The sequence below is a fragment of the Polypterus senegalus genome, chromosome 6 (genome assembly GCF_016835505.1).
Source record: "Polypterus senegalus isolate Bchr_013 chromosome 6, ASM1683550v1, whole genome shotgun sequence".
NCBI classification, from domain to species: Eukaryota; Metazoa; Chordata; class Cladistia; order Polypteriformes; family Polypteridae; genus Polypterus; species Polypterus senegalus.
The window spans coordinates 116,886,309-116,947,256 of NC_053159.1; the positions used below are offsets into that span (position 1 = coordinate 116,886,309).

The 60,948-nt window shown below is 37.7% G+C and overlaps 1 protein-coding gene across 1 annotated transcript; it reads left to right on the forward strand.

Annotated features, from left to right (window-relative positions):
• Positions 1–25,279: 25,279 nt before the first annotated feature.
• On the forward strand, positions 25,280–56,789 carry ube2g1a (ubiquitin-conjugating enzyme E2G 1a (UBC7 homolog, yeast)). Its single transcript, XM_039756892.1, has 6 exons — positions 25,280–25,598; positions 31,023–31,125; positions 31,325–31,422; positions 52,152–52,330; positions 52,531–52,653; positions 53,285–56,789. Exons 1-5 carry the CDS (start codon positions 25,553–25,555, stop codon positions 52,615–52,617), a joined length of 513 nt encoding a protein of 170 aa, XP_039612826.1. The 5' UTR covers positions 25,280–25,552; the 3' UTR covers positions 52,618–52,653; positions 53,285–56,789.
• The last annotated feature ends 4,159 nt before the right edge of the window (positions 56,790–60,948 follow it).

Genomic DNA, 60,948 nt, shown 5'->3' on the forward strand with positions numbered 1-60,948 from the left:
TTTGATCTGACTGAGCTCCTGATGACAGGTGTGCTGTACCCAGGCCTCAAAATGAACTGTCAACATAATTCCTTGTCTCTGACAGTGATGACCCTGAGGTATTTGAGCTCAGGACATGCCCAAATAGCTCAGTATAGGCAATCCAGGAGCACAAGGCACTGAAGGAACGTAAACAGATGAGGAGTTGGTATGAGGAGATCTTCAGGGTGACGGGCTAATGGTCTACAGCAAGTCTATCAGCTGTCCCCTCAATCTCACAAAATCAACGAACCCATGACCTGCACATTGCAGTCTGTTCCAGTACTGACCAACTCTTTGGTGGAGCCTGTGCCTTCATAAATCTGTCTTTTTAGCATTCTGGAGTCATTCTTTCTGCACAACTGTGAGAGAATTTACACTGAATCATTGTAAGGCAGTCCAAGTGAAAAGTGGATCACCGCCAATGGCAATTGCTTAATGCACAACACAAAGGCTATTGTGCTTTAATTAAACAGTGAATTATTAATGATGGAAATGACCATATAACATTGCTGCCAATTTGACTGTGTGCAGCTGAAACTGAAATAAAATTGCATTGATCAGTGCAGCTTATCTCAGACTTATTCACAGGGATGTACACACATGTCCACCTTTTATATAAATGTAGTCACACTCAAAAATATATATACTGTACATTTACTCACTCCTACTTAGCTCATTCCAGAATTGGCCCTGTGTGAGTAAGCGTAACCAGTAGTTGACTGGCCTCCTCCATCTAAGGTTGTGCCCTGTACTCCTGAGATAGACCCAATGACTCTGATTTGATTAAGCAGGTCTGTAAGAATGGATCATTACTGTCCGCATTTGTAATGCACTGTCTTGCAACCCATTCTTCTGTTATAGAAGGTGACAATGAAAAAAGAATATCTCGTTGAGGAAACATATTTTGCTCAGACTGCTCAAACATTATCAAACATATTTTCCACATTGTTGTGTGAGTAAATTCCTTACCTGAGCGTAATAGATGTCTAGTCCCACACAGAGAGAGATGCTTCATCTTAGTTTAACACTTTTTAACTTGCTGGTATTTCTATTAGGACCTTCCAGCTGTGGAATAGCCAAATTTGGTCATTTTTATAATAAATTCTATAGGGTGGTCCAGATCTAATTATGCAATTTTCATTACGCTATAACTTATTAAGTTTATTACATAGAAAATCACCCGAAAAATCCAGGACCATTGAGAAGTGTGCGAACTGATGACATGAAGAATCGCCTTCCCGCCGAACTGGAATCGTCTCCGCATAAATCAAAGTCATCCATACAATCTGGATCTCCATAATTAGATCTGGACCACAATGTAGTCATTTTGAAGGTGAGACACTTTTTTAAAAAAAAAAGCATACAGAAAAAAGGCATGCTCTTAGGTGCTCTCTATATCTTGTGTAGCTTCAAAGACACAGATATCAAAATTTAAACAAAGCACAAAAGGAAGACTAGAAAAGACCTACCTACTGTATAAAGGTATGTTGAACCCCAGTCCACAAGATGGACTGACTTGCCCATTACCTACCTCTCTGGTACCACAAAAACACTCTTGTTTCTTACCCAAGTCTTTCTCTCTCTCACTTCTTCAGAACCTTGACTTCCTTTCCTCCAACTAGTGAAACCATGCAACAAGCTCTCTGCCCAGCTTCCCACTTGCATGAGTTGGCTTTAATATCCCTGCTAAGGTCAATTCTTGGATCATAACTTGCCCTTCTTTGGCTACAGGCATACTAGGCTGGAAATACTATTAAGTTTCCTGGTTTCCATACAGCTCTGAGACTTAATAACCTATAATGAGCAATGTCTTCAAGGTAGCACCATACCTACTTCAGGCGGAGTGGTGGCTATGAGGCTAGGGATCTGCACTGGCATTCGGAAGGTTGCCGGTTCGAATCACGTAAATGCCAATAGGAACTCTGCTCTGTTGGTCCCTTGAGCAAGGCCCTTAACCTGTAATTGCTGAGTGCTTTGAGTAGTGAGACAAGCGCTATATAAATGCAAAGAGTTTTTATCATTATCTTGTCTTAAAGGAACAGCACAAAACTTTCTGTTCCATTTAGTTCCCTCTAGTGACCTGGAGGTTCTCTGGCATTCTGTCTGACTTTCTTTGTGCGTATTATCTTTGGAGGTCTAGAGTCCACAAGGTCTTGTAGCTTCTTTTCAGTCCAACTTGGCCTCTCTCTCTCTCTCTTTCTTTCTTTTCTTCTCTTTTTAAGGAGAATGCCCATGATCTCTGCTGGGCCAGCTGCACTCTAGCATCTTAGGAAACAATGCACCACTTTCAATGCATCATGCATGACAAGTTCTACTGCCTTTGCACACTGGCATATGCCATAAGCTTTTTTGTTGGACTACCCTCTGTTCTCTCCCTTGCCTTTGTCAAATTCACATCATATAAATCCATTCATCTTCATGTCCACCAAATTTAATTTAGTGTAATAGATTCTCCAGCCTATTTTTGTGCCAATAGATGCAAGACAGGAACCAACCCAGGATGGTAAATCACATAGCTTTCTGTTTTATCATAAATATCTAGCCGCCCTTTTCCTTAACCTATGAGTCTAATAAAGGATCTCAGCAGGCTAGAGCCCATTGCAGGTGGCACTGGGCTCAAGGTAGAAACCATCTCTGGATGACACTTTGATCCACCACAGAGTACCCTCACTCATACACGCCCTCTTACCACACCAAATAGGAGTTGCCAGTTAACTTTAAGTACACTTCTTTGGCATGTGAGGGTTGAACGGAACTACTTAAAGAAAGCACATACAGATATAAGAGGAACATGCATACACTGCATAGATAGTCACAAAACATGGCATTTACACCCAGGATGCTGGATCCATCAGACAGCAGCACTAACCAATGAACCACATGCTAGTATACTGTACATCCATCCGTTATTTTTCTAAATGTAATTATTCAAATTTAGCATTGGAGAGAGTGGAGCTTGTTGTGGCAGCATGCAAGGCAGAAATCAAAACCAAAGTGCCAGGGGCTAGAGGATGCCCTATAATTTACTCAGGGATCAAAATCTTTTCTTAAGGGTCACCATGACTGTCAGGATTTATTCCCCATAAACCAATAATCAGAAACTTCTTTTAACAATGCAAATTAAACCGTTGTCTTTTTAAAAAAAATGATTAGCAGACTTCTATAGTTGTTCACATTATGACTTTGCTCTTTTTTCTCTCAGTTGTGGCTGAAGTACGTCTTTCTCAAAGACTTCTTTTAATCAACAGAGTTGGGATGAGAGTGCAAGTTGGTGGCTTTGGATTTCCCCTAGGTGTTGTGTTATGTTAGATGTGTCAAGCAGTACCCACTTATGACAATGGTGTCCACTTCTCAGTAGGATTCTTTCTTTAATGTGGTCATCCTGAATATGGATAGGGTAAATACCATTCTGTAATCTCCAAAACAATGCTACATCAGATAATGCTACATTTCCCTTTACAGGTTTCTTCCACATGCAGGACTAAATAAAGAGGCCATGGGTTTCATCACAATGGTCTAAAAGTACCTCTTTTATTCACACACTGACTGTATCAATCCTCTCTGCTAATGTGGTACCCCAGGACTTTGTGACAGAATATCTTAAAGGTCAGATTGTGGTAAAAAAAGATGGCAAGGTTTTTCTAGGAACCCCCATCTAGCTTTAGAGCCTTAAACATTAGAAAAACACTTCTGTAAAGAGAGAGCCTCACAAAGAAGAAATATCATGTTCCATTTGTGACATTAGTGCACAGATAAACTTAGTAGGTTCAGGGACTTACAAAAGGACAACAGAGCATGTCGGTAAACCACCTTACAGGCAAAGCTTTGATGGAAGGAGAGTGGATTTTATTTAATGCATTTGGGATCTTGAAGCAATAGTCTTGTCCTGCAGTGTTTGACAGAAAAGTGATGGGTAGGCAGCTGGCAGACATTTGGACTTTTCCAGAGTGGATGCCTGCTGCAGCTGATTCCGCGTGTTTTTTATACTTGGCTGTGATGGAATCATGGCACCACCTGCTGGCAGAGTTATTTACTACTCCCTAATACCCACTCTTCCTGAAGGATTAAAAGTAGAAAAAAATGAGACTCCCTAACAACCCACAATAAAGACTTTCTTGTTAAAGATATAGTAAAATAAAATAAATGAATTAATACAGAAGAAAATCCAGGGTCATTTGCAAGCCCTGCACATATGTACAAATATACCTTACATCCCATACCAGTCTCACACTGTATTAATCTCCTCAGGTTAATAACAGCAACTGGAATGTCTTTAAGTATCATCTTAAATTATTCTAGGGTGCAATCAAAGCTATATTTATTAATAATGCATTATTGGGGAAATAAATTCTATGTTAATCCATTAAACCTAACAGTGAGTAAATGTTTCCTTGGGTAGGCTCAGGCTCTATGTGGCTCCAGAGCTGGAAAAGCAGGTTACAAATTAAACTTTCTAAATGTCAAAGTACTTAAAGTACTTCTTACCTCAAGGTCTATCCCTGTAATATTATAATCGTGGACTGTTTTTCCCAAACAGTATACCTGATACACATATGGTCAAAAATAAATTCTTCTTAGAGACTGACATAGAACACATTGAATCAAAGAAAATGTAAATGGATGAATGGAATGATGTAATAATAAATTATAAAATAGCATTTATAGATTTAGACAAAGTGAAAATGAAAATTATTTCCAACTATGTTAAAACATTTTGAAGGTCAGTCCAATTATTGCTTGGTAAAGAAAGGAAGAAGACAAACATTTGGACCTTCCAGAAATGAAGCCTGCTGCATCTGAGTCTTCATCTGCATGTTTACATACCTGTATTTCAAAATCACCAACAATGATCACTGCAGCTTAACAGGTCATAAATTACTTTTTTTCCCCCTGCTAGTTCTTTAGCAACATTTTAAATACACATTAAAGAACCTCTGACCTTTGAACTCATTACTCTGTCCATAAAAGTACACAACTAAAAATGAAAAATCTCTCTCAAACTCAGTATATGTGCAGTTACAAATCCCACACACTATTCTAATATTAAAGCGAGAAGGAATTCTTATAGTTTTTTAATTCTGTCATTGAATCGTTACACCTGTTTTCAGTGCAGTCTATTGTTAGTGCTCACTTTAATGTGTATAGTCTTCACATTCTGACTAGGTTGGCAGCTCTCAAGATCTGCTCCTCAATGCACTGTACAGATTGAATCTATAGCCCATTGGAGGGCAGCACCAAAGGCTGTCCTACATTTTTGGGGCCCTGAAGCTTGAACTGTTATGGGGGCCCTTCACAACCAGCAATGAGGTCTGGGTAACCACTATTTATAGTAACAATAGGCTTAACCTAATCTAACACTATTTCACCTTTATTACGTACCTTGTTTTTCTAAATATAACATTTATTTTTGTGTAAAGTAAAAAAAATATTGTATCCTTACGAACACTTTATCGAACAATGTTCTTGTCAAGATTGCCATTATGACTATCACATTGAAAAGACAATCACAGTGCTAACATGATTCCTGTTAGCATTATGATTGCCTTTTCAATGGCTCACGTTTTTTGTTGTGACATGTCAACTTCCATTTCTGTCTACCAAAGAAGATATTTTTATTAGCTTTTAATATTTTACTGTATTTTATATGTATATAGGTATTTTATTTATTATTTGTTGTAATAGTATTATATGTATAGTATATTATAAGTATATATGTATATTATTTAGTATATTATAAGTAGATTATAAGGTTTTATAAGATTATTTGTGTAAATAAAAAGTTATTGAAATGTTGTCCTTTATAATTACCATAAGCAATAAAATATGCTTTCATTTTTTTATTATTTGATGGTAGTCTAATTTTAATATCTGTCTTTAAGTTTTCATAGTATTTTAAATTATTTCTAATAATTTTATATTAAATATATTTAGAATGAAACATCCTTAATTTGAAAGTTTTTTTCTTTTGCAGCTACTCTACATGATGCTTTAATAACCTTTTTTCTTTTAACTATTATTTTGTATTATGAATTATACTGTATTACTAAAATTATTTTTTAAACCCCTTCTCATACAGTAGATACCCAAAATGTTGAAGCAGTCTGGACTAAAGTCATTTCTGGGGCTTCTCCAGGATTAGGGACCCTGAAGCTTAACCTTCATTAGTTTTATGGTAAATCTGCCCCTGGGCAGCACTTTAAAATTTTACACCTTCATTTCTTCTTTTCTTTTCGGGTACACATTCAGTGTCAACATTAACACTAACAAGCCTTTCCCTGGCTAAGCTAGAGTGGAATTGTCTGTCTGATGTCACCAGTCAGACTTGCTCCATCTATCACATTACAGTTATGATGGAACTCAAGATGGACTGTCCTCCTGGGTGGGACAGATGAGTGGTTACCTGGATGGAACCCATCATAATGGATGGAGAATCTTGGTAGATGCATGTTCTGGCCAGGATGGTTGGTATCCCCTTTCCAGGTCAAGAAGATATAATGGAAGGACAGGGGTGTCTACCTCCCGGTACTATGTGTTTTCCCCAGTTGTAGTTATAGTTCTCTAGGGCAGCCTTAATGAGGTTCTTGGAGGGCAGCCAAAGGGTGCTGTTGAGAGGAGGCATCCCTGTCAGATGGAAATTCCACTTCACCCATAAGTGGCTTCTCACTATAGAGTTGATGCACCGGAAGTACTCCTGAGTTCGGGTTCAAAAGGTTTGGGAGAAGAGGACAATGCTCACCTAGGAGGACTAGAGGAGAAAAGAAAGGAGCAAAGGAAGAGGAGGAGAGTTGTCTATTGTAAGGAAGCCTGTGAGAAATGATTTTGTTTAAAAAATAGTTTATTTGAACTCACGACTGTTGTGGTGAAGTTGTGTCTGGAGTTTCGTGATCTGAGAGGCCCTACAAGCCACATAGAAAATTGATTTTAAAAAAAGTGTAGAACATCTGACATTACTTATGATGTTTTGTTTGAGTGAGCTGATGGTTGGAGCTGGCTTATGCAAGGATTCTTTCAGTCACGGGACATCAATTCAATTTATTACCTTCAAGTTTACATTTTATTGTTTTTAGTTGTAGTGAAAAATGCATAAGTTTAATTTTTTTAACAAAACTGCTATTCCGAGGAGACTGGAGTCTGGGTGGTCCTCCTACATTGATTTTATAGATTTGCTTATTTCAAGTGGCTTTGCAGATATCCAGCATTCCAGAATGCAAGGTAGGAAATAACCCTAATATGGCACAAGTCCATCACAAAGCTCTGTCCTTATCATATGCAGTGATTACATTTCAGGGAATTGGATTCTCATATCTTAGCTTTTGTAATCCTGGTTCAACTCTCTGTAGATGTTGTATGAACTACATTTTACATTCCAAAGACAAGCTGTCAGTTTTACTAAACTAGGTCAGTGTGAATGAGTGTACTCTGCAATTAACCGCATGCTGTCCATAGCTGATTGTTGTTAATACACCTGTTGGTTATAGGCTTAGGCTCCCTGTGATTCTGTATTGGGCAGAATATATTCAACAAGCGGAGAGATGGAATTGCATACATTAAGTATTCTCAGGGTTGTCATGGATTAGAGGGGATGTAGTCAGGACCAAGATAGAATGGGACAAGGCCATACAAGGCCTAAATGTTGCAGTCATTGGCAACATAAATAACTATACTAGTATAATAGTATGGGTGCCTCCAGGATTGGCACACCATACAGTGGTGTGAAAAACTATTTGCCCCCTTCCTGATTTCTTATTCTTTTGCATGTTTGTCACACAAAATGTTTCTGATCATCAAACACATTTAACCATTAGTCAAATATAACACAAGTAAACACAAAATGCAGTTTTTAAATGATGGTTTTTATTATTTAGGGAGAACAAAAATCCAAACCTACATGGCCCTGTGTGAAAAAGTAATTGCCCCTTGAACCTAATAACTGGTTGGGCCACCCTTAGCAGCAATAACTGCAATCAAGCGTTTGTGATAACTTGCAATGAGTCTTTTACAGCTCTGGAGGAATTTTGGCCCACTCATCTTTGCAGAATTGTTGTAATTCAGCTTTTTTTTTGAGGGTTTTCTAGCATGAACTGCCTTTTTAAGGTCATGCCATAGCATCTCAATTGGATTCAGGTCAGGACTTTGACTAGGCCACTAGAAAGTCTTAATTTTGTTTTTCTTCAGCCATTCAGAGGTGGATTTGCTGGTGTGTTTTGGGTCATTGTCCTGTTGCAGCACCCAAGATCGCTTCAGCTTGAGTTGACGAACAGATGGCCGGACATTCTCCTTCAGGATTTTTTGGTAGACAGTAGAATTCATGGTTCCATCTATCACAGCAAGCCATCCAGGTCCTGAAGCAGCAAAACAACCCCAGACCATCACACTACCACCACCATATTTTACTGTTGGTATGATGTTCTTTTTCTGAAATGCTGTGTTCCTTTTACGCCAGATGTAACGGGACATTTGCCTTCTAAAAAGTTAAACTTTTGTCTCATCAGTCCACAAGGTATTTTCCCAAAAGTCTTGGCAATCATTGAGATGTTTCTTAGCAAAATTGAGACGAGCCCTAATGTTCTTTTTGCTTAACAGTAGTTTGTGTCTTGGAAATCTGCCATGCAGGCCATTTTTGCCCAGTCTCTTTCTTATGGTGGAGTCGTGAACACTGACCTTAACTGAGGCAAGTGAAGCCTGCAGTTCTTTAGATGTTGTCCTGGGATCTTTTGTGACCTCTCAGATGAGTCGTCTCTGCGCTCTTGGGATAATTTTGGTCAGCCGGCCACTCCTGGGAAGGTTCACCACTGTTCCATGTTTTTGCCATTTGTGGATAATGGCTCTCACTGTGGTTCGCTGGAGTCCCAAAGCTTTAGAAATGGCTTTATAACCTTTACCAGACTGATAGATCTCAATTACTTCTGTTCTCATTTGTTCCTGAATTTCTTTGGATCTTGGCATGATGTCTAGCTTTTGGTCTACTTCTCTGCGTCAGACAGCTCCTATTTAAGTGATTTCTTGATTGAAACAGGTGTGGCAGTAATCAGGCCTGGGGGTGGCTACGGAAATTAAACTCAGGTGTGATACACCACAGTTAGGTTATTTTTAACAAGGGGCAATTACTTTTTCACACAGGGCCATGTAGGTTTGGATTTTTTCTCCTAAATAATAAAACCATCATTTAAAAACTGCATTTTGTGTTTACTTGTGTTATATTTGACTAATGGTTAAATGTGTTTGATGATCAGAAACATTTTGTGTGACAAACATGCAAAAGAATAAGAAATCAGGAAGGGGGCAAATAGTTTTTTACACCACTGTATATGGGTACAAGGTGTCCCTCGAAATGTATCCAAGCAGGAGCCATAACATCAATGTGAAAGATAAGTTAAAGTGGTAACAACTTCAGACTGATTGAGGTCACATGTTCCCAGTGGGAAACATATGGGACTATGATGTTCTTTATTTAATAAAAAAAAAAAAAAGATTCATGGGTGCCAACATTTACACCTTTACTGTGATGACAAAGAGAAAGCCCAGTGGCTCAGAAATGAGATCTAATATGGTGTCTCTGGAGTAATATAGGGCATTAATGATCTTGAAAGTCATTCTGAGGTTGAGAAGGGACTTAAAGCTGCCTCCAGGAGCTTGACCCCTGGGAAGAAGTGTGGCCAGAATTAGAGTTTTTACCCTCTTTCCGCTCCACAACCACAGATAATATATCACTCTTTCCCCTCCTCCAAGTGAGCAACTCTGACTGAGGTTGAGCAGGTTCTCTTGTGCCTGACTCTAGAGTACATTTGCTGCCACCATACTGAATTCAGGAAGCATTTGCAGGTCAGGCGGAACTCATTTAAACTAAGGACTCGTCCTTTCTGCAGCATCCCCTGGTAGCTCACAAGGCACCTTGCAGGGATGCCCATTGCAACTACAGCTCCTATGTGATCCTGAACCATGGAGATCCACCTTGAGTATGCTGCCACCTAGCTTACTGGGGAAGGAATTATTCCGGATAGACAATCTCTACTTGTTCATCCATTATGGTCTCCCAGCTAGGAAACGCACCAACAAACCCAGCCGGGATGCCTGTCCATCCTTGGCCTTTCATTCAGGTCTCCCATTTTGGCAAGTAACCACCCTCATTCCTGGCTGAGATGCCAGCCCATCCTCCCTGTTACCTACAATGTTAATACACTATATGACCAACAATTTGTCCAGACCATCACATTTATATGAGCATTTTAGACATCCCATTCCAAAACCATGGAGATTAATTTAGGGCTGGGAATAACCCTCTCTGCAGCTATTACAGCCTCCTCTCTTTTAAGAAAACTTTCTACAAGAGTTTAAAATGTATCTGTGTTAGTTTGTGTTCATTCACCCAAATGAGCATTTGAAAGGTCAGGTACTGATGTTGAACAAGACCACCTAGCTCACAATCAGCTTTCTAATTCATCCTAAAGGTGCTCAGTGGGACGGAGGTCAGGGCTTTGTGCTGGCCACTCGAATTCAACCACACCCACACATCAAACCATGTTTGTATGGACCTGGTGTCTCTTGACATCTGTCAAACTCAGATTCATTAATCAGATTGTCAGATAGTGAAGAGTGAGGTTTCAGTGCTAAAATATAAAAAGTCTTACTAAAATATTGAGGGAGATAATGGGCAAGACAAGACCGAAAGAGGGTTCACTAGTGTTGGCTATATTCTTGAGGATCATTGAATAGTGCATTGCAATGATGATGTCTATAGCAGTGTGATCACAAAACCAAATAACCTCAAAGTGTGTGTGTGTAGGCCACCTTGAGTCTGGAGCCATGAGGCAGCAGTGGAAACAACTGAACATATTAGCAGTCAGTCAGTCTTCATGTTCTATAAAGGCATTCATAAACTGCAAAACTTCATTATCAGAACATAATATTGTAACAGATTTCACACTCATTAAAAAAATTCAATTTTAAAATAATAGTATGAAAAGAAATGAGCATTGGGGTGGAGAGTAGTAGGGAATAGTGGACATTTCACGTTATAAATAAAAAAAAGGTGAAACAGTGGACTCAATTAAAAATAAGAGTTAATGTATGAAGAACAGTTTATTAATAAAAGTGAACCGAGTGTCACCCATTAGCAACTATAGTTGGGAGCATTTCAGTAACAGACTTAGGAAGGAGAGTTCCATAGATTAGAAGTTACAAAAGTACATTATCATTTCCTAAGAGCTGTGTAATGAGAGATGAGGTGATGACCAACAGTTTTAGTTTTATTGTGGGTTTATACAGGGATTGTTTGTATGATTTTCTTTAAAACAAAATTGATGTTCTTTAATAGATAGGCACTCAATGTTTGTCTTGTGCCCAATGCTACTGGTATAAACCCCAGTCCCTTAGCATCCCTAACTTTGAATTAAACAGATTTAGAAACTGAGAGGATATCTCAACTGCAGTAAATGATAACTTATTAACAGGCTTAGAAGGATAGTTGCCTGAGGTTTAAGAGAGTTATGCCAAATTTGGAAAATAACCAAAAGCAAATTTGATGAATTAAAAAATAACTTCTTATAATAGCATACCTTCAAACACTTGCCGTTCAGACTACCAGGAAAAAGTACAGAAGATGGCATCACATTTAATTCTTTTCTCACTACTCAAAGCACTTTACATAGAGAATGGGGAGCCACTTCAACCACAAACAATGTGTAGTACCCACCTGGATGATGTGACAGCAGCCATTCTTGTGGCAGCACTTCACACACATTAGCTATTAGGTGGAAAAAGGGACAGGGATTGATTAAGAAGCCATAATAATCAAGCCTTGAAAGGAAATTTACATTGGGATAAACCTTTCTCTTTATGAAGGATGCAAAGGGTTCTTTTAAAACCACAGAGATGATTCATGACACCATTTTTACAGAAATGGGAGAAATTGCAGTATCCTTTGAACTGTGTATATTCCTGAAGAATCAAAAAAAAAAAATAGAAGTTGAATTTAATTGTACCCCAAGTTTCAGAAACAAAACTTTGCCAGAAATTGGAAACAAATTGGGCACCTCAGTTTGGTTTACTGGATTTTGATAATCTAACCAAATGAACTATGATTTTGGCCAATCTTCTGAGCAAATGGAAGTTTCTATCCATCCATCTTCCAACCCGCTGCATCCGAACACAGGGGTCTGCTGGAGCCAATCCCAGCCAACACAGGGCACAAGGCAGGAACCAAACCTGGGCAGGGTGCCAACCCACCACAGAACACACACAAACACACCCACACACCAAGCACACACTAGGGCCAATTTAGAATCGCCAATCCACCTAACCGGCATGTCTTTGGACTGTGGGAGGAAACCCACGCAGACACGGGGAGAACATGCAAACTCCACGCAGGGAGGACCCAGGAAGCAAACCTGGGTCTCCTAACTGCAAGGCAGCAGCACTACCACTGCGCCACCGGGTCACCCCAGAACTTTATAAAGGCACAAAATATTACATTTTAGAAAAATCTATCAGCTACTACAAAAATTGTGGCATAACCTTACATGAGAGAGAGCACAATAATAAAATGCATAGAAATGTGCTGTCACGATCCATATGATGGCAATGTTTGAAGAAGAGCAATTCAAGGTGTATCTCATAACTTTAGCCAAGAACATTTTGTGCATGCTTTGACACAATCTTAATTATCCTGTCAAAGAAAAGGCTACCATAAGTATTGGGAAAGTAATTCTTTGGTCTTTTGAATTCCCGGATGTTCAGAGAGCAGTGAATCATGTCCCCAATAAAAACAAAAAACTATTGAATGTACTGAGTTGGGTACAAATAGTTACCAACTGCTCACCTTCTTAGGAGGATGTGTTTCCAGTGCCTTCAAATATGCAGGTTTGATGGCAATCAAAGCATTCTGTCCTAATGTTGCTAAACATTTTTTTAAAGGGGGAATTAAGGGCTATCCTACCATCTTGAAAGCATTACAGGCCTTCTCAGTCCATACAAAATTTCTTTTATGCCTTTTTCAAATTTCTGATCAGAGCTATCATTAAACTAACATTCTTAGTAAAGCATTTGTAGTATTTACTGTAGCAAAGTCAATAAAGCACTAAACTAATTATATATTATACACTAGCTATTTCATTACAACTTGAACCTTGGTATACTCTATCTTTAATCCTTGCCAGGAATTTTGATAATCAAGAACCAGAACGAAATGCTAATGAAATTCAGTCAAAAAAAAATAAGTACCTCTTGCACACAAGTTAGGTGTGTATTCATGTCAGGTGAAGAAATTTTGTATATCATTGCTATAATCTAGTACTGGGGTCCCCAGCTCAAGTCCTGGAGGGCCAGGGTGGCTGCAGGTTTTTATTCTAACCCTTTTCTTAATTAGTGACCTGTTTTCGCTGCTAATTAACTTCTTTTGAATTAATTTTAATTGACTTGCTCTTGAAGACTCAGACCCCTTAATTGTTTCTTTTTTCCTTAATTAGCTGCCAAACAATAATGAGATACAAAATGAGCTAAAACATGACCAGCAAACTGTGTCCATCATGCAATATCTGAAAATAAAGAAAGATGAAAGTTTCAGGGATGTTGATCTGCTTAGGTCCCCAAAACATTTTAACAGTTTCTCTTAGAAAAAAGAAAATCAACAATTTTGTAAATGTTTGCTATTGCACAATGAGAGCAGCAACAAGCCATGGAATTAGAACGAGTTTAATTAACGAGAAGACTGTGCCTAATTAGGAAACTGGTTGGAGTGAAATTGGATTTGGGCCATGACTTAGTTTGCCTTCTGTTGGCTCATTCATTTCTGTTTGGGTGCCATTTAAGGAAAGAAATGAAGAAATTCAGAAGAAGGATGAAGAAATTCAGGGAAACAAATCTCTCCATTATAAATGAAAACGAGACGAGACAAAACTATTGCCAAGAGAGTTTTTCCAAGTCCCACGAGACGAGACTATTGCCAAGAGATTTTTTTAAGTCCCACCCTCCTCTCAACCATTTACGGTTAACGGCCAATGCCCACGGTCCTCTCACCTTTCATTTGTGTGAATGATTATGCCAGACACCGTTTCTGCGCTCTCAGCTCTTATAAATTTTTACGTTTTCCTCACTTTAAGCTTCCAATAAAAGAAAACTTATTATGTCCAAATCCATCCATCCATCCATTATTCAACCCGCTATATCCTAACTACAAGGTCGCGGGGGTCTGCTGGAGCCAATCCAAGCTAACAGGGTGAAAGGCAGGAAACAAACCTTGGGCAGGGCGCCAGTCCAACACAGGGCGTGCACACACACACACTAGGGACAATTTAGAATCAATGTCCAAATCTTATTGAAGAATTTCACCCCGAAGTGTTATCAACAGAAGAAATTAGTACACGGCAAGCCTAGCACAGAGAAACGATGAAGTCAAACAAATTAATGTGAAAATTGTTGATCGGTTACACGACAAATTGGTTAAATGCGTATCAATAGACTGTGCTGAAACAGTTGGTTGTGATGGTGCGGAAGATGAAAACATCAACTTACAATATCCCATAGAATATCTAAAACCATGCACTCTCCGGTCTTCCACCAGCTAAATTACCATTGAAAGAAGGATGTATCGTAATGTTATGGCATAATTTATATATGAGTGATAGGCTATGGCATAGGACAAGATTAGTTGTAATCAAAATTGGTTGAACAATTCTTACACGTAAAATTTTAACATGCGACAAGAAAAGTAATGTAGCACATCTTCTGCGGATAACATTAGACACCAAAGGAGATCTTGATATGCCATTCATATTAAAATGTTTATAGTTTCTCATTAGAATAACTTTTGCAATGACAATTAACAAATCACAGGGACAAACATTTGAAAAAGTTGGTTTATTTATTAAAGAGAAAGAAACGATATTCACTCACGGGCAGTTATACATTGCATTGTCACAATGTAACTCCTTACACAGAATTAAAATCCAATGTGATATTGACGAAAAGTTAATTTCAAATATTGTTTTTATTGAAGTGTTACTGTAAACGTGTAAGTATTTGCGTGTTAATTGCAAAGCCAAACAGAACGAAACACATAATGCAACGAATACCTCTAACGCAACATGAAACTTAATTTTCTTTCAATTTATTACGTTTTACTATGGTTAATTACTCCCTTTAATGTAATGCAAAATAGTTAGGTCTATTATGCATATGTAACAATTCCAATGAAAATAACAATCTGTTTAAATTGTACATCCACTTCCCCATACGCGAGCGGCAGAGCCGCGAAGTGGCTAGCATGTAGCGCCTGCCCGGGGGTTGGCGAGGGAAGCGAGCATAGTCTTAAAAAAAAGAAGTCAATTAAAATTAATTAAAAAGAAGTTTATTAGCAGCAAAAACAGGTCACTAATTAAGAAAAGGGTTTGCATGAAAACCTGCAGCCACTGTGGTCCTCCAGTACATATATTGTGATATAATCCTAAAGTACATCATTAACCAATGATCGCAAGACTTCAGGATATGTCATCTGCAAATTATTCATTGTGTCCATACAAGTTATTCAACACTGTTTTCCATTCATCACTCTCCTTGATATGTGTGAGGTTGTAGCTGGTCCAAAGATGTTTCCGAATACAGTTTCTAAATGCAGTTTAATTACTTATTTGACTAAGGAGAGGTAAAGTCAATTACAGTGGGCAGTCATTCTTTATAGTAACCTTATTAAGTACTTTATAGTTAATATATGGGCTTTTTCTAAGCCAAAAACAAACGTGTCTAAAAAGGACTGTTGGACTGACAATGGAGTTATTTCCTAAATTTTCTTTAATATACTCTTCTATTTTCCTTTTCTCAGGTCTCTCTACAATGGATATAATGTATTTTTTGGCAAGGGGACTTATGAAAACAACTCTATCGCAGTGAGGAGAAAGCTTGCCCCAGCCACTTCTGTTAACATACATAACATACAGCGGATTTAGTAAATATTCAGTGCCCTCATTTTCTATAGACTTTATTATGTTGTATGCTTAATTTTTAATGGATATCTGCTATTTTTACCGATCAATCTGCACGGAATAACCCATGGTGTATGCACAGCCCAATTAGGCATCTGGAATGACAAGACTGGGAAACAACTTAGACATTTACATTTTACATTGATATTTAGTCATTTAGGAGACATTTTTATCTGAAGCAACTTACAGAAAAGGTCAACATAATCAACTAAACTTCACTTTGGAGATTGCTTTGAAGTGCTACAGGACAAGGTTATAAAATTGACCATCAAAAGTAAAGAGGTGTGTAAACTGTCACCATTATGGCTAGTTGAAAACAATGTATTCTGTTGAGTTCAGAATCATCTGCAGCGGCTTCACACATATGTAGGTACCCTTTCCAGTAAGGAGTTTCAGTAGTCAAGATATGCCAGTACTAATTCCAGGGCCAGAACTTGTGCTGCATACTATATAAGATATGGCCTGATCTTGCAGATGTTTTACAAATTGAATCTACATGAATGGTGAATAGTTGTGGTGTGGTCACTGAAGGATAGCTGATCATCAATCATCAAGTATTAACCATGTAGGTGTTAGTGCAAATAAGCCAAGCTTTATGAAAATAGGGTATTGAATAGATCCACTGGCAGTTCAGTCTTTGATGAAGAGATATTAGTGAGATATACTGTACAAGATTCAAGAGATCACATGGTCCTCTGGAGCAAATGACAGGTTCATATGAATTAAATTGGTATAGAAGTGATATGAAAAACCATGGGACTGGTTGATTGGGCCTAGTAAGGTACTGTACAAGGAGAAGATGCAAAGCCAAATTAAGACTCCCCACAACCAACTGGGAGACTTAGCTCCTTAACACAGAGTTGATTATATATCAAAAATGCAGCACACGAACACTGGGTTGGTTAATGCAACATGGTATTTCTCACTCTTTTGCTGTGAGACTTGATTGTTTCATCTAGCTTGGTGTAGGGTACTCCTTGATCATTATTGAGAACATCATCATTTAATTGAGTCTGGAGTTTTTGGTGAAAAGGCTCCTTTCAGTCATAGGTCTCTACCTGTGCACTCAGAACACCCTGAAAAGAGGAGATAGCCCAACACCAATCCTAGAGGCATCCATGTGCTTTGCAGCTTTTGACATTATTTTGACATCTCTTCTCTCCCTGACAATTGGAAGGATCTGCCTCAGAGGTAGAATTCAGTCCATTTGAGAGCAGCCCCAGTGATGCTTAGGTTAGAAAAGGTGGCAATAGTTATCTGATGATTAACTCTATCAAAGGCAAAAGAAAAATCAAGGAGTATGAGAATGGATGACATGATGGTAGCTGTAGCTAGGCAGAGTGTGTCAGTACCAGTCAACAGAACCTCCTTGGTGGAATAGTCCCTCGTGAAACTAGACTGGTTAGAATTGATCAATCTATTCTGTAGAATCTGTTTTTTAAGAAAGGATTTTTTTGTTTATTTTAAAAATACATTCAGAAAAGCATCCTTTTCTCCAAAGATTTAACTTAATTAGATTCCCAATCTATTTTGAGTTATGTTGAATTAGTAAAGGGACTCCAGAATATTGGTTTGGGTCATTCAGAATGTATCAGTTAGAATGAGATGGTATCCTTACACAGTAATCATTTTTAGTAGTACATCAAGATGCTTGATAAATCTGGTACCAGTCTGACTCCCATTAATGGCAATTGTATTTTATGTTTTTTTAGGTGAGTGTCAAAGTATTAATGGTGCACCAATGCTCAACCAATACATTTTTGCAGCTGTTGCTTTCAGTCATTTCTAGGAGGGCGGGCCAACAAGGGCTTTAAGGTTTAAGAACTCTAATCATCATAAGAACTTCTAAAAATGGTCAGCTTGTCAGTGTTCCTGTAAATTAGGACACATATTTTCTAAAGGTCCTGCTCCTGCTCAATAAAAGCACAACCCATCTTGTATCTTGAGCCCCCTCTCAGTGTCTGTGTTTCTTTGCTTTCTGTAGGAGTATGGGCAAAATACTCCCAAAGCCTGTTTTTCTCTCAAATAAACCAGTGCCAAATTTTAGAATTAGATCAATAAAATCCATTAAGGTTTCCCTCAGTGCCTAGGCAGACCAATTCATCGTGTAGCTCTTCTGAGAGCTCATATCTGTAAGCAGTGTTTAGGACATTGTTGATCCAATCTGATTCTGCCAAACATGCTTTTAAAATAATGATGTATTCATTAACTGAATGAGTCCCTTGTTCTAAACTCAACAGCCTTCTACTTGCTACTGCTTTGCTTCCAAAACAGACTGAAACTCTCTAAGAAAACCATCTGGACTTTCACTACAAGAGTGATTACCGTCCTAGAGAGGAGCTGCCCATTAAAAATGTTTTTCCACTACATATGTTCTGTTTTTCTGTTGCAAATGGCTTGGCTGTAGCTCAAAAAATAATTTACATTGGTTACAAAACCCTCTAAAACCACTAGGGTTCCCCAAATAATATTAAAATTATGATGTCTAAAGCTCTCTAATAACAGCTACTAGTGCTGGTGTGGTAGCAGAGGCAGCAGCAGCAATTTATGAAATAAAGTGAAGCTTTTCAATAAGCTGTATAGAAGGTGTCATAGACACATTAGTCATTTTTCATATTTTGTTTTATTGTTTATTTAATCATTAATCAGCACACATATTCTGCTGGAAGGCACCCACACTTACGCCACCAAGTTGCTGATCTTATTATGCAGAACTGATACTTCTGAATTTAGGCTTTGTATCTCAGAAACATTTTTTTTCCTGGTCCAAACTCTAAATGATAAAATCGGTGGGAAATGTGTGTAATATTACAGAGTAAGGTAGTGAGGAGACAATAAGTTAGACGTCAAGTTCATCTGACCTTACCTTTTTCCTTTGTTACTTATTCTTTAATAATATTGCCTAATTTTTTTTTTTCTTCTTTCATATAACTATCTTTGTGTCGTCTTGTAAAGCACTTTGTGCTACATTGCTTATATGAAAATGTGTTATATAATATGTATTGTTGTTCAAGAAAAAAAACTAAATAGGAACTAACTTTTTCTCTCAAGGTATATCATTTATTTTCCTACATTTGGGCACCTTTTTAAGCACATGGCCACTTTATATAAGATGCCCACCATGATGTCATGGGTCATGTGGCATATACATTGTGTGCCTAGCAACCACTTGGCATCATAATGACCAAACACATACTGTAAAATGATAGGACCCATACAAATAAAAACACAAGATGGCAGAGCCAAAGAAAAAATAATCTTGCAATTGGCACTAATTTTTTTTTTATATTTTTCTTTGACATAATTTGTTAAACCCCAAAAGGAACTTTTCAAAGGTAATGTAACAATAATAATGACAATAATAATCATAATAATCATAACAGTGATAAGCAAACAGTAAAACAAAATATGAAAAATGATAAATGCAGCTTAATGAAAAGTTTCTGTTTATTTTATAAAAGGCATCAAACTGCAATTGGATACAAAACCAGTGTATATTTTAAGCAGTTCTGTATGAAGGACAGGCATTGTATACCTAAACCAAGACATTCTTAGTGCTGTGTTGAAACCACTATTACTGCTTCTGCTTAAGAAACAACTAAGAAAATGTACCCATGGGTTAACATTCAGGTGTGTCTGAGGGCTGTGTAGGTACTGCATATCAGTAAATGGTCTGAGTAGATATAGGTTCTAGAACCGTCTCAATCCATTTCAGGGACTGATTACTGGGACTGGGCAAAAAGCTGAAAACAGGCCTGCACAGAACACTAATGCATCACAGGGACCACTCTTACTCACACATGCACATAAACATACACACCATATTCACACACAGTGACAATTTGCACTTGCCAATTAACATAAACAAAATAAAAAAAATAAAAACTGCTTGTTTGCTTGAGCATGTCTGGTCATTGTGATTTTAATGAAATGGGACTTGCAAAGCTATTCAATTTTTACAAATGTTAAGGAAAAACAAAAGTGAAAGGCAAACTATATTACATCAACTAACCATTACAGATATCAGGCAAATGTGGCACCCAAACCAGGACACTTGTAAAACTCATTGTCACTAGTTTAATGATGGCTTTATGACATCATCAACAGCAAGGGTCCAGGGCATGGGAAAAAAATATTTTCACAAATAAACACATAGGATTCTACAAGGTGCTTGAAGAGCAAACAACTCAAAGCAGGTACTCTGTTTCTGTGTGCTTCTTATTCCTCCTCATGATGTTGTTCACATTTAATGAAAGTTGTTAATCAAGCAGGGTTTCCTCTTGGATTTTTGAGCACACTGTTCTAAATACATTGTGATTATGTTTGTGTTGGTTAAGCAAAGTTCAAGGCACTTAAAAACGTAATTAGATGGGTAGCCTGTTACAACCAGGACAACCCTAGTTAATTGTAGTGACAGTGAAATAATAAATTATTATAAACTGCAGAAAACGGAGTGGTGACGTTGATTTAGTGTAAGGTAAACACTAAGTAATAAGTCAATGGGTACTTCATTCATATCTAGATAACCCTGTGTTTCCCTTGCTTACATTTTATACTTTAGGCTAGGAAGATCATTTAATTCACCTGTTTCAATGTAAAGCATTAGGAGAAGTGAAAGGAGCTGGACTTGCGGATGTAGAATTGTTCAAAGCAAGCAGCTCATGACATCAAGTAACTTCCTACCTTAGACACACAGTCTGCTGGTGTCTCATTATTGGGGACCTGTTTGTGACAGCACCAACCATCAGAGGTGGAAAAAGAGGAAAATATACAAAAGATACAAACTGATATAAGTGCTGTCAAGGTAAAATTGAAACAGTAAAGCAATCCGTAGTTGACATTGCCAAAATGTTTTCAGTTTTAAGATGGACACATTTGCAGATTTGCCAATGTAATGCAATGGAAGATTTAGAAATTTCAAATATTTTGTGCAGCACAATTTGTTCAAGATATCTCACTGAAAACTTAACTGTCTCTACAATTTCCTTCAAGAATAAGTATGCCACATTTCAACAGAATTGGTCCACTTGAGGGCCAGGTTGCATCATGTGCACAGGCAGACAAATAGAGAAATAGACAGACATGGCTATAACAATAGTTGCTATGCGCATTGTATGCAAATGCATGGAAAACAGCTTTTATTTTATTGTAAGTGAAATAAGAGATTATTTAGAAAGAATATCTAATCAGCTTATCAAGTACTAAAATCAAAGGATTAGGCACAAACATCAATGGCATTCCTGACACGGTTTTCTCCTCCGGCCATCCAGTATGATGAGAACTGTCCTTTCTCAAGAGGATATGTGGTCAAACAACATTTTTTGGCCTGAGAGGAAATATGTGATTAACCGTTTTATTTAGAAAACAAAAACAAAAAATTAGCAACACAAGGAGCAAATAAAGTTTAAACATTATCAAAATATCTAATGGGCAGCAAAGAATTTAACTGCAACAAGATCATATTAGTTGATATGCACTGATTTTTATGGATCCATGTTAACACAGAGAAATGGTTTTATCAGGTCCTTCTACCTAATATACATTATGCCTTCCATCCGCTTTCAGAAGAGACTGCATTATGGTAGGCATGGACTTAACAAGTTATCAAAAGTGGAACATAGGGATAAGCACCCATGTAAATGTAAATGTGTCTGTCAGAGACTGCAGATTACCTGATGGATGTCGATTTCAAATAGCTTTTTCCATTTTGTCTGTTTTATGGCTGATTAGACTGAGATACTGTATTATAAAACATGACAACATAAATATTAGATAAACTGGTGATTCAAAATTGGCCCTGTGTGAGTGTGGAGGTGTGTGCATTCCCTCCTCAATTACTTTGGACCCAAGTGCTGCCAAGGTGGGCAACAATGCCACCATGTCCATGAAGTGTATTAAACGGATTTGAAAAATTATGTATTTACATTACATTTTTTATTTACAAAGATAAATAAGTAATTACAGCATACTGGTAAGCACTTTTATGTTATCTGCTCTGCTTTGAGTAACTAGTGATTTGCTTATGGCAGCAAACTGGATCATATTACAGCATCTGATACTGTGAATCATGATATTTTACTTTTCATAACAGAGGACATTCTTGATGTCTTTGGCACTTCCCTCCAGTGGTTTAAGTTCTATCTGATCGATAGTCAAGAATTTGTTAGTCTTGGCAACAGCAGGTCCAACTCCAGTCACATAAAGAGTTTCTCAAAGCTCTGTCCTTGGCCCTCTGCTCTTCTGCATCTACATGCTTCCTCTTGACCATATTATTCATAACTTTGGACTGGGTTATCATTTATATGAGAATGATACTCAGATCTATTTTAGAGTTAAAAAATTAAGTTTTCTCAGCTCACAGCTTGTCTCAGTGAAATTATAACCTGAATGGAACCTACAGTAGCTCTTTAAAATGAAACTGCAACAAGACCAAAGTCTTTAGTTCCTAATTGGAACTAAAAGTTGGCTTAAGAAAATAAGTTCCTTTTTAATCAGTCTTAGTGATTATATAATCAGACCTTGTTTTTATGCTGGGAATTTTAATGTCATTTATGATTCCTCCCTATCTCAGTCTACCCACATAAATCACATTAAGAAACTTTCTTTCTTCCAACTCTGTAACATATCCCATGTTCACTCATTCCTCTGCTTTTCTAATTACCTTGTCCAGGCTTGTACAAAGTACTACATATAGCATTGGCTACTGTAACTCGCAACTGGCAGTTTGCTTTCTTCTAATCTGTTATCATAGCTCCAGGTGGTTTAAAATTCAAAAGTCTTTACACACACCTGCAACAGCAAGCACATAATACCCATCTTGCTCCATCTTTACAAAGCTCCCATTGCCCTATAGGATTGAATATAAAATTCTGTTATTAACCTATAAAGTTTTAAATGGCCTTGCATTGGACTACATCAGTAACCTCTTCCATCACTAGATAGATAGATAGATAGATAGATAGATAGATAGATAGATAGATAGATAGATAGATAGATAGATAGATAGATAGATAGATAGATAGATAGATAGATAGATACTTTATTAATCCCAAGGGGAAATTCACATACTCCAGCAACAGCATACTGTTAAAAAACAATATTAAATTAAAGAGTGATAAAAATGAAGGTAAAACAGACAATAACTTTGTATAATGTTAAAGTTTACCCCCCAGTGGATTTGAAGAGTCACATAGTGTGAGGGAGGAACGATCTCCTCAGTCTGTCAGTAGAGCAGGGCAGTGACAGCAGTCTGTCGCTGAAGCTGCTCCTCTGTCTGGAGATGATACTGTTTAATGGATGTAGTGGATTCTCCATGATTGACAGGAGCCTGCTCAGCACCCGTCGCTCTGCCATGGATATCAAACTGTCCAGCTTCATTCCTACAATAGAGCCTGCCTTCCTCACCAGTTTGTCCAGGCATGAGGTGTCCTTCTTCTTTATGCTGCCTCCCCAGTACACCACTGTGTAGAAAAGGGCACTCACCACAACTGTCTGATAGAACATTTGCAGCATCTTATTGCAGATGTTAAAGGACACCAGCCTTCTAAGGAAGTATAGTCGGCTTTGTCCTCTCTTGCACAGAGCATCAGTATTGGCAGTCCAGTCCAATTTATCATCCAGCTGCGCTCCCTGTTATTTATAGGTCTGCACACAGTCACCTCTGATAATCACGGGGTCCAGGAGGGGCCTGGGTCTCCTAAAATCCACCACCAGCTCCTTGGTTTTACTGGTGTTCAGGTGTAAGTGGTTTGAGTCGCACCATTTAGCAACGTTTTTGATTAGGTTCCTATACTCCTCCACCTGCCCAATCCTGATGCTGCCCACGATAGCAGTGTCGTCAGCGAACTTGGCAGGACTCAGAGTTGTATTGGAAGTCCGATGTATATAGGCTGAAGAGGACGGAAGAAAGTACAGTCCCCTGCGGCACTCCTGTGTTGATAACCACAATGTCAGACCTGCTGTTCCTGAGACGCACATACTGAGGTCTGTCTGTAAGATAGTCCACGATCCATGCCACCAGGTATGAATCTTCTCCCATCTCTGTCAGCTTGTCCCTAAGAAGCAGAGGTTGGATGGTGTTGAAGGCACTAGAGAAGTCCAGAAACATAATTCTTACATCACCACTGCCTCAGTCCAAGTGGGAGAGGGACTGGTGTAACATATAGATGATGGCATCCTCCGCTCCCACCTTCTCCTGGTATGCGAACTGCAGAGGGTCGAGGGCATGGCAGACCTGTGGCCTCAGGTGGTGAAGCAGCAGCCGCTCCATGGGCTTCATCACATGTGATGTCAGAGCGACAGGCCAGAAGTCATTCAGCTCACCAGGACGTGTTACCTTTGGGACTGGGGTTATGCAAGATGTTTTCCAAAGCCTCGGGACTCTCCCCTGTTCCATGCTCAGGTTGAAGATGCGCTGTAGAGGACTTCCCAGCTCCAGCGCACAGGCCTTCAGCAGTCATGACGATTCTCCATCTGGACAAAGTCTCCTCAGCTCTCTGCTTATCTGGGCTGCTGTAATTGTGGTTGCTGCTGTCCTCCCACTAAGGTCCAATAACTCTGGTAATCTTGTTGTGCTTCAAATTGTGCACAATGGATGACAAAGCCTTGACTTCTATTGCGCCCTGCCTTTGGGACAGCCTCCCTAAATTAATGAAATCTGCCAACTCAATTCATTCTATAAGGAAAACAACTTAAAACTCATTTAAGGAAGGCATTTCACTTACCCTGTAACATTCTAACCATATCTCTCAGTTTACCTTCTCCGTCCATGTGCCCAGGGTGATTTGTGTTTGTATCACAAATTATGTTATTTGTTCAAGATTTTCTTGTAGTATTGAATATATTTTGCATGTACTCTGGTTGATTGTCTCTTATCCCAATTCAAAACTTTTTTTCACATACTTATCTTTATTTTATGTTTTATGTGGATTATTATTTGTATCCAATGTTGTACATTCCCTGTTGTTCATTTTGAAATTCTGTGAAGTGCTTGGAGCATGGCAGAGACCCTACATAAATAAATGTATCCTGCAAATCTTAATTGAATTAAACAGGATTGACAACAAATAAATAAATAATAATGATAATAATAATAATGTGCGATATTTAAAAAAATATTTTTATATAGAATGTGTTTATGTACTGCTTATCCTCCGTTTTAAATACGAATAAATTTGCAACAGAATTTGCACATTTAATTTTATGAATATTATTGTCAGTAAGAAAATCGATAACGGGGACAAGGACTTTTATTTTGATATACCAAGGTGCCTTTTGGACCGGAAGTAGTCTTTTCGTGGCGCTTATAGTTGTGAGGTTCACATCACTGTAGATTCACACCGCACTTGCTTTCCTTGTAGTTGTTTCTTCTTCATTTTGATTTGTTTTGAAGATCGAGTTTTTTTTTTTCCTTCCCGCCCCTGGAAGGCACTAGCCAGAGTCGCCGTGAGGAATCTGCGTTTCAGTCTTTGTTTCATAGCGTTTCCGTTGGTTGGTCGCGCTTCTCTGCAGGCTTTAGTTGCGGTCTTTTTCTTATTCGTAGGACCTCGACCGAAGCCATGACGGAGCCGCAGTCGGCACTATTACTAAGGAGACAGCTGGCGGGTGAGTCGGTCTGGAAAGTATGCTTAAACCGGCCGTTTTATGTCTGCGCTCTTTAAGGCCTTCTTCCGGGGAACCCCGACCATTTCGTCTTTGGAGACATGAAGGGGTCTCCTTCCATAGCTGATTACGCCGCGTCGGCAACTAGAACGCGACCCTTTTAGAATGTTGACAGACCAGAGTTATTTGTTTCTACTTTAAGTTATGTAAAATGCACAGTATATCCAGAATTCGTGTTTAGTTGTTATAGTCGGTAAGATTGCACTGCAAATTTTGTCGTGTGCATAACAAGATGACAGTTGACCACCCCCGTGGCCGATCTTTGGCAAACTCCATTGCTTGAATCTTTTGTTTTTTTTAGTCGTGTCTCTTTAAACGTGACGTGGGGACCCTAGTTCAAATAATGTTCTGTTTAGATGTTTATCGCGGCATGTTATGGTTGACTTTGTTACTTTTTTTTACTGCATGTGTGTCCTGTAGTCGAGCTTCCAATTGCTTCTTTTGTCCCTGGCCGGTGGCCGAGTTGGTAGGTTCGTTTTGACACGGCCTGATGCTGTTGCGCGTGCGCAGCACCCATGTGCCGAAGGGGCAGCCGGCACTGTGGGGTGGGCTTACGGGTTGTTCGTGGGTGCCATTTAATGTCGTGACTAAAGCAGAGAAGCTTGGTGCTGTAGACGGTTTCGAATCTAAGAGACGGTGAATATTGAAAGAACGAACACTGTTCTTGTGATTTTCTTATGCCATGTGGCACTTCAGGGGATGCGTTGTAGGCTGGTGGTCTCGTTTAAACGATATCTCAGGAGAAAGGCATATGAAAAATGTACCGTTTATTCTGCGTGTAACTTTTAATACCCAGTTTTTATTATGTATTTTAGTTTTGATTTTCATTGAATGTTTTTTTTATGTACATGTACCAGGTGAACAAAAAAATGAGGGGGGACTTGGTGTTCTGGTGTTTAGGTATAATAGGGGGAAAAAACATTTAGCTAGGTCTGTATTTAACTTTCCAAACTTGCTCATTTAGTATAGATTGTGTTCGTGTACCTTGCTCATTAATTTAGAATGTGAGTTGTTTTAAAATGCACAGCAACAGGCCATATTCGTATGAGAACATACTGAACAACACTTGTTAAAGGAGCAGCATACTGTGAAATGACCAGTTAGTCTGTAGTAATAGCAAAAATTAGGCAGCATTATTTTTACAGAGAATGTATGGTATCAACTCAATATATATTGTTATAATTCTTATAAGAATTGCTTATGAATACTTTAAAGTCACTTCAGATTTTTCATTTGACACATCCTGACTAACCAGCATGAGAAAACCCCCAACATATGACATGTATATCTTCCATAATCGATACTAGAAGCTATATTATAAATGTGACAAAAATGAGTTGTTGTTGTGCAGATCTTCTATAGTTATTTGTTGGTCTGTACTTAAAATTCTGTGCAAAGTATTGTAGTTGCACTAGTCCTGTAAAGCAAATGTTAGATTCAAGAACCCAGTTTTATATTTGGTATTGCAATGACCCTTCTCCCTGTCTACTATGTTCTCTCTCTATATACACACATACAGTCAGATGGTTTAGAACAGCTCAGTTTATTTCAGTTAATTTCTTAATGTTCCATGAACTTAAGCATAGAACAAGTAAAGAATGACAAATAAAAAAAAATAAAAAAAAAAGTCAAGGAATTTTAAGTGTCCACATTTATTCTAATTTTTGTTCCATCAAAGTAGCTGCCTTATGCTGATATAACAACCAAACTGTGGTCCCCAACTCTGCCATATGCAAAAAAAAAAACCAGACCATCACACTTCCTCCTCCATGTTTGACAATTGGTGTCACACACTGAAGAACCATCCTTTCACCAACTTGACTAAGTACAAAGACAGTGTGATGAACTGAAGATTTTCAATTTTGATTTATCGGTCCATAAGACTTTCTTCCAGTCTGCAGTAGTCCACAGCATGTATTTCAAAGCCCTGATCTGTCCTTTAAAGGAATTACTTTGACTGCCTCTTGCCCTGTCAAATCAGCAGCACAGTCTCGTTTTGACAGTAGAAAGTGAGACTTGTTTTTTTTTTTCTTTCTTTCTTTCCACCACTCTTGTGCTGTGCTTGAAAGTGTTGTGCTGAGAGGCACCTATCATGCAAGCTGGTGACCCTCAGAAAGTTGTCTTTTGATTGGCTTGTGACTTTGGGTCTGCCAGACCTCTTCATATCACAGTTTCTTCCAGTTTCCAATTGCCTTTGGGTTGTGTAGGACACCATACTCACTGGTTCTTTCAATTTTTTATGCAATTTCTCAAAATGAAAGGCCTACACTTCTAAGAGAGAATGCTCTGTCTCATTTCATTTGTTAAATGCTGTTTTCTTGCCATCACTGAAATATACGATTTTAGAGGATGTAGAAATTCAGTCCGTTCCAACTCTGCTTTAAGACTGACAAAGGGTTTTTAAGTAATCAACAGATGTTGGGTCACTTGTGTAAATTGTTTGCTTGAACTTCTAAGGCTTAATTCACTTTAATTGCCGTGGAAAATCTGTATGTCGTAACCTATTGTTCCCTAAAGAAGGCCCATTTTTTTAATATTGTGAAATGTCCATTTTTTTTGTTCAGTTTTTGCTAATATAAACTAAGTTTAAATCTTTTTACCATTGTAGGTCATCATTGCATTTCAACTGATTACACTTGAAGAAAAACTGAAAGTGGAGGCGTTCTAAAACTTTTGACTAGTAGTGTATATATGCATTCCACATGTATAGTACAAGACTGCTGCATTTTACTTTAAAATAAAGGAACCATGTGCACCTGCCAAGCCCATTATATTGTTCATACCAACTGCTGTTGAAGTTACTTAGGTTTCTCTTTTTCACGTTGGTCATGCATTATAGGTGATGTGAGTCAAACTGAAACAGCCTCTGAATGCACTGAATTATAGTACAGAGTGCAGTGTAATATGTAGGAATGCATTTGGAATATATTTTTAATTCTGTATCTGATCCATTCTAATACTGACAAGCTTCGGTGATTGTTTTTTTAGACACTGCATTTAAATTGTAATGGGTTCAATTTCTAGCAATGAGAAATATATTCTGATAAAATCCTAGTCATTAAAAAGAGTGTATGTTGTCTTTCACATGATGCAGCTTCTCTTATTAAAGGCCAAGTACTTTAAACAGCTTATTTTTATTTATTTTCTTTTTTCCTGTTGTAAATTGCTGAGATTGAAGTCTGAATTTGATGCATTTTTGTCAGTGTTTTGCTGCAAACAAGAAGCAAAACTGGTATTGCAGATTTCAACCACAATTGTGAAGCTGTAGGAATTTTAGCAGATTGTGTTTAGCAATCTATCTTTCAGCCTAGTATGTCGTCTTACAGTGAACCATAGTTGCATATCTCTAGGTCATCTTTTTGGTTAACTTGCATTGAAGTGTAAACCTGCAAAAAACAATCTATATAATCCTTATGTACTACATGTATATATTGTAATTTAGTTTAACTCAGGTGTTTTTTTGTCTTTTGCTCTCTTTTTTCTAGGGGCAGCTATTTACTTTCTTGAGATTTTAGATGAGATGTTTTAATGCTGTCTGACTAGCTTCGTAATTACACAGAGTACAAAAACTGTTAAATGGTTATTGCTTTTTTTTATTAAAGACTACTGGTTTAAATATGGTGCCAGCAAAATTTGAGCAGTTCCAAGTGTGTAAGTGACAAGGGACCAGAAGTTTCTAAGTCCTCCTTGCCTTGCGTTAGAGATTTGAGAGAACTACTAACTTTGGATGGGGCGTGTTGGGGCGCTCTACATTTAGATGTCTGTTTTCTGCAGCATCCCAGTGGACTGTGAATGAAATAACCGTGAAGGTTTGTTGCTTGGCAGGACATTTTAAAATTCTTGGGTAGTTCAGTGTACTTGTTTTTTTAGTATTTAGAACACTGTTCATGTTTGGGGTACATGGGTTTTTAGTTTTCAAATGAAAAAAACAAATAGTGGTGTGTTTAGTTATTTATACTATGTAATGAATACTTAGGAAAGTAGCCCTTCCTATTTACACATTGTCAGGATGTTTGCCTGTTTAAATATGCTCTATTTACCCTTGAATGGGCTTCAAAATGTTTAGTATTTCCAAGATTTTCCTTTTTACAAATATGAAAATCTGTAATAGGTTAGCATAAAAATTTGAGACTAACTTGTGTGAAATACCAGTAAAATCAGGCAAGATCTCTCTCTCTCTCGCTCTCTTTAGAATTGCATCTGCTGTAATGTTCGCTAAGCTTTTCTTTGCTACTCAGCTAAAGGTTTAGCCTTGCTTGCGTAGCCACTATTTTGTAATTTTCTTCATCCTTTGGCATGGCTAGAGAGAGGTAGCCTTTTTGGATTTGGGAGCAGGAGACAGTTGTTCTGTGCAGGCCAGGTAAGGAGAATAGGGTAGGTTTGGCACTCTTTGAATCCATAGTTGCACATATCAGTATGAAAGTATGATTAGCGTAATGTTATCCTTCAGTTTGACCAATGTACAATTCAAGTGTTAGTCTCTGCTTATATTTTGGTGTGGTGTTTTTCTCCAGCCCCCCCAGGCTATAAATAACTATGCCACTTTATAGTGCTTTTTGGCATACTGTCCTAATTATCCTTGAGGCTATTTTTAAACCTCTGGTACTGTGGATTCATTGACTGTTGGATTTAAGAAGTGGAGGAGATATGGTATTTTTTGAATGGAAATAGTGTTTTTATCTGCAAGTACCTTTCTTTGAACAAATTCAACTCTTACATGCGTTTTGGGTTTTTTGCCTTTATTGGCCAATGAACCATAGATACAAGTAACATCTCCGTTTAGTGTAAATGGTAATTACTGGGTGTTTAATGGTACTAGCCTATCAAGAGTTGAGCATAGCCAGTAAGCAGTAGTTAAGGTCCTTTTGAAAATTTCAACAATCTATCCCATAAGTTTGAAAATCTTGACAGCACGGGCATTTCGTTTTGGATTTTCTGGGTTCTCGGGCAGTCATTTTTTTTACAATTTAAAGAGATGATCAGGCAGGTTTTTCTTGACAAATACAGAATGCTTCATTTATCAAAATGAGTATATATTTCTGTGACTTGTTTGCTGCACTGTAGTTTGATCAGTGGACACGTATTGTCTTGTATCACCTTATTTATCACTTTGTAATTTCTTTGGTCTGTGTTGTTGCTTATTGCTGCTATGCATCTGTAGCGATTTACATGTCTGAATGCTCTCTTACACACAAGTGTGAAAATTAAGTTTTAAAGTCCTGCGTGGTCAAGATTTTTGGACTTTTACTGTAGAATTGTTAAGGAACGGCTTATAAACATGTAGTAAGGGGTCTGATTGGTTAATATTTGGTCTAATCTTTCAAAGACTGGTGGTAAAGTAATTTTAATATCTACTTTCAATTTCAGAACTGAACAAAAATCCAGTGGAAGGCTTCTCTGCAGGATTGATAGACGATAACGACCTTTACCGATGGGAAGTGCTCATCATTGGTCCCCCTGATACACTCTAGTAAGTAGCAGAGTTGCTGTTCTGGAAGGAATTGGAGTTTTATTTTTGACACACTGCTGTTTATTTTAAGCATTTGATAAAACCTTCCAAAACTGGGAAAACTATTTCAATAATAGTACTGTGTAGTGGGTGGATGGTCTTCAAATTATTTGCTCATATTTTCCTTCTTTTTTGATATTTTTGTTTCTTTTATTAACAGTGAAGGAGGGGTGTTCAAGGCACATCTAACTTTTCCCAAAGACTATCCTCTTAAGCCTCCAAAGATGAAATTTATTACGGAGATCTGGCATCCAAATGGTAGGGAGAATATTCACTTTATCCAATAGTTGGTTCATGTGATGAGACTGATTACTAAACTGTAATGGCCTTGCTCCGCTATATTTTATGAGGAGGAAAACAAGAATATATAATTTGACATGGCGGCTTGATGGGCAAAGAATTTTAATCTCTAGGAAAGTAAAGTGGAGTTTATTATACAGGTCTGCAGTATTATAGTCAAAATGTTCCTTATAGAGAGAGCAAGATTTCAACATAGCCTCCTTGACAAAACTGCTGGTCTTTTCTTTAAATCAGTCGCACAACTAAATCAAATGAAGCCATATCTATCTATCATCTATCTACCTCTCAATCATACCATGGACCATTATAGGTAAAGCAGGTTTTCACATTTGGTGTCAATACTTACGGTGCACACTATATTTGATAAATACAGCAAGTATTCCTATAATACAAATATGGAAGTACAGTAAAGCAGTGAATAAATGAAGCAGAGAAGGTGTACCCTAGTGAGACTGAAATAGTGGAGTGTGTAGTACATAATATGGCAAGTTCAAATAAGTATTCCTCAACTAATAGTTAACAATGTCAGTGAGCACTTGCTCCTTTAACCATTATAAGAATTGGTGTTGCTTGAGGCAGGACTGCTTTTTCTGCTTACAGGTACATACAGCATTATCTTGTTAAATTTTAAAATTGTTAGGATTTAAAACCAAAGTATTTTGTTAGTTTTCTCACTTTATTCTGACTGAAGTGCAGCTTTGTGATAGCAAGTATCCAAAAGGTCATGAATGCTTTTTGTGGTGTTTTAGTGCTTAATATTTTTTTTCATAAAGTGATTTGAATCCACACTTTTTTTTTTTTTTTATATTCTAGTAACTTTAATATTACTACTGTCCCCACTATTTGAATTGCATTTTAGCAGCATGCAAGAGTGTCCCTCAATATGTGGAATTCCTCTACAAAGAAATTATCAAGATTTGTAAGTGCAAATCCCCCAACCCCCATGGGCCAGTTTCTTCTTGCCATTTACCGCATAGGATGTGGTCACTCGTAACTGGGCAGTTAACTAATAACTTTTCTACTTTGCAGCCCTATCCTTTTCCAACCTGCTTAATCCAGTGGATGGTTGTGGGTTGTGCTGGAACCTATCCCAGCTAGCACAGGGAGCAAGGCAGGAACAATCCCTGGACAGGGTGCCAGTTCATCACAGGGTGAAAACACACACACACACACACACACACACAGAGCCAACTTAGCTTCACCAGTTTATCTAAACTGCATGTCTTTAGATAGTGGGAGGAAACGGGGGCACCTAGAGGAAATCCACACAGACATGTGCAAACTCCACGAGGGAGGATATGGAATGTGAGGCAGCAGTGCTACCACTTTGTCACTATTCCGCCCTACTTTGTGATGCATAAACAATTCTTATGTCGTTGAGTAATCTTTCCTCTCTTTGACTCTATTCCCTTTTCCACATGTTAAAACCACAACCAGGTAGAATATGCTATCGTGGAGTCTCTCTCTCTCTCTCTCTCATATGCATTGTCCTATCACACATGGGGACAAATACCATACATCTGAATCCCTACTTCTAAGTATTAACTATCAACATAATTACACATGGAATAAACTGCTGAGCTTTTCTTGGACTTTAACATCCCTAATATAAATACAGTCCTACTTTCACTTTTGACTGCCTAAACACATGGAATAGAACTATGCCTAGATCTCCACTTTTCCAATTTAAAATATTTTCAAATTACTAGTTTTTTCTCTTGGAAGCAGAACTTCTGATAGTGGTAATACACAATTTTCCTGCTGTGTTCCCATTGAAATATTTATTTATTTTATTCTTCTTGGAAATTTTCAATTGAAAAGACCAAGGGGAACTTTTCGTACATGGATTGCTCATTTAGCCAGATGTAATTGTTGATTTGGCATGATCCTGGATCTGTCGGTTTTTCAAAACTGGATGTGTTGTCATAGTAGCAGATCCAAATCCTCAAACCTGTTTGTTCTATGTAAACAAGGATTAGCTCACACACTTAATCAGTTTCCGTGCATGGAATTCATTCAGTCATGGCTTTGCTGTTCATGAATGAGCTACTAATTGATATTGGTGCACAAATTATAAGAGGCGAATTTCATATAGAGAGGGTTTTGCGCGATCGGCAAGATCCTTTATTGCTCCTGTTGAAAATTCTTTTCGAAAGATACCACTTTAGCCGAGGGGGAATATTGTACCTCAAAGATTTATTTTTTAGCACATTATATTCGAAGTCAAACTAGGCGAAGTTGGGCTCTCACAACCACACACAGTATGCATTGCTTTGAGCTTTTTTGCAAGCAGCACTTTTTTTATATACTGTAGACGATGCGGAAAATCTATCTAAAAGTGCAGTTTGCCAGGCAATTCATGAAGTCTGTTTGGCTCTGAAATATTTCCTTCAGGTTTTCATACTGTTTCCTGGACACCTGGGCGTGCAGACAATAAAAGAAGCGTTTTTATGCCATTGCAGGTACACAGGCAAAACACCCACAGTTCCATAAAGAATCTCACAATCGGCCTAACATTCTCATTACCCAGGATTTCCAAATGTGATTGGGGCACACAGGACTGATCAGAGTGGAGTTTGATCAAACATTATTTGGAAAATGTACCTCTCCTCCTGATGAATAATCAGACACAGTGTCTTCATCAAATATTTGACATTCGTCGATATCTTGTTGGTCAGACAAGTTCTAGGGATATGACATTCCCTGCAACTGACCCAACCAAAAAAAAAATGCCCTCAGAAACGGGACGATGGGCATTTTGCTGGAGAGCCAACTCTTATGCAGGGGTTAAGTCTGGACTACGTGGACCTCCACCTTTTTGCTTGTCTGCCTTCTTATTAGCTTTAAAATTTAATGTTTTTTTTATATTTATTATATATGATTTTTATGTCAACAGTTCTTTAAATAGTGTTGTACCAATATTTACCAGTTGAAGTATATTCTTGTACCTGTTACGATGTTCTCCTTGTGCTCACGCTTGATCTGGAATTATGACATATTAAATAAAAATTAATCTGACACATACGAAATTAAACGCTGCATTCAGTAAGTACAATGCACACTACTTAGCATTTAATTTGTCGGCCACTTTTTGCCAGCCATCTTTTCTGGTTTGGGCTGGTTTTGCTGTGTTACCCCTTGTGCATATTAAATCTTGAAATTCTTTGTATCCTTCGAAATAAAAGGTCCTGCTCCGCTTGTGTGGGGGGGAAAAAAAATGCGCCTGTTCTTTCGTCATTTTGTTACAGCCTATCAAAGACTTGCTGATCATGTTTTCTAGACTCAATATATATGGGCTTTTCAATTAGCGTGGGCGCACACATTCTTCTCGGATGATTTTGATCCAGCTATACTAATCTACTACACGGCTGCGTTTGAAAAACTGACTTATCCTGGATGAGCTTCACCGGCATTAACTCGTCCAAGATGAGGCATCTGATCTCGGATGATTTAAGCGACATATGGAAAATCAGATGATGCTGTATTGTTGACTTGGGACCCATTTACTTTACTCTCTTTTGGGCAGGTTTTATTCCTGCACCCTAGACACATCTATCAGTCTATTGAAACATGAGGCAGGATATTGATGCTTAAGAATCGCATGTCAACTAGAGTGGTTATTTATAGATTGCAGTACCCGTTCTGAAAATCCTTCATTGGAGCCAGAAGTTAAACCCCAAACGGCTACAAGATACCCAGATAATTGCAAACAATTCTTTTATTTTCTAAAATCGTCCGATAAGCTGCTATGGAAGTTTTTTAAAATGTATATTATAAATGCCACCAAGTTTTCTAGGGGAAAAGGTATTCAGAGGGGTAGGGGTGTAGGTGCACCTTTTTTTTTTTTTAATAAAGTATCAAATTGGCTAAATTTACATCCCTAATTTTATATTGTTACTGTTTATGAAGGAATTTCTTAGATTCAATTAACAGGGAAGGAAATAAACCTCAAAATTGGCTATACAGCTGTTGCCTGCAACCTCTTGCTTGTCTTGCTGTTTGTATTGTACTCTGCTTATTCCACCCTCAACAGGGTGCTTCACTAACTGGGATTGTGTGGTTGGTGGTTTTTTTTTCCAACTCCCTCCCCCTCCCTTTTGATTCATCCCAGTTTACACCGAATAAAGGTCTTTACAAATCATCCTTTGTGCTATTAACACTAGAATCCCTGAAGCCTACACAAAAACCTGCGTCTGCAACCTTTTGTGTTTTGCAGATGTGTCGATCAGTTCAAGCAGCCTGCTATCCCATTTTCCATTGTATAGGGTAAATAATATATGGTTAATTGGAATACATTTAATTTTGTATTCTGTCTACAACAGTCTGTGTAAGTGTAGGATGACACACATAGCTAAAACCTTTTTCCATGTTGTACTAATAATACTGTGGTGTATAATGTGTGAAGACTTTAGTCCATATATCAAACATGCACTTTTATTCAAGAATATAACCAAAGAAAAAATCATTCAATTTACATGTTGCTGTCAAGTGAGTTAAAAACCCAAGGTCAAATGTCAATTAACAGGAAGTTTACATATTCCTGAATAGTGCAGAGGTAAAAACTGCTGCCTTATCCTAAAGGTACCGGGATTCTGGGCACTCCGCTTTTTGAGTAGTGAGCTGCTATTTATTAATAAAAAAACACATTTGATTTGATTTGAAATCCTGGAAAGCAAAAGCCAAGGTGATGATACATGATCTTCTCTGAAGTTGTCGGTAGACATTTAAAAGTGCGACTGACTGTTTTTGATGGGTGTGCTCTTATATGATATCTTTTGCAAGTAGTGCATGTCTTTCAAGAATCTCATGTTCCACGTCCCCGCGAGACTGCCCTGGGACAAACTCTTGGCACCAAGTCTCATGTTTACGGTCCCCACGAGACGCTCCGTGGCAAGTCTCTTTTGTCTTGCGGGGACCGTAAACATGAGACTTGGTGCCAAGATACCAAGAAGAAATGATTCGCCAGCATTTGTGTGTCTGATTCTATCCCTTCAGTAATATCTTGTATAAGTGGCAAAACTTTAGACTTCTTTTTGGGTGAATACACCGTTAGCATGGCACTGCCAGGTCTAAATACTAGCATGGCAAATTTCTTGCATACTAAAGTGACTATAGCTGCAGGTGGAAGTCCCATTTTACTTATGGTGCCCAGCAGAGTTGCTTTGCAGTGTAGCAGTCTATTAGTCAGTGAAAGCTCTGTAAAGAAGCTGTGTCTTACAGTTCTGCCTTTGTCCAGAAATGGCTCCATAAGCTTTATGACCACAGACTCTGAAAGGATTTGACCTTGGGTGGTAACTCAAAACACAGCTCTCAACAAAACGCTGCCATATGTCCAAAATCGCAAAAAACCTGTTGTTTATTCACACATGCTGCACGGGTGTCTGTTGTCAAAGCAGAAATGCCACATGGTAGTCTGACAGTGGTTACGGAACATTGTGTCGTTGATTGCTGGTACAACTGGTTCTGAGCAGGCATCAACCACCACACCAACTGAGGTCATCACTGCTCTTGTGAAAAGAATAGAGATAAATGCCATCAACTCAGAGAGGGAAAGGCAAGTTCATTGGTATGACGTGAACTTCATTGACAGAATAAAACTGAATAATAATAAAAAAACAAAAAAAACAAGTGCTAACATTTACAAGTAGCCAACATTTACACCAAATGTTACAGACTCAAATCAAATGTATGTTGATGATGATTATTATTATTATTATGATGTAGTAATGATGATAATAGCAGCTCACTACTCAAACTGCAGAGCACCTGGACTCGAACCCGATACCTTTAGGATAAGTCAGCAGTTCTCTGCTGACCATTCAAGAATGCATATCAACTTCATGTCAATTAATATTTGACCTTGGGTTTTTAACTTGTTGCCAGCATAATGTGAATTAAATTATTTACTTTCTTTGGTTATATTCTTGAACAAAAGTGCACATTTGATATTTGGACTGAAGTCTTTGCACATTATACACTTAACATTATCGGTATAACATGGAAAAAGTTTGTTTTTAGCTATGTGTTCAGCAGTTCCTGTCATCCTACACTTTACACAGAGCGTTGTAGACACAGAACATGCACGAAATGTATGTATTCCAAATAATGTTTACCCTGCATAACTCCAGGCACCTCACTGCCATGGAGAGAGACCTGAGCTCTGAGAATTTTGTGACTGACTTAAGCTCTGTAGACTTTTGGGTTGGGGGTATGGAATGGGATAGGATAGAGGGCTGCTTGTGCTAATCGCATTTGTAAAACAAAAGCGGCTGATGGAGAGATGTGAAGGAATTTATGGTGGCCTGAATTTTTTCGTTGGCTTCAGGGATTCTAGTGTTAAGGAACCACAACTAGACATGTAATAATCAATCGTAGCACTGTAACACTAGCAATCAGTCAGACAGAGACATTGAGTTTGAGCTTTTACTTGAATACTCTACTTGTTTTATTTGCATAATAACTAATAACACTCATGCAGGGCAAAGAATTATACAACATTGGTAGGTTTGTGCAGTCTTCAGTCCCAGATGACAATTCCCAGGTGGCCTAGTTCCTTATTTATCCATTGTTTTATCCTTGATTGAAAAGTGAAAAGAGATTTCTTGAGAGAGTGTACTCCTTTGCAAGTGTCCAGCAGATAGCAAGATTTATTAAAATGTCTAAATCTTTTCAAAGGCACAAATTAATCAAATTCTGTTTTACAGCAAAGTATCAGTTGAACTTAACTGAGAACTCTTGGGGCTAGGGGGTTTTTCAAAAGGCAGCAAGTGTACAGTGATCCCTCGCTATTTCGCGCTTCGACTTTCGCGGCTTCACTCCATTGCGGATTTTAAATGGAAGCATATCTAAGTACATATCACGGATTTTTCGCTGGTTCGCGGATTTCTGCGGACAATGGGTCTTTTAATTTATGGTACATGCTTCCTCAGTTTGTTTGCTCAGTTGATTTCATACAAGGGATGCTGTTGGCGGATGGCTGAGAAGCTACCCAATCAGAGCATGTATTACGTATTAAATAAAACTCCTCAATGATATACGATATGCTTCCCATGTGGTGCTTCGCACACTTCAAAGCTCTAACAGCCCTTGATTTTTGATTGTTTACTTTTCTCTCTGACATTCTCTGCTCCTGATTCGCACTCCTTTGAAGAGGAAGGTATGTTTGCATTCTTTTATTGTGAGAAAGAACTGTCATCTCTGTCTTGTCATGGAGCACAGCTTAAATTTTTGACTAAAGGTTGTTATTTCATGTCTAGAGGGCTCTAATAATGTTAAACGTATTTAGAAGGTCATAAACAGGTGGTATATGCTGTAACTGCAAAAATATTAGATTTATAAATAAAGAATCCTACTTCCTAGAAATTCGTTTATCTGTCTGGAGCGGATTAACTGCGATAAACGAGGGTTTACTGTATAACTGTGCGGAGAATATTTATAAACCGTGTGGGAGAGTTTCTAAGGGCTTAAAATATATAAAAATAACCATACAAAACATATGGTTTCTACTTCGGATTTTCACCTATCGTGGGGGTTCTGGAACGCAACCCTCGCAATCGAGGAGGGATTACTGTACCTCCTCCTCGCCCAAACTAAGTGTGTACACCTGCTTTACTGTCCAGTAGCAGGGCAGACAGAATTCTTAAATCACAGGAATAATTACTAAGACATTATCATGGATAATGTACTCCTAGTATGCTTGACAATGCTGTTTAGGTATAAAGCTTGTTATCTGTTGGTTGGAAAGTTTAAGCCATCCCCATACAGGAACAAAAAATTCTATTTGTACTTATTTGTAATTGTCTAAAAGTACCCCTGTACTCCCAGTTTGTTGGTTAAACATTTGGTGTGCATTAAATACAAGCCCAGATGTTGTTTGTATACGATTCTTGAATTTTCTCCTTGGTATAAATGAACAGTTGAATTATTGTTTATACGGTGGGATGCAAAAGTTTGGGCAACCTTGTTAATAGTCATTATTTTTCTGTATAAATCGATGGTTGTTACGATAAAAAATGTCAGTTAAATATATCATATAGGAGACACAAACAGTGATATTTGAGAAGTGAAATGAAGTTTATTGGATTTACAGAAAGTGTGCAATAATTGTTCGAACAAAATCAGGCAGGTGCATAAATTTGGGCACCACAAAAAAGAAATGAAATCAATATTTAGTAGATCCGCCTTTTGCAGAAATTACAGCCTCTAAACGCTTCCTGTAGGTTCCAATGAGAGTCTGGATTGTGGTTGAAGGTATTTTGGACCATTCCTCTTTACAAAACATCTCTAGTTCATTCAGGTTTGATGGCTTCTGAGCATGGACAGCTCTCTTTAACTCACACCACAGATTTTCAATTATATTCAGGTCTGGGGACTGAGATGGCCATTCCAGAACGTTGTACTTGTTCCTCTGCATGAATGCCTTAGTGGATTTTGAGCAGTGTTTCAGGTCGTTGTCTTGTTGAAAGATCCAGCCCGGCGCAGCTTCAGCTTTGTCACTGATTCCTGGACATTGGTCTCCAGAATCTGCTGATACTGAGTGGAATCCATGCGTCCCTCAACTTTGACAAGATTCCCAGTCCCTGCACTGGCCACACAGCCCCACAGCATGATGGAACCACCACCATATTTTACTGTAGGTAGCAGGTGTTTTTCTTGGAATGCTGTGTTCTTTTTCCTCCATGCATAACGCCCTTGTTTTGCCCAAATAACTCAATTTTAGTTTCATCAGTCCACAGCACCTTATTCCAAAATGAAGCTGGCTTGTCCAAATGTGCTTGAGCATACCTCAAGTGGCTCTGTTTGTGCTGTGGGTAGAGAAAAGGCTTCCTCTGCATCACTCTCGCATACAGCATCTCCTTGTGTAAAGTGTGCCGAATGGTTGAACGATGCACAGTGACTCCATCTGTTGCAAGATGATGTTGTAGGTCTTTGGTGCTGGTCTGTGGGTTGACTCTGACTGTTCTCACCATTCGCCGCTTCTGTCTATCCGAAATCTTTCTTGGTCTGCCACTTCGAGCCTTAACTTGAACTGAGCCTGTGGTCTTCCATTTCCTCAATATGTTCCTAACTGTGGAAACAGACAGCTTAAATCTCTGGGACAGCTTTCTGTATCCTTCCCCTAAACCATGATGGTGAACAATCTTTGTCTTCAGGTCATTTGAGAGTTGTTTTGTGATCCCCATGTTGCTACTCTTCAGAGAAAATTAAAGGAGGAGGGAAACTTACAATTGACCCCCTTAAATACTCTCTCTCATTATAGGATTCACCAGTGTATGTAGGTCAGGGGTCACTGAGCTTATCAAGCCAATTTGAGTTGCAATAATTTAGTTCTAAAAGTTTTGGAATCAATAAAATGACAACGGTGCCCAAATTTATGCACCTGCCTGATTTTGTTTGAACAATTATTGCATACTTTCTATATATCCAATAAACTTCATTTTACTTCTCAAATATCACTGTGTGTGTCTCCTATATGATATATTTAACTGACTTTTTTTTATCGTAACAACCAACAATTTATACAGGAAAATGACTATTAACAAGGTTGCCAAAACTTTTGCATCCCACTGTATATAGTTGAAAATGAAGACAGACTTAATTAGCACTATCGCATAATGGTTTTAGCCCTTTATTTTAAAACATGCATACTTTATTCTGTTTTGTTTTTTGGGTAAATGTTGGTGTGTGGTTATATCCTGTTGGGTGTGGTGGGAAATTTAGTGTAGTAAATGGCATAGTAACACTATTTGAAAAGCTCTGCATGGGTATTGCCACAGCACTTGTATTGGAATTAGGTCTTTTGCATGTGTGTTGTACAAAAGATATTCTTTGCTACAACTTTTAGTATTCTTGTCATAGCAATGGAAAAGTTTTGGAAGATATTTAACTTTCTTGTGTAGGGCTTTGTTTTCTTAGTTGATACTTTGGTATTTTCCTGAATTTATTGGCCTCGGCAGTAAAGAATTGTTTACGTTCTTGGGCATTAAAACAGATACTGACCATAGCCGTAACAATCATCTGTAGAGAGGCTGGGCTTTGATATCCATCTTGATAAAAGGATGTGTCTCTGTCCATCTGGTTGCTATGTCTGTCATTCCAACAGATGGCTCATTACCACAAATGTTTAGGATGCATCATCTGTTGGAAAGAAAAATGCAATGCATTTTATTACTACATTCATTACAAAATTTATTCTACATTGACTGCTTTAGATTTATTTTGAAGTATAGGACTGTAAGGGTTTTTGGTGCTGAAATGAAGCCGCCACTAAATGGTGCTTAAGAACTAACTAATTTTGTACAGAAAACTATACTTTTAGTTTTTTTTTTTTTAGTTTTTTGTTCTCTCAGTGGTTCGAAAAATGTCGAGTATCTATCTAAAAGTGTTTTATAATTCCATTACTTTTTGGATTAAACAGCTTAAATATATAAACATTTTATTTATATAGCACATTTTCATACAAAAAAATGTAGCTCAAAGTGCTTTACATAATGAAGAATAGAAAAATTAAAAGACACAGTAAGAAAGTAAAATAAATCAACATTAATTAACATAGAATAAGAGTAAGGTCCGATGGTCAGGGTGGACAGAAAAAAAAAAAAAACTCCAGAAGGCCGGAGAAAAAAAATTTAAAATCTGCAGGGATTCCAGACCATGAGACTGCCCAGAGGGAACTGGGCAATCTACCTAACATAAATTAAACAGTCCTCTTTTTGGATTTAGGGTTCTCACGGAAGGACTTGATAATGATGGTCACGTAGACTTCTGGCTTTTAGTCCATCAATGTAGGAGCATCATGATGCTTTGAGTAGGTGGTGGTGGTGCAGGCCGCCACCACAAAGAATCTGGAAAAAGAAACAGAAGAGAGAGTAGGGGTCAGTACGGATTTTAGAGCCTCCATGAATAGTTATTATGATGAATTGAACATAGAGTATCAGGATTAAGTTAAAGTGAAGTTATAAAAAGGCCATGTTAAAGTAATATGTTTTCAGCAGTGTTTTAAAGTGCTCTACTGTATTTGCCTGGCAAATTCCTATTGGCAGGCTTTTCCAGATTTTAGGTGCATAACAGCAGAAGGCCGCCTCACCACTTAAGTTTAGCTTTTGGAATTGTAAGGAGACACTCATTTGAGGATCTAAGGTTACGATTTGGGATATAGGGTGTCGGACATTCCGATATATAAGATGGAGCGAGATTATTTAAGGCTTTATAAACCATAAGCAGAATTGTAAAGTCAATTCTGAAAGACACAGGTAACCAGTGTAGTGACATCAAAACTGGAGAATTGTTCAGATTTTTTTTCCTAGTTAGGATTCTAGCAGCTGCATTCTGCACTCGTTGCAAATGATTTATGTCTTTTTTGGGTAGTCCTGAGAGGAGTGCGTTACAGTAATCTAGGTGACTGAAAACACAAGCGTGAATTAATTTCTCGGCATCTTTCAATGATACAAGAGGTCTAACTTTTTCTGTGTTTAAGTGGAAAAAATGCTGTCCTAGTGGTCTGATGAATATGCAATTAAAAATTCAGGTTGCAGTCAACAGTTACCCCTAAGTGTGTGTGGTTTTTTTTTTTTTCCGTCTTAACTTTTAATCCTAATGCATCAAGTTTATTTCTGATAACCTCATTGAATCCATTTTTGCCAATCACTAAAATTTCAGTTTTCTCTTTATTATTTAGCTTGAGAAAATTACTATTCATCCATTCAGAAATACCAGTAAGACATTGTGTTAGTGAATCGAGAGAGTCGGTGTCATCAGGTGCTATTGATAAGTACAGCTGTGTGTCATCAGCATAGCTGTGATACCTTACGTTGTAACCTGAGATAATCTAATCTAATGGAAGCATATAGATTGAGAAGATAAAGATTAATATATGGTAACACATTTTATACTGAAATCTATTTTTCAAACTGATAATCTGTACAGTGATGGTGTGCAAATAAAATTCTCAAAACATTTTAAAGTCTAAGATACTGGGGGTGTTGGGCAGAATTTCTAAGTTCCCCTGTAATGTTAGGTAGCAACAAGGATACTTTTGAATATAGTCTATCCCTACTGTTGTAGTTGGGTGTGGAATGGTTTTGAGCCTTTATAGAAGGCTGGATGTGTAGGATCACTAGGGTTCCTTTTTCATTCTGCAGAAGCAGTGATATAACAAGGTTTTCCTGGTAATATGGTAGAAGTTTGGAGGTCTAGTGGTGGCAGGAATATAACTAACTAGCAGAGAGTGGTCAGGGAGCAAGGTAAAGCAAATGAGCAGGAGGCATTGAAATAAGTTACAGTGAGTGAACTAGTAACCCAACTTGGAATGCTGGGCCTATTTAAACAAAGGACATGTCCCAAGGGTGGCGAGATTTATTGTCACAAATTTGTATCCTTATCCCTTAAAGCTTATACCATTATGTTTAATTTACTTTTAGTCTTTCTTTAATGTATTAGCACCAAGGCTTTCATTTCGGCTAGCCTTTGAGAAACTGTTGCAAATGGTCAACTCCCATGCAACATTTCTTGGAGTTTAAATGTAGTTAGGTTATAGACATAATAATCAGTAGCGTTGATCAGCAAATTTCACCAAAGCGTTATTTGCAACAAATTTGCTGGGTGTCTTTTTGCTCTTGTTAGTCGAATTATTTACTGATAGTTCAACTGATTTAGGACATTCCAACCCAACCCATCATCCCCCTCCCCCCCCAATAAGGTTTGCAAGGCCAGTGCGACATCCTCTGCAGCAGTAACGGCAAACATTGCATGGGACTGCCCCCGAGTTGTATAATGTTGATTTGCATTACAGACTCTGGGGGACTAAGCTAGTGGTAGAACACATACGTAAATAATGCAGGTTCTCAATTTTTAGCTTTATGAAACATGTACAGCATAAATTAGTTTTTTTTTTTTTTTTCCCTGCTAGTCATCAAATGTATTGAGTTCCACGTCAATATAAGAGAAGGAGGCGTGTGCCATATGCATGCATAATTAGCCACATAGAGAGAGAAAAAAATAAACCTTGACAGTGCCTGATTTGGCACTCCCCCAAAACACGGAAGACCTCTGAAATCATACTAATACCAAAAGATTAGTACTATTTACAAGGCATTTCTCTCTCTTTTAGTCCTTCACTATTGACTTGAATGCATATCGCCAAGTTTGGCAATATTCATAAATGCTTCTGTGATTTCTCTGAAACTCAAGGCAAAGTGAACACTATGTAGTTCACTCCTCAATAATTATCAGTTGATTGTTGACCTGGATTCTGATGTATTTGTTGAATGTCTTGCTTAGCCATTTGCATATGGGAGTCGAGGAAATAATATTTGCCCATCTTGTTGGAGCACTATGTCTGTTATATTTAAAATAAATAAAATAAATAAATATCTTTGGAGGGGTGATGAGGGAGACAAGACGTGATTTTTCTCAGAGACACTTTAAAGTCCCGCAAGACAAGACTTTTTGCCTTGTGGGGACTTTTAACATGAGATTTTTTTGAAGTCACGCCCTGTCTACAACCATTTTCAAATAAGACCACAGTCCTCTAACCTCTCAGTTGGGCAAAGGCTTTTAGCAGACACATGTCCTGTGCTCTCAGCTCTTATAAATTTTATACGTTCTAAATGGCACGTCAATAACTAAGGGAAGAAGAAAGAGACCCAAAAGCGTTGGAGAGAAAAGAATGCAAAAAAGAAAAATAATCTATGTGCAAATTCTTAAAATAAGGAAAGTAATAATCAGCCTGGACCAAGTGGAATTGTAAACCTCGCAGGTCCAATCTGAGTCAGAAATAAGAGTAAAAGACAAAGTAGAACTTCATGAAGACGTTCAAAAACATACACTTGCAGAGCTGGTTGGAGATTCGAAAGGCTCAAAAAAAAAACTTTAGTGTGATACACATGCAGCGAAAATTAGACTATAAAAGTGAAATTCAAAAGTATCCAAAAAAAAAAAGTAAAGAAGTAGCACTAACAAACGGAAATTATTACTCGAAATAAGGGAAAGTAATAATCATCCCGGACCAGGTAGAATTGAAAATCTAGCCGGTCCAAGCGTGCTCAGAAATAAATAAAAGACAAAGAGTAGAAGACAAAGTAGAACGTCAGTGGTTCAAAAACGTTGGGGTGAAACGCATGCAGAGCAGGTTAGAGATTATGAAGGTAGTAAAATTCGAAAGTATCAAAAAAATTATGGTAAATCTCGCATTAGTGCTAACTGGGAAATTTATTGCTTGGTGAAATATTGGAAAAGCGAATAGAGATTGAATATAATATGGACATAGGAGATATGTCAGAAGTATGTAAATATTGTAAGGCTTTGAAGTTTAAGTCGCAGATTTGTAGATTGTCTAATCCGTGTTGCAATCAGGGAAAAGTAGTGTTTCTTCCCAGTGAAGAGGCGTATCTGTGAGAATTGAGATTTGTTTGGTGAAAGTGAAATCCACAAACACTACAGGCAAAATATCCGAGTCTACAATAATTTGTTCGTGTTAGCATCATTCAATGCTAAAAATGTAGATTTACACAATAATGGACCATACGCTATGAGAATCTGTTGTCCCACAGCAATTTAAAGCTACGACAAGTTTAATTTCGAAGAAATCGCATTTTGGCCAGGTGTATATTTATGATCACGGAGAAGCGATGCAACATAGAATTGAAAAAGTTAAATGATTGGACATATTAGAAATTATACAGCCAATAATGGATACAAATCCATACGTCCAAAAGTATCACACTTTACACAATTTACCTGCAAAACATGGACAAAGAAGTTTTCTTGGATTTCTATATGAATCCGAAAGATCATGGTCGCATCTATAATAAACCAGCATGTGACGAATTGTCAGTGATAATCCTTTCGAAAGACGGAGATATCGAACACGATTCAACATTTCTGTCTAATTCGCCACATTCTGATCCTTTACTCTTTTTGATTTTTCCCTGAAGGTGAAACAGGATGGTCGTACAATATGAAACGCACAAATTCTGAAAACTAATAACACCCACACACTATTTCAGGGCAAAAGTAGCAATACATTCCAATACAGTGGTGTGAAAAACTATTTGCCCCCTTCCTGATTTCTTATTCTTTTGCATGTTTGTCACACAATGTTTCTGATCATCAAACACATTTAACCATTAGTCAAATATAACACCAGTAAACAAAATACAGTTTTAGGGAGAAAAAAATCCAAACCTACATGCCCCTGTGTGAAACAGTAATTGCCCCCTTGTTAAAAAATAACCTAACTGGTGTATCACACCTGAGTTCAATTTCCGTAGCCCCCTCCGGGCCGGATTACTGCTGCACATGTTTCAATCAAGAAATCACTTAAATAGGAGCTGCCTGACACAGAGAAGTAGACCAAAAGCACCTCAAAAGCTAGACATCATGCCAAGATCCAAAGAAATTCAGGAACAAATGAGAACAGAAGTAATTGAGATCTATCAGTCTGGTAAAGGTTATAAAGCCATTTCTAAAGCTTTGGGACTCCAGCGAACCACAGTGAGAGCCATTATCCACAAATGGGGCAAAAACATGGAACAGTGGTGAACCTTCCCAGGAGTGGCCGGACGACCCAAGAGCGCAGAGACGACTCATCCGAGAGGTCACAAAAGACCCCAGGACAACGTCTAAAGAACTGCAGGCCTCGCTTGCCTCAATTTAAGGTCAGTGTTCACGACTCCACCATAAGAAAGAGACTGGGTAAAAACGGCCTGCATGGCAGATTTCCAAGACGCAAACCACTGTTAAGCAAAAAGAACATTAGGGCTCGTCTCAATTTTGCTAAGAAACATCTCAATGATTGCCAAGACTTTTGGGAAAATACCTTGTGGACTGATGAGACAAAAGTTGAACTTTTTGGAAGGCAAATGTCCCGTTACATCTGGTGTAAAAGGAACCAAGCATTTCAGAAAAAGAACATCATACCAACAGTAAAATATGGTGGTGGTAGTAGTGTGATGGTCTGGGGTTGTTTTGCTGCTTCAGGACCTGGAAGGCTTGCTGTGATAGATGGAACCATGAATTCTACTGTCTACCAAAAAATCCTGAAGGAGAATGTCCGGCCATCTGTTCGTCAACTCAAGCTGAAGAGATCTTGGGTGCTGCAACAGGACAATGACCCAAAACACACCAGCAAATCCACCTCTGAATGGCTGAAGAAAAACAAAATGAAGACTTTGGAGTGGCCTAGTCAAAGTCCTGACCTGAATCCAATTGAGATGCTATGGCATGACCTTAAAAAGGCGGTTCATGCTAGAAAACCCTCAAATAAAGCTGAATTACAACAATTCTGCAAAGATGAGTGGGCCAAAATTCCTCCAGAGCGCTGTAAAAGACTCATTGCAAGTTATCGCAAACGCTTGATTGCAGTTATTGCTGCTAAGGGTGTCCCAACCAGTTATTGGGTTCAGGGGGCAATTACTTTTTCACACAGGGCCATGTAGGTTTGGATTTTTTTTTTCTCCCTAAATAATAAAAACCATTATTTAAAAACTGCATTTTGTGTTTACTTGTGTTTATATTTGACTAATGGTTAAATGTGTTTGATGATCAGAAACATTTTGTGTGACAAAAAGAAAAGAATAAGAAATCAGGAAGGGGCAAATAGTTTTTCACACCACTGTATATTTAAACCACTTCTGTCATCTCAACATCTAAACGCAACATTACATTAATGCGTATCTAAAAGTGGAAGCTAATCGTCTCTTTATTAAATCTAATCAAGCAAAATTTAGAATGGAACGCATGAAAGGTTTCATTGATCACTTTCAAAATTCAAATATCAATAGTTCAGGCAAATTCAAAATAGGTGAAATGGTAATATTACCATGATATCGAGGCAGTCCGGGATGTTGCAATGCTTTTGAACTATTGGTTGGCTACATTTATTTATTACAATGAATTACAATCCACAGTGGCCAGAAATATGTTGATACTTGAACAATGCCATCGGCTCTAGATATTCGGACTTTTGTAAGTACAAAGTCTTTATTTTATTTAAAGAACTTAAAAAGGTGTTCGGTCAAATCGGAGCATACATTTATACAATCTAATTTCTAAAATGGGGTTTACCTCACATGCATGTATTGGTTACTTTGCAAAATTAACTCCTGATGATGTAGATCTGTTTGTCTGTGATGAAATTCCAAACAGAGAAACCTTCCTGAATTATGGTACAAAGTCATTAAACACATGTCTCACGGACCACATTTAAAAGATTCAGCATGTTGGGACACAAAAGAAAGTGTTTAAAGAAATTTCCTGAAGTGTTCGTCCAAACAGATATGACTAAGGCTCGCTTTTGCCGAAGAGATAATCAAAACGAACAACACACTTCTCACGGAAAGATGGTAAAATCGTAATGATTGATTCAATGATTGTACCATATAACCTGTATTTGCTCAAATGATTCGATCTTCATATTAATGTCGAGTATTGTGCATCGGTGATGAGTATTAAGTACATCTACAAGTACATTCTTAAAGGACACGATAGAGTACACGTAACTTTATCCAAAGAACAGTCTCGGGACGAAGTTCAAGCATATTTTAGATACTCGGTACGTCAGTGCATATGTCAGTGCAATGGAAAGTGGATGGCATTTAATGGAATTGCAAATGCATGGTCAAAGTCATTCTGTTGAATTATTACTGATTCATTTACCAGGTCAGAATGATTCAATTTAAAGAGGGCGAAGAAGCAGAACCTTTACAGGTAGCAAAAAGTAAAAATACAAAATTGGCTTATTTTGAACTTAATAAAACCGACTTAAATGCAAAAGCATATACGTATGCACATTCCTCAACATTACAAGTGGCCGAACAAAAAAGTATGGCATCAAGAAAAATTAATTGCAAAAGTGTTGCTCGATTTATTGTATTACCAAAAGATATTTAACGGTTTCATTTAAAATTATGTGAATCGAAAGGAGCAACATCGTATAAAGATGTTCAAACTATAGATGGAACTACGTATGGCACTTTTAAAGAAGTGGCACAAGCAGCTGGGTTATGTAAATTAGATTACTATATGTTAGAAATGATGTCTGATGCCACTTCTCTAATGATGCCTGACAAATTAAGACACTTCTTCGTGTAATTATGACGGGTGAAGTTGGTTCTTTACAATTATGGAAAGCATTTAAAGGACCATTAGCCGAAAAGTTGAATGAACAAACGGCTCTTTCGATCAAAGGATTGTTTGAAGCAGAAGATTTAACAATGCAGCAATTTGGACTTCCAGAAGAAATTAACAAATCAGATGTAAAGAAAGAGAAGATATAACAGTGGAAGACCATAGAAAATTATATCGGGAAATGTACTCACAATTAAATGATGATCAAAGATTAATTTTTGACACAATTCAAAAATGTCTTCTCGAAGAATTTAGGCAGCAGTTATTCTTCATAGGTGGACCAGGCGGAAAAGAAAAACATTTTTGTATAAATGTTTAGTCCTTTATTGCAAACACTTATGCAAAAACATTACATTGATAGTGTGGACAGGCATAGCAACAATTCTTCTTCCCATGTTAAAACGGCTCACTAAAATGTTTACCTTTTTAAATATCACGGAAAAAAATGTTACTTAGAACGTGTCTAAAGGTTTTTCTTTTTCCTTTTCAATCAGTATTCAAGAAAGGAGGCTGAAGGCAGATTTACGATGCATGCCTAAAGAGTGGAGCCTTTATGGTCTTTGTTCCGACAATTCAAATTACAAAAAAATATAAGCTATCAAAATTCGGATGATTTTGCATACTGGCTACTAGACCTTGACAATTTTAAAGTTCGATAAGATTTTTTTACATAAAAAGTCTTATTGGGAGATTTTGAAGAATTTTATCCCGAAAGATTATCAATAAAAGAAATTAGTACACGGGCAATCCTAGCAGCGAAAAATGAAGTCTAATAAATTAGCGCAACAATTGTCGATCGGTTACACAGCAAATTATTTAAATGCATATCAATAGAATATGCTGAAGCAGTTGGTGGTGACGGTGCAGAAGATGAAAACATCATCTTACAATATCACAGAATATCTACATGCGTTAACACCGTCTGGTCGTCGTCCAACTGAATTACTGTTGAAAGAAGGATGTATCGTAATGTTGTCGAGTAATTTATGTATGAGTGATGGACTACTCTAATGGGACAAGATTTGTATTAAAAATTGATCGAACAATTCTATCCTGTAAAATTTTTAACAGGCAACAAAGATAATGTAGTACACACCAAAGGCGATCCCTTGATATGCTATTCATATTAAAACATTTACAGTTTCTATTGAGAATAGCTTTTGCTACAACTAACAAATCACAGGGACAAACATTCAAAAAAAGTCAGTTTATTATAGAAAAAGAAATGATATTCACTCATGGGCAGTTATACGTTGTGTTGTCACAATAGAAGTCCCAAAAAGGAATCAAAATTCAATGTGATCTTGAAGAAAAGGTAATTCCAAATATTGTTTTTACTGAAGTTTTAAAGTAAAAGTGAAAACAAAAAAAAAATTGTAACAATTCCCATGGAAAAAGAAATTTCTTTAAATTGTATATCCGGTTAACCAAACGCAGGGAGTTGGTGAGCAATGGGAGCAGGGTGTGGAGCCCCTTAGTTTAAGAAATTTTAATTTGGTACACTGTATTAATCCTGAGGGGATAGTGTGTTGCCTTTTGATTTTCCTGGCATGAAGGGTCAAATTTTTCTTTTGAATACAATATTGTGATTCTGAAAATTCTAAGATGAAGTTTGGCTTTTGTTTCTACGTAATTATCCATACTACCAAAAGCGAGACATTGCACCTTAGTGGAGTACCTGTGTTTTAATAGGTTTTCTGGATGTCAGTTTAAATAGATCTCGCAAGAGAATTTGCTACCCCAGAACTGCCCAAAATGACCCTTACACTGATCATTTAGTTTTTAATTTAGACAAAAGGTACCTTTTGAAAAGAGCCCAGAACAAGGTACATGTAATATCCAAATGCGTGTGTGTTTTTATTTTCCTTGTTTCTCTGTTTTGTGGCACATGATGGATGGTTTGTTTGTTGGATGAGTGTGGTTTGACTATTTAAGACTGATTTCTTTATAGTGCATTCATTTTAGATTGGTGTAATATGCTACATACAGATTATACATATCACATCACATGTGCTTTCCCTAATTTAAAAAGGAAAAAAACCCTAATCTCAATGTACTGAAATATTCAAGGTTAGCAAGAGTGTAGGATGAGTGAGAAAACAGTGAAGGGTACTATTACATTTTGTAGCATTGTCAAAACTCCCTTGGCCATTCTCCCCTCTCTTTCTATAACCTTTTTAAATCATTGGAATTTAGGTAAAGCATTACCTTGCTTCTGTTTTATAGATCACAGTACATCACTAATGTTTTTAAACTGATTCATCCATCTATGAGAAAAATGTATTTTATTTCAAAATATGCTTTTCATAACTTAAATGCTTTTATGCATTTTTGAAAACCTTTTCTGGGAACACCATTTGTACTCATTTTCCTGTGTGTAGGAACTTTTTTTGCTTTAAAGTCTTTCTTTATATTGGCTAATGGCCACTGTATTACTATATAGTATGATGCACACTTTCTCCTAATTTGGGTTGCAAGTATAACATCATGGGAAATGACTTTTCATAATATTTGCACATTAAATTAGCAAAAGAAAGACCTTGTTTGCAATTGTTTTTCAGTTGACAAAAACGGTGATGTGTGCATTTCCATACTTCATGAGCCTGGAGAAGATAAGTATGGTTATGAAAAACCTGAGGAGCGCTGGTTACCAATTCACACTGTGGAAACAATTATGATAAGTGTCATCTCTATGTTGGCAGATCCCAATGGAGATTCACCTGCTAATGTGGATGCAGCAGTAAGTGATTCCCGGAATCTTTAATTAAAATTATTATTCCAAATTAAGTCTGTGGGGAATATGGCAGGTGGTTGTGGGGTTTGTGTTTTTTTTTTTTATTAACCTTTTGACAGGTTTGGTTACCATACTTTCTCCTATATAGTCCATTTCACTTCTGTTTTGCAATCTTATTCACTAATGCTTTCAAATGAATTTTGTAGAAAGAATGGCGGGAAGATAGGAATGGTGAATTCAAAAAGAAAGTAGCTCGCTGTGTAAGAAAAAGCCAAGAGACTGCCTTTGACTGACCTTTATTCAGCTGCTGGTAGCTACAGATTTTCAGGGTGAGTATAAATGTTAAACTCCAGCCTTAACACTTGGGCACACTTACTCTAATACTCTTCTGTCAAACTGTGGTGTGAGTAACCACTTTACTCCTTTTGTTAGGTTTTTGTTTATTAGTTGTAGTCAAATTCTGGCCTGTTAGTTGATCTTGGTTAGAGTAATGTAGTTGTGGTGTTAGGAAATGTTTTACGATTTTTGCGGCTGTTTCTTATTTTGTGCTGTTGGCCATTCTGTGTATTTTGCTGTGCTTTTATGCTCTTCCCCTCATTCACTTGGTGGGGTCTGGGTTGATGTGTGTGTGTGTGTGTGTGTGTGTGTGTATATGCATGCATGTGCTGCTGTCTGTGGGGTGTTTTTTACACATCTAATGTAGCCCACTGTTATTGAAGTATGGATGTTTTTTTGTGTTTAGGTGGTGGGGCAGAATTCTTATCCCACCTTTTGATAGGTGTTGTGGGTGCAAGTATCCATTTTCTTTGCTGTACAGTACATGGGATTGGAAGCTTTGATAAAAGGGTGTTGAAATTTTCACTTACAAAAGTAGGCATATTTACCTTCCATATTGTGAATAAAGTAAGCTGAATTTATTTTATGCATTTTGAACTGACCACCTTCTTAACTTCTCCACAGGTCTCCAGTTGAGAAACATGGCACTGTTTTTTTTACCTGCACTCTACCCACCTATTGCTGGACTTGTCGTTTAATACAGGTTGGCAGACACATACAGATTTGCAAGGTGGCTAGTAGCAGAAAGAAAATGTAGCCACAGCATTGAAAGTGCCAACTCCCAGAAGATCATGCAATTCTTATGAAGTCCTGCGAACTGCTTAATTTCAGGAAAAACTGTAAAGTTGTGTACATAGCACAAACATGAACCGAGTAATATATAAACTTCATCTTCATTCAGCACTGCACATAGAACCAAATAAATAGTGCTTCTGTAGTTAGAATATGAACAGTGTACATCCTGCCAGAGTTTAGTCATCCTGCCCATATCCTGTAACTTGGTGCAATTACAGGTTACTCTGAAGAAAGCCATGTCAATTGATAACTGGGTAGCAGACTTCAGTTGACAACATTTTCTAATTCTTTAACTGTGAAAAATGCATTTTCAGGTTCACCTTTCTTTGGCTATCTGATCTTGGAAGCCACCTTATTAAAATCATGGCGGCTATGTTTACTCTCCCCTTCCCCACTTGCGGGTGTAACTCTAAGTCAGGGCCTTGTGGTTTTAACTTTAAACTTAAGCGGGATGTTTAATACCCTGGATGGCATCTTTTAAAGCACCTCTGCCTATTTGGGCTGAAATTGGCTTGTAAGGTAAGTGATGTTAAAGCCTGTGGAAATTTTTTTTTTTCTCTATTATTGCTTTTCTTTTCCTTCAGAAGTGCCTCCTGTTCAAATGGTTGGTTTTTTCCTCCCCACTTTCAATATGAACACATGAAAGCCCAACAGATACCTGCTTCATTTAAAATTACAGGTGAATGGGAAAATGTTTGGTGTAGCAATAACCAGCCTTGCCTCACCCTAGCGCACTATGGAATGGTGCCACGTCCATTTTAAGCTTTCTGTGTGATTTGAAGGTCTTAGAAGCCAATACCCACTAAAGAAGATGTCATTTTATTGGCTTGTGTCTGTGTTTTTTAGGTAGGGATGTGAAGCATGCTTTCAATGTAGGTCTACTTGTGGGCAGTTTTCAGGTTTGGTATTCAAGACTGTGTGTCTGATTTTAAAATGCCTTTTGTTTAATGGCTCTTAAACTACTGCATTTTTTTCTTGCATAATGTACAAAGACAAAAGACTGTATATTTTTCATGTAATGGAAATTGTCTCATGTAGTGTTCTTCCAAAATATATATATTTTCCAGTAGATATTTCTGTAAATTGACAATTAATGACATTTTGTCAAAGGGTGACAAAGGAGAATGGGGAGGAGGGTGGACATGGGCAGAAACTGGGGCTGAGGACTTATGGATGAATTTTGAGGTAGAGGTAAGGGTTGCAAATAAGCGTTCAAGAAAGACCTAAATGTTTTTCATGGTTAAGGGCTGTTTTTTTTTTTTTATATATATATATATAAATATATATTAAAAGTGTATTGCTTCTTATACCTCTTATAAATTCAACGCTCAAACTAAATTGTCCTAGTACCGTTCCATAATATTTAAGTGTGTTGCATGTCGCCTTGTGAATTCAGAAATGTTTATTTTGAGATGGTTTCAGTGTACTTGCTACATCTACTTGAATATTAATTTACTGAGACTTTTTTTTTATTTTGAGGTTCTCGTTTGAATTATACAGTATTATGTCATCTTTGAAAGAGGCGACTTGTCCTAACATCTCTTGACAACGCATCTTCAGTATCAATTTTCCTTTTACATTAAACTGGTGATTCTTTAAGATGCCATACAAATTTCACTTAAACTGCATGACATACTAGGGTTTGTGTTTAGGGTATTTCATCCTTCCATCAAACTCATTTAGTGGTTTCAAATGTACCACAAGTTCATTTTAGCTATGCTTATGCTCGAAGGATGTAAACGTTCAGGGAATGTGACAGACCTATGATGATGTATTAGAATCAACCATAGAATAATTAAGTAATATCTTTGGCAAACTCATTGAGGACATGCAACTTTTTATGTATAGAAAAAAATTCATATATGCCAGCTAAACTCATGCCTAACCTCTGCTGTTCTGAGTACACAGTTGCTTTTGAAGAAGATTATTCTGAATCCTCCTTTTCTAGTTATGAATAACTTGGACCAACTTTCTCTACTTTCATCCTGAGAATGCAAAGTCTGCTAAATGTACGTCATGGCTCCTGCCAGAGCTTTGTTGGATTGGGTGTTGGGGCAGGACAGACCTTTTTAGATACATCTGCTTTATTTCTGCCAGAATACAACTAATTCGTTGTTAGTTTATATAGTGTTTGACTGCATAATTTGAGAGGTTTTATGTAGTCATATTTGAATAGTACTGCAATTTAAATTCAGTGTCTTTAGCAATAAAGTGATCTGGGTCTCATTTTCATTTAATATAGTTATTCCACACTATCACCATCAAGCTAGATTTTTCTTAATAGTGTAAAGTCAAGAGCTGGAATTTGATTTTGCATGAACATACTTTAAAGAGAAAAGTCATGAGGCAGACATGGAAAAGGAATTGCCTCTACTATGAAGACTGGTTCATTTGATAAAGTCTCAGTGATTATCTCTAAAGCCCTCCCAGGTTGTTTTAAGCACTTATGTGAAAGCAAACCAGTATTTATAAAATGGTTGGTACAATGTGTGTGGATAAGTTAATACGTACTGGGGGGGTTGGGGGTAGGAGGGTTGCAGAATTAAGACCTGTATCTACATCTCTTGTCTCCAGTTCCTTCAAGAAGTGCAGATTATCTTTAGGCTTGAGGCAATCATTTTGTGTGTTTTAGTGTGTGATGGTGGGTTGTGTGTTTTGATTGAAGAAATACTGATCCGTGAAAGGTTGTCTTTTACTGCTGCTTCAGATGGCCATTTAGTTAATCTAACATTTATTTATGTACTAATCAATGCTTGTGGCTTAATGGAATATTTGGGACAAATTAAACACCTTCATTTCAAAGACCACATATCAATCTTCAAATTAGTTTAAGTGACTTCGAACAAACTTTGGCAGTTGGAAAAAAACCCATATTGCATCAGGCTAAACTATTATGAGACGGGTACCTAAATTAATGGCAGCAACTACAAAACAGTACTAATGTAGATGTGAAATGTACTGATATGAGAAGCACCAAATGAGTACAAAAAAGTATAGTACTTTTTTAAAATCATGTGTTTTTCAAAAATGACAAAGTAACCCCATGCATACCGTACTACAAGATGCAGGTCTTCATTGTGGTGATGCCTTAATTGGTTTAATCTTGGAACAAAGGGGGCATTTATTTGGACAGTACAATAAGGTAGGTGCTACTTTGTTAGTTCTAAAAATGATTTGGACAAATAGAGCAAGTTGATTGTGTTGCCAATTACTTTATAAAGTAGATTAACATGTACCTTACTGCAAAGAATTGGTGAGGTCCTGATTGAACTATAGCACTCGAATGATCAGTCAATAAATAGAAATAATTAAAGGTTAAGACGATGACTTTTAAGTGTGTGCTGTGTGTAATTTGTCCATTTTGAGAACCCAAATATTATTCACCAGTACATTAATATGGTTATAATACGGTAGCTTGAACAGTTCTGGTACCGAGAAAGGATACAGAAAAGAGGGCTGGACTTCTGACAAAATATGCACCAAGCAAGCACACTGGGGATGGGGTAAAATCAAGGTATGCATTTTAAACAGGTGAAAGAATGAGCAAGGTTGAGAAGTATTAATGGGGTGAAACAATTTAGTCATGGTGAGTTAAATTGAGAAACTGTCGGCATATGTTGAAATTGACTTGGCGTGGATAAAGTAATGTTTGACAGACTGATGCCAATAGGCAAGTTTAATTTCTAGTTAATCAAATGAATGGAGCCTAACTAGCATAACTACCAACCCATCTCCAAACCCCACACACACTCACACACTCTCACGCACAGCGAGGATATAGAATGGTTGTTCATTGTTAATATTGATTTAGTTGAAGCACATCGAGATTATTTCATTGGTCAGCACATTTCCTGTGTTGCTGTGTGAACTCGCATGGACCTCAACCACACATGTTTACTCGCAGCTGGAGCCTGGTTGCTGGTTTAATGGGCAACATTTAATTGCAAGACACTGAGAGCATGTATGTTAATTTCAACTATATTCAGATTCATTTAAAAATTTCAATTGTTGCTGCATTAAGTATGCTATGTACAAAGTCAAAACTATAATTTGCCGTTTGCATGCTTTTTCAAGCCCTTTGATTATGAAAGCTCTCATGTTTCACTTTGGAAATAAAATGGCCTATATCTGGGTAGCATGAATGTCAGGAATTACTGAGTACATAATTGTAATGGAAAGGTGTGAAAAAGATTACTGGGCAATTTTCAAAGAAAATTCAAGTTTATAAAGTCGATCCAAGCATATTAAAAAATATTTTTGTATGTCCTGCCTAAATGCTGAAATTCAGAAAGTCTTTCAAAATTATGCAACTGAAGATGACTTGTTCTAAGCAGCACTAAAAGGTCTGTTTTAGTTCTGTTATTCAAGTCAAATTCTTTACAAGTAATGTTTCTTTGATGCTCTTTTAGAATGCCTTAAGAGCGCTTACATCGTTAAACTGAATATTTTAAACCCAAAAGTTCAGGTCCGTAGAAATAAACCTTTTAAAATCCACCTATAGTTAACTAGCCCAGAGTGACAGGCAATGCCTTTTGGTTAGATTTGACCAAGTTTGCCAAAATTTAAAATGTTAACCTCAAATATACCAATAAAACTTGTCTATAGGGAAGCATGATGGCGCAGTATTATGTTCTGAGAATGTTGCTCCTTGTTTCCAGTTCTGGGTAACCTGTAAAAGAGATTAAAGAATTTATGGTGTGTTGTAGTAGACCTATTAAGTGGATCCTTTTTAAAAACGGGGGTTGAATGAATTAAACTTTTCTTCAGTAGCACCCGAGGCATAAATACCTTCTTAGAAAATTGATTTATCTAGAGCAAATTTATCACCTGGGCTGACATTTTACTCCTTAATGGACCACCTACCTTGAAGGCGAAGATTTATATAAAAAAAAGATTTGATTTTCTTATTGGGCATGCGCCTTTAAAATTAACCAAGCAGTGTCTGTATTTTAAGAAGGGCTGAATTGCAAGGCTTTGCGTGCATATATACTGCGTAAGTCTGTTAACCTTCATTTAAGTACATACAAGCAATGTTGAAATAGTCGTTTTTTACACTCGACAACATGGAACAGTACCTGGAAAGCTCTCCACGAATTTCGTTTACGAGAACTGTATGATCCATTGATGCAGGAACCATTCTACCACAGCTGCTGTTTTGGACACGCTAGGTAAAAAGGAATAACGAGCTAATATGAGGTTAAATGACTCGTGCTCATCAAGCTTGTTTTTATTTTAATAGTGAACCCTTTTTTTTTAGCAGTGTATTTTTCCTCCTCAACGAGTCTAGGGGCAATTGAATTCTAAGGCAGGTGTTAACAGTGTGGATGCGATGTGAAAATTTATATAATTGAGCAAGACACTGACTCTAGAACCGGTGAGGCAGAAGCTGTAGCAATTGCACCACCAATCTCGAACAGTACTTTTTTTGTGGTACAAGTGTGCGCTGCCTATAATATAAATGCCTAAAAAAAATGCATCTATTGTGGGAGTAGTCAAGTTGCGTTTTACTTACATGCACGCAAGGAGTTCAATGTACGAAAACTAACGACTTAGTATTTAAACTGCGCTGCCTTCTGCCCAAATGCGATATATACACTAGACCAGTGTTTCTTCAACTATGGGTCGCCGCATGAATCTGTAGTAAAAATAGTCTAGTTAATCCAAGCCTGAATAATGGGGCGAGTACACCGACCTCTGTTTTATCCGGTGCTTTTTGGGGTGTTGTGAAGGGCGAGCGAATAGAATTGGGGTACCTCTGTTGTATACTTAACATCACTTTCGGTGGCCATGAACAACTGGTCGGTTCTTCTTTGCATGACCACTGTTATGGCACTCATTGAATCCAAGTTCACTGACGAGTGCAGAGACTATTTTGCTTGCAGTGCCTCGGCGAGGAAAAATTCATTCCTACAATTGTAACATTGCTTTAAAGTGGTTATATGAATTTCCATTTACTTGTAGTGTGAAAGCAAGAACCATCGAGAACAGTAAGAATATCAGTAAATATCCAAATTTGAGACGAGCTGTTGTGCTTTCATTTTTAAGAATAATTGAGCTACCTTTTTACTCGATTTATTGAAATACTTAAAGAAAACTGGTGTATGTTGAACTACTGTTATATTGTTAATAGTAGAGCTCATTTTGAAAAAAATGGCATTAAAGTTACGACAAAATAAATAAACTGCGTCGATTCATTGTTTTTGACTACTTTTATTTCTTATCCATTGCAGTGAATTAAGTAAGTTGAGCGATCGTTCATACTGTCTCTTCAAAAACTGGATTCCTTACAACTTCACCAAAGCTTTACCGGTTTTTATTATAGGATCGCTGTTCGTTGTCTTATTTATGGCTCCGATGTCCTCATGTTATAATGCTTTTCTCGGGACCTCAGGTTAAAAGAAATGTATTAAACCCTGTACTCGACTATTGATCTGTACAATTAATTTGTACAATTTGCGAGGTATTACATTTTTGATTATGCCCTACGAGTCTGCTTTTTAAAATGTTTTTTTCGGTTAGGCCTTGAGGCGTCCGGAGCTCATCTCAGCAGCACTAAGCGTTGGTTCCTGGTAGGGTTGATGGCAGGGGTGGCGAACTCCGGGCTTCGAGTGCAGCAGTGGCTGCAGGTTTTAATTCTTACCATCTTCTTAATCAGTGACCAGTTTTTGCCGCTGATTACTTGTTTTAATTAACTTGAATCCGGCCCCATCCTTTGTTTCTTTTCCTTTAATTAGCCAAACAATAATGATACATAAAACAAGCCATCACATGACCAGCTCCCCTGTGCCCATCATACAATCTCTGAAATTAAAGCGAAGTGATGGTCTGGGTAAGGTTGATCTCAGGTCACCAAAACATTTTGATGGCGCTCTTAGAACAGAAAAACAACAGTTTTAGAAATGTGTGCTGTGGCAGAATGAGAGCATCAACGAGCCATGGAATTAAATAACGGGTTTAATTAACTGCAAGAATTGGCTTCTCATTAAAGTGATTGGAGTGAAATTGGTTGGAGTTTGAAGCCCCAGTTTAGCTGGTCATCTGTTAGCTCGTTTCACTTCTCATTTCTGCTTGGCTGTCATTTTAATGAAGAAAGGAACCAATACAGAGCGCTGAACTCATGACGGGGGAAAAAGTTAATTAGCATGAAAACTGGTCCCTGATTAGGAAAAGTTAGAATTAAAACCTGTAGCCACTGCGGCACTCCAGGCCTGGAGTTCACCACCCCTGGCTTATGCAGAGTTGTGCTGGATGCAAAGGGGAATGGGAACAGAGCATTGCGCAAGTGGGGAACGTGCGAAATCTATACTGGCAACGACGGTCCGCGGGATGTGATTCCACGACGCTAAATTGGATCCAAGCTCCTACATTCTACGTGGGCTGGTTGCTTAAAATTGTGCGATTTGTTAAGGGTCATCAAATCGGCATGAACTGCAGTCCTTTGCCACAATTTGTAAAAAGATGGCTTTAGTATGATGTGCAGTATTTTGCTTTAA

Excerpts from the sequence above, each read along its gene's own strand:
- ube2g1a (XM_039756892.1), top strand. The coding sequence starts at position 25,553 with ATGACGGAGCCGCAGTCGGCACTATTACTAAGGAGACAGCTGGCGG. Across the intron at positions 31,423-52,151 it reads GGAGATCTGGCATCCAAATG|TTGACAAAAACGGTGATGTG; the intron begins GTAGGGAGAATA and ends ATTGTTTTTCAG. Across the intron at positions 52,331-52,530 it reads CTGCTAATGTGGATGCAGCA|AAAGAATGGCGGGAAGATAG; the intron begins GTAAGTGATTCC and ends TGAATTTTGTAG.